The sequence below is a fragment of the Hypanus sabinus genome, unplaced genomic scaffold, assembly GCF_030144855.1.
Source record: "Hypanus sabinus isolate sHypSab1 unplaced genomic scaffold, sHypSab1.hap1 H_1, whole genome shotgun sequence".
Classification (NCBI taxonomy): domain Eukaryota; kingdom Metazoa; phylum Chordata; class Chondrichthyes; order Myliobatiformes; family Dasyatidae; genus Hypanus; species Hypanus sabinus.
Window position 1 is genome coordinate 1,357,486 of NW_026779040.1, and position 72,089 is coordinate 1,429,574.

The window sequence follows — 72,089 nt, forward strand, 5'->3', positions numbered from 1 at the left end:
AAAACTAGTCTCGTTCAAGATCCGAGGAAATACCGTGTTAGGTTCTGCAGATTTTTCTGTTCTGATTTGCCTCATGATAGCAAGCACCTCCCCCTCTTCAATCTGTATAGGTTCCATGACCACACTACCTGTTTGTGTTTTTTTTTTATTCTATTGAATCTACGCCAGTTTCCTCAGTAAATATAGCCGTAAATGGCTGGACAGGCAGGAAGAGTGGAAGTAGCGTATCTGCCTCGGGAGTGAAAGCCATGTACCAGTTATCTATCACGGTGAAGGCAAAGGGTAAAGAAGGGCAGGATCGTTTGGGAGCTCCGGATGACGCCATTCCACCAGTTTGCTGGAACCTGACTGCTCCAAAGACAAACCACTTGCCGAAATTGACTCCTGGAGATCGGCAGCTGCTCGGAGATGCTCTACCATCGTACCATTTGGTTATCGTTCGAAAAGAGAGACATGGCCTAAGTGGGGAGGACGAATCACGAAGCGGTAAATCAATTACTGAGAGAAAGGCCAAGACTGGAGTTGATGAACCAGGTACAATACCGGGGTACGTTGCCTCCGGACGGGATTCGGTGTTCCCAGCTGGCTCAGCTTGACAAATACCATAGGATTGTGTTAAACTCACTTGATGATGAATCCGGAATTTTGGGAGTTGACAAGACCTATGGGAAGCTCAGAGACCGGTTCTACCGGCGCCGATTGAAGCCAGAAGCCGAATACTACTGCATGTCGTGCATTCGATGTATTAGGTAGAAAAGGCTATCTTCGAGGGCCGCTCTGTTGTCCCACTTGCAGAGTGCCTGGCCCATTGACCTGGTGTGTATGGATTTCTTGTCAATAGAGCTAGATGTCACCTATATAGATATAGGACCATAAGACATAGTAAAGAATTAGGCGATCTGGCTCATCGAGTCTGCTCCGCCGGGCAATCAAAGTTCTTTCCTTATTTTTTATCTCTTTAACCCCAGTTTCCAACCTTCTCCCCGTAACCTTTGATGCCATGTCCAATCAAGAACCTATCAATTGTGCCTTAAATACACTCAAAGACCTGGTGTCCAGAGCTGCATGTGGCAACAAATTCCACAGGTTATCCACTCTTTGGGTAAAAAACAAATTCTACGCATCTCTGTTTTGAAAGGGCGCCTCTCTATGCCGAAGCTGTGCCCTCTTGTCCTAGACTTTCGCACAACCGGAAACAACCTTTTCACATCTACCCTTTCAGGGCCTTTCAACATTGGAACGGTTTCAATGAGATCACCCCTCCCCCTTATACTTCTGAATTCCAGCGAATACAGACCTAGAGCAATCAAACTTTTCTCATATGATAACACTTTCATTCCTGGAATCATTCTGTGAACCTCCGCAGTACCCTCACCAAGCCAGCACATCTTTTCTATCCTGAAGTGCCCGAAACGGCTTACAATACTCAATGTGCGGCCACATCAATGCCTTATAAAGTCCGAGCCATACATAGGTCTTCTTGTTTTCTAGACCTCTTGAAATTAATACTAACATGGCACCTGCCTTCCTCTCCACCGACTGAACTTGCAAATTAACCTTGAGGTTGTTCTGCACATGGACTTGTAACGTCCTCGGCATCCCAGATTCCTGGATTTTAGAAATTAGTCTGCACATTTATTTCTACCAGCAGTATGCTTGACAATGCATTTTCTAACATTGCATTTCGTTTGCCAATGAAATCTCCATCCCCATCATCTCCAAGTCACCAATTGCAATATTGGACATCAGGTCCACTGCTGCAACTGTACACGGAAATAACGCTACTGGGTACTCCCCATATTATCTAATGTTTGGGCGCGAGGCGAGGTTGCCCATTTCTTTTGGGACCCAACACTCCTGTTTTTCATCCATACATTGAAGTACGTGCCTGATATGAAAAACAGAGCTGAAAAAAGGCTCATGAATATGCCGTGGTCGTGGCTGCCCGGTGGATTCAAGGGAATAGGCGGAGGCGTGATTAAAAGGTGAGATTTTCCGAACTCCTGCCGGGAGATCGAGTACTTATAAAACATATAGGGGCTACCCGGGAAGTATAAGCTGACTGATCCCTGGGCGGATACGTACTATGTTGCGGAGAGCCAGATGCCAATCGTACAAGATTTCAGGGTAAAACCACAGGATAGCAATGGGCCTGTGAAGATTCTCCATCGGAACCACCATCGAACTCTGGGTGTCTGCTGATCCAGAACTTAAACTGGACTTCACACCAGTAAGTGGATTCTGCGGCAACGTGGTCAGACTGCAGGATCAGCAGCAGTAACGATTACATTGGCCCCCGCCCCTGAATGGGATACGGACTCTCAGAACAAACGATTTCTTCTCTTCGCTATTCACTTAGGAGAAGGATATTGAATTGTGCAAGGTGTGGGAAACAAGTAAGAAAGTCATGGAAACTATGACGTTTAAGAGGTGGAAGTACTGGCGCTTTTAAGAAATTTAAAAGTAGATAAATCTCCGGGACCTGACAGGATATTCCCCAGGACCTTGAGGGAAGTTTGTGTAGAAATAGCAGAAGCTCTGACGGAGATCTTTAAGATGTCATTAGAAACGGGGATTGTGCCGGAGGATTGGCGTATTGCTCATGTGGTTACATTGTTTAAAAAGGGTTCTAGAAGTAAGCCTAGCAATTATAGACCTGTCAGTTTGACATCAGTGGCGGGTAAATTAATGGAAAGTATTCTTAGAGATAATATTAATAATTATCTGGATAGACAGGATCTGATTAGGAGTAGCCAACATGGATTTGTGCGTGGAAGGTCATGTTTGACAAACCTTATTGAACTTTTTGAAGAAGATACTGGGAATGTTGACGAGGGTAAGGCAGTGGATGTAGTCTATATGGACTTCAGCAAAGCCTTTGACAATGTTCCACCTGGAAGGTTAGTTAAGAAGGTTCAGTCGTTAGGTATTAATGCTGGAGCAATAAAATGGATTCAACAGTGGCTAGATGGGAGATGCCAGAGACTAGTGGTGGATAATTGTTTATCGGGATGGAGGCCGGTGACTAGCGGGGTGCCTCAGGGATCTGATTTGGGCCCAATGTTGTTTCTAATATACTTAAATGATCTGGATGATGGGGTGGTAAATTGAATTAGTAAGTATGCCGAAGATAGTAAGGTAGGAGGTGTTGTGGATAATGAAGTGGGTTTTCAAAGCTTGCAGGAAGATTTATGCCTGTTAGAAGAATGGGCTGAACGTTGGCAGATGGAGTTTAACGCTGAGAAGTGTGAGGTTCTACATTTTGGCAGGAATAATCCAAATAAAACATAAAGGGTAAATGGTAGGGCATTGAGGAATGCAGAGGAACAGAGAGAGATAGGAATAACAGTGCATAGTTCCCTGAAGGTGGAGTCTCATGTAGATAGGGTGGTGAAGAAGGCTTTTGGAACGCTGGCCTTTATAAATCAAAGCATTGAGTACAGAGTTGGAATGTAATGTTAAAATTGTATAAGGCATTGGTAAGGCCAAATTTAGAATATTGTGTGCAGTTCTGGTCACCGAATTATAGGAAAGATATCAATAAATTAGAGAGAGTGCAGAGACGATTTACTAGGATGTTACCTGGGTTTCAGCAGTTAAGTTACAGAGAAAGGTTGAACCAGTTAGGTCTCTCTTCATTGGAGCGTAGAAGGTTGAGGGGGGATTTGGTCGAGGTATTTAAAATTTTGAGAGGGATAGATAGAGCTGACGTGAATAGACTGTTTCCATTTAGAGTAGGGGAGATTCAAACGGCAGGACATGATTTGAGAGTTAGGGGGCAGAAGTTTAAGTGAAACACGATAGGATATTTCTTTACTCAGAGAGTGATAGCTGTGTGGAATGAGCTTCCTGTAGAAGTAGTAGAGGCCAGTTCAGTTGTGTCATTTAAGGTAAAATTGGATAGGTATATGGACAGGAAAGGAGTGGAGAGTTAGGGGCTGACTGCGGGTAGGTGGGACTAGGTGAGATTCAGAGTTCTGCACGGACTAGGAGGGCCGAGATGGCCTGTTTCCGTGCTGTGATTGTTATAGGTTTATATGGTTGTATAAATACCTGCGTGTATGGTATATGCTATCGTTTGCTAACTCCCCTCTAATTGAGAAAGAGATTCCCAATCCTTCTCACTTTGAGGCAGCTGAGAAACTTGGAATAAATTTGCCCCTGTGAGGAAGATAAACAATGATAGGGTGAAATAATTATGGGTGACAAGTGAGGTGGAAAATCTAGTCCTGGTGGAAGAAGGCAGCATACATGAGGTTTAGGAAGCAAGGATCAGATAAGTCTATTGAGGAATATAGGGTGAGAAGAAAGGATCTTAAGAAGGGGTTGATGAGAGCAAGAAGGGGACACGTGAAGGTCTTTGGCGAGTAGGGTAAGGGAAAACATCAAGGCTTTCTTCTATTACATGAAGAACAAAACGATGACAGGAGTGAAATAGGACCGATTAGAGATAAGGGTGGGAAGAAGTGCCTGGAGGCTGTGAAAGTTAGCGGGTTTCTCAATGAATACTTCTCTTCGAAATACACCAATTAGAGTGTACTTAATGACAGTGAGGACAATATGAGTGAGGTTGATTTTCTGGAGCATATATACATGAAGGAAGCTGCGGTGTTGAAGTTGTTAAAATACATTAGGACGGATAAGTCCCCGGGGCCTGACGGCATATTCCCCAGGCTGCTCCACGAGGTGAGGGAAGAAATTGCTGAGCCTCTGGCTAGAACGTTTATGTCCTTGTTGTCCACGGGAATGGCCCCAGAGAATTGGAGGGAGGCGAATGATGTTCCCTTGTTCAAAAAAGGTAGTAAGGATAGTCGCGGCGGTAGTGAGCCTTGCGTTTCTGGTGGGAAAGCTGTTGGAAAAGATTCTTAGAGATAGGATCTATAGGCATTTAGAGAATCATGGGCTGATCAGGAACAGTCAACATGGCTCTGTCAAGGGCAGATCGTGTCTAACAAGCCTGATAGAATTCTTTGAGGAGGTGACCAGGCATATAGACGAGGGTAGTGCAGTGGATGTGATCTACATGGAATTTAGTAAGGCATTTGACAAGGTTCCACACGGTAGGCTTATATAGAGAGTCAGAAGGCATGGGATCCGGTTAGGTTTGGCCAGATGGATTCGGAATTGGCTTGCCTGTAGAAAGAAGAAGGTCCTAGTGGAGAGAGTACATTCGGATTGGAGGGTTGTGACTCGTGATGTCCCACAAGGATCTGTTTTGGGACCTTCTGCTGTCAGCCAGAAGGAGAAGTCGTTGATGTGCACAAATACATTGGTACCTATGGACAGAATTACCCTAAATGGGCTTGATGCTTATCCGATCAGATCAGCACAAAGGAGGCAAACCAATACTGCATCAGTAAGTTAATGGATCGTGTACATGCATAACCAACGTACTGGTGACTATAAACTACAGTTGCAAGGATGACATGCTAGCGTAGCGATTTTCAACGCCAGAGATATATTCAGTTCTTGCCGGTGTCTCTAAAGTGATGTTTATTTTCTATTGCCCGAGCAATAGCGAGAACGCAACCCTTCACATTTAATTTCCATTGTAGTTATTACACTTTTAAATCATTCCTTTCTAATTACGTATGGTGGTTATTTACGTACAGACTCAATAAAAATAACCAGCAATTTTTTCGAGAGGAGAATTCCCCTGGAGTTGTTCATAGAAATAAATGTAAAATGATCTGTTGGAGTAAATATACAGTTTATCCTCTCGATCTGGGCAAATGCATTGTTGGTCTGATCTCTTCTTGTATCAGATTTTACATTACCCTGGCAAATGCAATCATGAGACTGGAAGAAAATATAATCGTTCCGTCCACTGACCGAAGACTGGGTCAGCTGTTGTTATGAGCATACGTGTGACGAATATTTGTGTAATCATTGGATTATAAGAAATTATAATTGCTCAGTCAACTGATTGAGAAGTAAGTGGCAGGTGTACTATTTGCCAATTTTGTAGTGATAGGTGCTGGAAGGTAATTCAATGCGGATAGATGAGTGCAAAAGAAAACTACCTCGAGAGCGACACTTCTTGAAAATGTCTTGAAATTGGGGGCGTGGATCTGTATACCCTGATGAAACTCTGGGGAACATTAAATCTCTCATGAAGATGCAGAAAGGACCGCCTTTTGATGAGAATGCATTCTGCCGATATGAGGGAAATGAAAGAAGGGAAAAGCATTTTAAAAGATTACAAAGAGGAAGCGGACAATCCAGGTAATTGTGGAAAATCAGGGAATTTGTAAAAGACGTCAGGATATTGTATGCAGAGAGTCAGAGAAAAATAGCGAGACAGAAAAAAGAGAGGGACAGAGTGAGTGTAAAGAGAGAAAGAAGGAGAGAGAGAGAGAGAGAGAGAGAGAGAGAGAGAGAGAGAGCGAACATTTAATTAAACATAGATCAACGCACCTGATTTATTTCTGCTGTGAGCAATTTTCAATAAGATGGTGCATTTTTTTCTACAAGTGAATTAATTCACATGGCTTCCTTCCTGCTGACTGGAATTGTTCAGGTTCAGCTCTGTTTGCGAGCTACTTGTAATGAGAGCGGAGAAAAGTGTGCCTGGACAAACATCAGTAAGATGGTTGGATTTCAGCCTGTATTGAAAACAGGTGAGAATTGAAAACGTGACGCGCACGCGCGCGCACACACACACACACACACACACACACACACACACACACACACACACACACACACACACACACACACACACACTCACACACACACACACACACACACACACACACACACACACAGACACACACACGCACGCACACGCACACAGACGCACGCATCTTCATTGCAGATAATCTCTGAATATTTGCAAATTTACGAACTCATTAGTTCGGCTGCACCTCAAATCATTGCCAATTTATGGCTCACTTCTGAGTATGCTCAAAATGCTCCGCCTGGCATTAACAATCATTCTACGTTCATAGCCACTTTGGTCATATTTCCTCTTCACTCTGACATTGAACAAAAAGTGGACCTTTTGACAATGTTTGGATCATCATGTATTTAATCGCTGGCACATGAATGGCTGCGAAATAATATTAGATTCTGTTTAATATCTGTGGAATTCCTTGCGAAATCTGTCGTTTCGCAACGGCAGCAGAGTGCAATATATAATAAAAATCTATACATTATAATTGGCTGTCTGCCTCTGTACTCAGTTATTTTTATTTCTCATTTAGCACCGTCTACTGGTGGTTTTGTATAGCAGTCATTTAGGTCATGTGATCTGTATCTGTAGTTTATGACATCATCAGTAGCTATTTAAGCAGTCCTCCATGTTAGAGTTGAATGAACTCGCATGCCTTTTTATCCAAAATCATCTTGATGTCAGCTCTTCGAAAACATCGTCGTAGGTCAATGTAACCTTTGGGTTTATTATCCATTGATGTATATGCATATTTTTACATATCAGAGATACTTGAACGGTTTCTATACAGGTAAAAATACAGATGGAGTACTCATGTGGGCCACATGTTTCTACAGACAAAAAAAAACAAAAAAAAAGATTTATTACATTTTTCGGCTAGAGAGGCATGTTGTTCTTTCTTGTGTGTATGAGAGCAGGGATTTTGCGGTCTTTTTGTCGGCGAGAGATGAAGAGAGAAGACGCGAGTGGAGAGAGTTGGCAGATCGCCGGACGGAGTGGACTGGGAGTGAGCTGCAGGATATGAGACTGCTCGAAAGTCTGGAAAGGGTAAGAGTTAAATCAGCCAACGTAGCCCGGAAGCGATCCACATTCACCCTTTAGATGCTGTCGGTACGAACAATGGTGCAGAATAACGTTATAACGGCCAGGCGCCTGACAATGAATCTAGCTCTATTACTCAGAAAGCAAAGGAGGAGAACACATGTGCTCTGGCGAAACAGGGTTCTTTAGGTAGAGGAACAGTATCAAGGTGTTGATTATTTGAACAAAAATGCCCGGAAGTTACCTTGAAACCCAGGTTCCGGAGATCTGAAAAACTCGGAGAGAGTCCTTAACATTCTTACGTTTGTCTGTGACCAGCCAGAGTTCGTGACCTATGTAGGTTCAACTCACATAGAGAGGAAACACGACGAGGTTGTGCAAAGTTATTTCAATGTTTCAGGAACCTAGTTACAGGGCATAATGTCTAAAGTTGTGACATTAAGATTTTAATCCATGCCACGTGATAATGAGGCCAGAAATGGGAATATCATCTGTGCAAAGCACATGGATTAGGAGTTGGAGCATTGGGATGGCCGTGAGATTCTTGGAACTTTGTGTTTCCCTCCATGAAGCTCGGATTTCTGTAGAAGAGACGGTTTTCAGCTGAGCTGGCACTAATATCCTCTCAGAAATATTTGCTGGATGGGGGCGGGAGTGGTGTTCTGGGGATTTACACTAATGTTACTGGGGGAGTAAACCGAAGTGCCAGAAGAGATTTTGTGGCGAGGTGTTGTTAAAATATCAGACTATGTGAGGAATCCAGAGGTTGTATGTTGTGCGACTAACGACAGAAATGTAAGTATTTCAGTGCGAGAAGTTTTGTATAGAAGACAGACGTGATCAAGGCGTGAAGCAATATATGGAATTATGTACTGTACATATTGGTGGGAATTGGTTGCAGGCTGGGACAGCACTGGTAGCTCAGTAATACGGGGTTATGTTGATTTATACACGGACAAGCGGGGGAGGGGGTTTAAAGGGGAAGCGGGGCTGGTAGAATACAAAGCAAACATCACGGCACTGCTCTGTCAGGACAAAGTGGTAAACTCGTCCAGTGAGGCGTTATGAATGGAAATGAGGAATAAGGCCAATTAACAGCGGGATGTAGCAGATAGATCACAGAATTTTGCTAGAAACATAAGGGTAATATAGACAATGGTTTTAACTTTCCACAGATTGACTAACGGAAGTGAATCTGCAAAAGGACCAGATGGGATGGAGTTTGTCACATATGTTTAGGAATGTCTCCTTAGCCGGTATGTAGAAATTCCAAGGTGAGAGCGTGCGATCCATTATCTACTTTTGGGGAGAACGAAGAATGTGCAAGGGTGTGCTTTGCATGTTAGCGATCAGAATGTCAGTAGTTTCTAAGTAAATATGGAACCAATAGGTCTGATCCTTGAACTCGGGCCAACAGTTGGAGATCCGCCAATTTTAAAGGCAGCAGAAAGCATCTGACAGCGGTGGATCTGGAATGACAGTTTTCTGCCAAAGATGGACTTAGTAATTGGGAGGCTTTCAATGGTGATATTTTGAAAATGCAAATCTTTGATCTGCCTTACAAAATTAAGGTAAAAATGAGAGTTTTAGGAAAACAGCATTTTCAAATGATGTTGGCTAAGCAATAAAAGTGGACACAGCAGAAGTGGCAGGTTGGTAGAGATGTAGTCCTTAATCGAGTCAAGACGTGCAAGAGAACACTTAATAAAGGAAGAATAATGGTTTAAGGAATGCCCGAGTTTATCCCAGCAGGCAAAAATGAAGGAGAAACCTCGTGGACTCGTCAGATACACTGAGAGCTCAATGATTGCAAGGGACGAAATTGCTTCCCTGGAAGATACGAATGCCAGACGATGCACGGAGCTAGCAGGTGAACTTAATTGGATATGCTGCACCTGTACTTACTCAGAATTAGGGAACTGAGTCTATGTAAGTGAAACAAAGAAGCATTTGGCCCTATGCAAATTACAGATGAGGCAGTGTTGGCTTTCTCCTGGCAAATGACGTTCTCAGTGCGCAACAAGTTGTTCCATTGGTCAGTGGAGACAATAATGGGGCCACAACAGAGAAAAAAAAAACATTTAGTAGTCATCGGCTATTTAGTAAAGGCTCTAAAATTAAAAGATATGGCAGGCTTATAAGCAAAATTCAGTCGTAGGAATCATGTTGGAAGATACTTTAAGGGGTTTGTTGATTGATTATTTGGATACACATGAACCAAATAAATATGGTGAGCATCGCTGTCTACGTGGTAAGCCGTGGCTACTGGTCATATAGAATTCTTTGAGGAAGTTAGCGGGAACGTCGATGAAGGCAAGACAGTGCATTTTGTCTCCATGGACTTAAGAAAGGCATTTGACAAGTTGACCAAATACGTTCAATCGCTTGGCATTCAAAATTAAGTAAGACATTGGATTAGATATTGGTTTTGAGGGAGAAGGCAGAAACTGGCAGCAGATGGTTTCCTCTCCGACTGGACTGGGTGTTGGGTCTGCTAGTATATATTTTTTTAATCTCTGTCATTGATCTCGATGATAAAGCGGTAAACTGAATGAGAGAATTTGTGGCCATCAACAAGATTGTTGTCGAGGTGGAGGATGAGGACGACTATCCGAGCTTGTAGCGTGATGTGGACCAGCTGGAGCAATGTACTGAAAAAATGACAGGTAGAATTTAATGCAGATAGGTGCACGGTTTTGTACTTGGTTACGAACATTCATGTAATATCTTATACAGTGAACGGCAGAACACTGAATAGTACGTTAGAACAAATGGTTCCGGTATTCAATCGGAAATGGTGGCACAGGTTGCTAGAGTCGAAAATATGTCCTTTGGCACATTGCGCTTCATAAATCAATGTACTAAGTACAGATGATATGATGTTAAATTGGATTTGTATATGACGGCAGTGAGGCTTAATTTGGGGTTCTGTGCACAGTCTAGTGAAACTAGCTACAGGAAGGACGTAAAGAAAGTTAAAAGATTTCTGATAACATTTACAGTGATGTTGCCAGGGTTGGAAGAACTGGGTTATGTGAAAATACTGAATAGGTACTGTATGTCTGCATTCTTTAAATCGTGGAAGATTGGGAGGCGATTACAAGGATTAGAAGGATACAGAATTCGGTGGTGTAGAGAAAGGCTAAATGCAAGCAGGCATTTCTTCACCACTGAGGCTGTGTGGGAACACAACCGGAAGGTGAAAAGTGAGAAATTAATGGGAAAAATGAGGAGAGCTTCTTTACTCAGAGTTACAAAAGAGTTCAGATTTAGTTGCCAACACGTTTAAGAAAGCTTTGCATAGGCGTATGGACAGTAGGGACATGTCGTGGTCCCCATGCTCGTCGATATGTCGGCAGTTTAAATGGCTTTGGCTCTAACTAGATAGGACATTCCACGCCGACACCATGGAAAAACTGCATGCCTGTCTGTACATCTACCTCCTAAGTACAGGGAGAAAACTAAAACCGCAGAACCTGTTATGAGAAGGACGAAATCATAGACAAAGGAGGATCAGGAGCACTGAAAGGACTGCTTTGAATTGGTGACTGTGTTAAGAAGTTCAACTTCGAGTATGAATGATTACCCCCAACATCTGCCACTAACTTCATTCAAGCCTGTGGGGATGAGTGTGTGCTTATGAGTTTATACTGTACATAAATCAAAAGGTGTGGATGAACCCGGAGGTTCCTATTCAGCTGAGAACTCGATCTGTGGCATTTAATTCTGGCGAGCCAGGTCTGTACAAATAAAGGAGAATCAACGTGCAGACGGCTATCACAACAGTGGAGGAGTAATTCCGAATGAGGCTGGAGGCTGAATTGGAAGCACGGCAACCCTGGCAGGGTGAGCAGGCAATGACTTCATGCAAAGCGAATCCTAACATCATGAATGGCAGCGATGCTTCACTCTCATGTACGGATTCAACGGGAAAATCCAACTACAGCTAAGTTGATATCTGCAAATCCCTGTGACCCTGTGACATCTAGCTCTGAGGTCGACCTCAGGCTGTGTTTCAGGAAGGTGATATCTCGCAAGCCGGCAGACCACGATGGAAAATCAGTCGGTGGGGTGGTCAAAGACATTTTCCATTGCTCTCTGCTGGAGTTGTAAGTTCCCTACTGTTTCTAAAACAGATGAATTATACCCGTTCTAAAGAAATATCGGGTGAGCTGCTTAACGTCAATTACCCAGTAGCTTATGCGGTGGTGTAGTGTTTTGAATGTTTCAGAAGGGCTGTAATTAACAGTCCTATCAAGGACCTAGATGCATTGCAATTTGCGTATCGCCACAATAGATCTGCGATAGATGAGATCTCATTGGCTCTTCAGGTTGCTTTAAAACACCTGGACAATACTAATTCCCATGTCAGAATGCTGATATTATTTTCTCCATAGACTGCAGCTCACCGTTTAAAAGCTTGTGAATGTAAAAGCTTCTCCCTCTTCTCCTGACGCATGTTCTGAAATCGTGCCAAGAGCTCCATTGTGCTCTCTGTTTTATCAAAGGGGCACTCCAATGCGCCTATATTATCGGTAATGTTAGCTGAGGATTGGCCTTTATTTCACGGCCAGCCCATTCAAGCAATCAACCAATCCCTATCTCTTGAACTAATCAGAGCAATGCCATTCATCTATAAAACTGAGTAGTCTGCTCCGCTCGTACTAATCTTTCCCCTTAGTGATAGGCGTTATTACTGAGAACATTCTTAGCTTCTGGTAGAGACACCTTGCCTGTGTACTGGGCCACTTATTCTCCAGAGAGGTAAGGGCTGATGCCAACTTAGAACTCTGAATCTTTACTGTGGAACGGGGACTAAGTAGATAATCCAAATACACCGTGCCCTTCAGTCATCACACAAAAAATTGCTGCTTCAGAGAAACCATTACATTAGCAGTGAAACATTACAAATAGGCTATTACCTTAGCAGTGAAACTTTCCAGTTTGTTGCAGTATCTTTGCTATCAAGAGACGGTGTACCTATGTGGCTTTGAAAGTTTCTGTGTCCATTCACTGAAGAGTGAAATCGAACTCATAGATGGATCTGAGTAACAAACAACAAGATGAATAACAAATAGACAATAGACAATATACAATAGACAATAGGTGCAGAAGTAGACCATTCGGCCCCTCGAGTCTGCACCGCCATTCTGAGATCATGGCTGATCATTCACTACAAATACCCAGTCCCTGCCTTGTCCCCATATCCCTTGATTCCCCTATCCATCAGATATCTATCTAGCTCCTTCTTAAAAACATCCAGAGAATTGGCCTCCACCGTCTTCCGAGGTAGAGCATTCCACACCTGCACAACTCTCTGGGAGAAGAAGCTCTTCCTCAACTCTGTTTTAAATAACTGACTTCTTATTCTCAATCCATGCCCTCTGGTACTGGACTCTCCCAACATCTGGAACATATTTCCTGCCTCAATCCTATCAAATCTTAATTATCAAATCTTAATTATCTTAAACGTTTCAATCAGATCCCCTCTTAATCTCCTCAATTCCAGCGTGTACAAGCCCAATCTCTCCAATCTCTCTGCGTAACACAGCCTTGCCATCCCAGGAATCAACCTAGTGAATCTACGCTGCACTTCCTCGACTGCCAGTATGTCCTTCCTTAAACCTGGAGACCAAAACTGTACACAATATTCCAGATGTGGTCTCACCAGGGCCCTGTACAAATGCAAAAGGACATCCTTACTCTTGTAATCCATTCCCCTTGTAACGAAGGCCAACATTCCATTTGCCCTCTTCACTGCCTGTTGCACTTGCTCATTCACCTTCATTGACTGGTGAACTAGGACTCCTAGGTCTCTTTGCATTTCTCCCTTACCTAACTCTACACCCTTCAGACAATACTCTGCCCTCTTGTTCCTGCTTCCAAAGTGGATAACTTCACATTTATTCACATTGAATGACATCTGCCAAGTATCTGCCCACTCATCAGCCTATCCAAGTCTCCCTGTATTCTCCTAACGTCCTCTTCGCATGTCACACTGCCACCCAGTTTAGTATCGTCAGCAAACTTGCTGATATAGTTTTCAATGCCCTCATCTAAATCATTGACATAAATCGTAAAGAGCTGTGGTCCCAATACAGAGCCCTGTGGTTCCACACTAGTCACCTCCAGCCAGTCCCAGAAACACCCATTCACTGCTGCTTTCTATCTGCCAACCAGTTTTCTATCCATGTTGAAACCCTGCCCCCAATGCCATGAGCTCTGATTTTACTCACCAATCTCCTATGTGGCACCTTATCGAATGCCTTCTGAAAATCTAGGTATACAACATCCATTGGCTTACCCTCGTCTAACAGCCTTGTTACACCCTCAAAAAACTCCAGCAGATTAGTCAAGCATGATTTGCCCTTGGTAAATCCATGCTGGCTCGGCCTAATCCTATTTCTGCCATCTAGATGTGCCACTATTTCGTCCTTAAAAATGGACTCAAGCATCTACCCCACGACTGACGTTAGGCTAACAGGGCGATAGTTCTCCGTTTTCTCCTTCCCTCCCTTCTTGAAAAGTGGGATAACATTAGCCACTCTCCAACCTTCAGGAACTGATCCTGAATCTAAGGATCATTGGAAAATGATTACCAGTGCATCCGCAATTTCCTGAGCCACTTCTTTTAGAACCCTCGGATACAGACCATCTGGACCCGGGGATTTATTAGCCTTCAGTCCTACCAGTCTACTCATCACAGTTTCTTTCCTAATGTCAATCTGTCTCAATTCCTCTGATATCTTATGACCCTGGCCCATCCATAAATCTGGGAGATTGCTTGTGTCCTCCCTGGTGAAGACATATCTAATGTACACATTACATTCTGTTGCCATTTCCCTGTTTCCCATAACAATTTCTCCCAATTCATTCTTCAAGGGGCCAACATTGTTCTTAACTATCTTCTTTCTCTTCACATAGCTAAAAAAGCTTTTGCTATCCCCTTTTATATTCCTGGCTAGACTGAGCTCATACCTGATTTTTTCTCTCCGTATTGCTTTTTTAGTTAAGATCTGCTGCTCCTTAAAACTTTCCCAATCATCTGTATTCCCACTCATCTTAGCCCTGTAATACTTCTTTTTCTTTAATGCTATACAATCTCTGACTTCCTTTGTCAACCACTGTGGCCCCTTCCCCCTCTTTGAATCCTTCCTTCTCATTGGAATGTACTGCGTTTGCATATTTTGTATTATGCCCAAGAATATCTGCCACTGCTGATCCACTGACTTTCCTGCCAGGGCATCTGCCCATTTAACTTTAGCCAGCTCTTCGCTCATGGCTCCGTCGTCTCCTTTATTTAATTGCAACACTGACACCTCTGATCTGCCGTTATCCCTCTCAAATTGTAGATAAAAACGTATCATGTTATGATTACTACTTCATAATGGCTCCTTTACTTCAAGATCACTTATCAATTCCTGTTCATTACACATCACCAAGTCCAAAATAGCCTCGTTCCTGGTTGGCTCAAGCACAAGCTGTTCCAAAAATACATCCCTTAGACACTCCACAAACTCCCTATCCTGGGGTCCAGCACCTACCTGATTCTCCCAGTACACCTGCATGTGGAAATCTCCCATAACCTACATTACCTTTAGCACATGCCAATGTTATCTCCCTAATCAACTTGTACCCAATATCCATCTACTGTTTGGGGGTCTGTACACAACACCCATTAGGGTTTTTTTACCCTTACTGTTCCTCAGCTCAATCCACACAGACTCTACGTCCCCTGTTCCCAAGTCACCTCTTGCTAAGGACTGAATCTCATTCCTCACCAACAGGGCCACCCCACCCCCTCTTCCCATATTTCTGTCTGTACGATAGCACGTATACCCTGGTACACTCAATTCCCAGGCCTGATCCCCTTGCAGCCATATCTCCGTTATCCCAACAATATCATAGCACCCCATTTTCATCTGAGCTTCAAGCTCATCTGTCTTATTTCTGACACTACGCGCATTCAAGTATAGAATTCTTAGCCCATTCGTCCTCTCTTTGCTTAAAATACTATCTACTGTACCTAACCCAGCTCCTTGAACTTCCATCGGGCTAATTGCACCCTGAATTTTGATGACCTTCTCAAGATCACTCAAACCTTCTACAGATTTAACCCCATGCTCCTTCTGGCCAAACCTCTGGATCTGGATCCCTGCCCCCCCTGCACATCTAGTTTAACCCCCCCCCTCCCCCGAGCAGCACTGGCAAACACTCCTGCAAGAATGTGAGTACCCCTCCGGTTCAGATGTATACCGTCCCTTCGAAACAGATCCCAATGTCCCTGGAAAAAAGACCAATTATCCAAAAACCTGAACCCTTCCTTCCTGCACCATGCTCTCAGCCTCGTATTAATGTGCATAATCATTCTATTCTTCGCCTCACTCGCACGTGGCACAGGTAGCAATCACGAGATTGTCACCCTGGAGGTCCTGCCTTTCAGCTTCACTCCTAACTCCCTGAACTCTCTAAGCAGGACCCCCTCACTCAGCTTACCTACATCGTTGGTCCCCACATGGACCACTACATCTGGGTTCATGCCCTCGTTCTCAAGAATAGCCTGCACCCGATCTGAGATGTCCCGGACCCTGGCACCAGGGAGGCAACATACCATCCGAGACTCCCGATCTGCCCCACAAAATCTCCTATCTGCCCCCCTAACTATAGAATCCCCTAAAAGTATCGCTCTCTTCTCTTCCCTCCTCCCCTTTCTAGTTGAGGGTTCAACCTCTGTGCCAGTGGCAGGACCACTGCAACTCATTCCTGGTAGGTCATCCCCATCAACAGTATCCAGTACGGTATACTTATTATTAATGTGAATGGCCGCAGGGGTGCTCTGCTCTCTCTGCCTGCTCCCCCTGCCTCCCTGGACCGTCACACATCTACCTAAATCATGTTTTTTGGTGTGACTACCTCCTGATAACTCCTATCTATCTCTGCCTCTGCCTCCCGAATGATCCGTAGTTCATCCAGCTCCAGCTCCAACTCCCTAACTCGTGCTGATAGGAGCTGCAGCTGGACGTACCTCTTGCAGGTGTGGTCATCAAAGACAACTGTGTTGACCCTGACTTCCCACATACTGCATACGGAGCACACCACTGCTCTGACTGTCTCCCCCATACCTGAACTGAATTAATAGAATAAGTCTAAAAAGCACCTAGCGACCTTACCTTCTTCCCCTCAGCGAGCAATCACACAGCCTTAACGAAGTCCCCTTACGCCGAAGCCCACTTAGCCAAAGCCCAGGATTCTGCTTCCACGGACTCCGCTACCCGCTCTGAAAAGAAGTCCTGCCTTTTAAAGTGCGCGCTCGACGCTGACGTCACTCGCGCCTGCGCAGTTCCCCTCCCCCACAGGTATTGACCAGGTAGGCTTAAATCCTAACTACACGGTCGAATTCTCTGAGCTCCCAGCTGAATCACAAGCTGTAACTTGCTCCCGATTCAAAAAAAAAAAAATCAACACATTCATCCTGAATTATTGCAGAATTGCATCGACAGTTCCTCCAAGCCAAAGGAAGTCATCTCTGCTTCTCTTTACCAACAAGAGAAAAGCAGCAAATGCAGGTCCAGCTGGAGCAGTTCGTACTGAAACGTCGACTGTACAATTGTCCACAGATGCTGCCTGGCATTTAGTGTTCCTTCAGCATGTTGTGTGTGTTGCTCTGCTTCTGTTTAAGATATTTGTTGATCACATATTTGGTGATTAAGAATAGATTTCCAGATTATCAATAGATTAAAGGCAATATTTCTTCTTTTGCAGTAATTAATATCCAACTGCATAAATATATTTAATGTGGATTAATTGTAAAAAAAAATCTATCTGCATAGTGACAGCAAAATTAGGTTAAGATATTATTTGTGTCACGGACCCAAATGTCGACTGTCTGTCTCTTTTGGTAGATGCTGCCTTTCGCCCGGCATTTTGCATGTATTTCCTGTTCAGGATTTCCAGCATCTTTTGATAGCGATATCCCTTTCGTTTTTTCTTTATTCAGATGCATACTCAAACAACATAGTGGACAGGTAACATAAATGCAAAAGGACATTTTAACTTCAATTATAGATTGAAGAACAGTATATCAGATAAATATTTGTAATGAACAAAACTGTTATGGACGAGTTGCAGAGGGCGAATGAGTGAATTTAACCATCTGTAGGGAACGACCTGATCGAGGGATGGAATAGTAATCCAAGAAGACTTCAGGGCTGTTCCGCATGAAGGATCATCAGTTGAAATTGAGGAACATGTTGCGAAGTGCGTCGAACTGTAACCATAATCCGAACGTAAGTTTATTAAAGATGTAGTGCCGAGCAAACTTCAGCACCTAAAGACAGAGAAGTCCTCTGGTCCTGATGGAATGCCTCCCAAGTTACTGAAGAAAATGTCATAGTTTATAGCTGAGGCTTTGGAAATAACTTGCAGATTACGATGGATTGAAAGAAGGCGAATGTCACGTCACTGTGCAAGACAATATGTAGGCAAAAGGCTGGCAACTACACGCAAGATAGTGTAACATCTGTGTTTAAGCGATCACTGAAGAAGAAATAGTGAGACATCGGGAAAGAAACGGTTCCATCATGCAGACACAGCATGTATTCAGAAAAGGCAGATCCTGTTTGAAAAAACAAATGGAGTTTTTTTTGATGATGTAAGCAGTACAGTGTATACGTGAAACAGAATGACGTTATTTACACGAATTTCCAGAAGGCGTTTGATAAAGTGCCACATAAAAGTCTTATCAATAATATATTGCACAGAGTTGTGGGTGTTGATAGCGAATTGGTTAACCAAAGGAAAACAGCGAGTTGCGATGCATGGGTCTAACTCTGTTTGCGAATAAATGATGAGCAAGGGCGCATGTCGCTAGACCCGCAAATTTTCTCGATCTAAATTAACGATCTGGAAGAGGGAATCGAGTACATTTTACCACAGTTTGCTGATGACACTAAATTAACTGGGAAAGCCAATTCTGCAGAGATGCAGAGAGTCTTCAGAGATAGGTTAAGGGAATGCCAAGGGTCTGGAAGATGGAGTAAAATTTTGGCATATATAAGTTCGTCCAAATTGGATGGGAAATGGAAGAAGAGATTGTTACTTAAATGTGATCGACATGGCTGGACGAATATTGAGCTTCAGCACATTTTACTTTGAGGAATGATGTAGAATCTCATGGAAATCACCCGATGGTCTGAGATGGAAACTGCAGGGACTGCAGTGCGCTTGACGGACCTGACCCGAACCAGCTTGAACTTAAAAAAAAACTAATGTAGTAGTAGTAGTAGTAGTAGTAGTAGTAGTAGTAGTAGTAGTAGTAGTAATAATAATAATAATAATAATAATAATAATAAAACAATAAATACAAATAATAAAAGAAGAAGAAGAAGAAGAAGAAGAAGAAGAAGAAGAAGAAGAAGAAGAAGAAGAAGAAGAAGAAGAAGAAGAAGAAGAAGAAGAAGAAGAAGAAGAAGAAGAAGAAGAAGAAGAAGAAGAAGAAGAAGAAGAAGAAGAAGAAGAAGAAGAAGAAGAAGAAGAAGAAGAAGAAGTAGAAGTAACCAGGCTTTTCGAAGCACTGGTAAGAGTATCACTTGAGATATTGTGAAACGTGTCAAGCCACTTTTCTGCAGACATTGGAGAATGTACAAAGGCGCGTTACTAAAATCATTCCGGGATTGAAAGTTTTATCCGAAGAACAGTGTTTGATTTCACGGGGTCTTTATTCCCTAGAAATCAGAATAATGTACGGGGAATTTGACTGAAACATCGAACGTTGAGAGACTTCGATAAAGTGGATGTGTAGAGGTTGAATACTCTGGTAGGGAGTGGGAGTTGAAAACTACAGGACACAATCCTCAACAGCAGAACGTCCTTTTCAAAATGAGATGACGAGGAATTTATTTATGAACGCAATGACGCATTTGTTTAATTTGTTGCCGCAGGCAGCTTTGTAGCGTTTGTTATGGTGGAAATGTAAGTCAGAGTATGTGAATATGTAAGTCAGTAGACTGGGGCTGAGAAGCGAAGACATAAGCCATCATCATATTCATATACCATCACCCGGGTCGCATTCTGCATGGAAGTCGGTCACCAGTGGTGTGCTTTAAGTGATCTGTTCTGGGACCCTTACTCTTCGTGATTTTTTATGTAACCTATCGGGCTATCGGCTTGTATTTGTCTAGGAGAAAATTCGTCCGCACGCCAAACCATGTCTCCCGTTTGCGTAGATGCCAGGTAATGCACACTGGTACAAACTCGCACATACAATCTCAGACAACAGACAATGTACGTTTTGCAGATTACACTTTATAAGGCTTACTGGAACTAGGTAATGAATAGCGATACAATATAAAAAGAAAGAAAAGTGCGCCAAAACTGTGTCAGTTCACAGCCGTTTGAGCTCAATTATCGAAGCCTTCTGTTCGCTATTTGATCTTCTCCGACCTCTTCGACTCGCCGCCTTGGACCACCCTCTGAGGTCGACTACAGCACATCCAGCACGGTCTTCCTTTCCGGTTCTTCTCCCTAAAATTCGCGCAATGACTTCATTTCCAACTCATACTGATAGAATAACATCGTTCCCATTGTTTAGTAACCGCGTTATCAATAACTATCACCCAAACATTTCAAATAAACAAAGCATTACCTCATCAGTTACATAAAAATAAGCCATTTCATTATAACGCTACAGAGAAAGCCATTTTTAATATATTTTGACGAGATCTGTAGGATTATTAAATATGGACTGTTTCTTTAAAAAGGTAGAGCGGAGAGCGTGTCTGATATTTCAGAGAAAGAGAATAGCAAAAACCTGTGAGTTGCCTTGTAAACGGCAATGCGGAGCTATATGATGGTCAGCTGGTGTTCAGCAGTTGTGTAACATATACTAGGTCAACTGGTTTTGCAATAAGACACAGCAAAGTTTCGGAAAAAAAAAAAAACAGGCCCTGGTTGAGCTTTGTGTGCCCACGCGAAAGGTAGAGTTTTTGCTCACAGTATGGACAAAGAGGTAACGGATCGAAAACTACCGGTGTGTTTAACCCTTGCCTGGGTTGATAGCTTTGCCTCGTAAATACGGCACTCTTTTTTGTGTGGTCACAGTTGGTGACTTTAATAAGTTTCGGGAGCAGAAAGACAACGTGGAAAATTCGGCGGCAATGACACCGGGAAGACAAACCATCTCTCAATAACTCTTCGATCTACTCAATCCATTATCCAGAGCTCAATTGACTTCATACCTATACCATCGTAAGACTGTATCATTTATCACTTGAGCTGGGAGAAGGTTGGGAACGTTACATTCTCACTTCTATATGCATATATTCTGCTAACCAGTTTGCCTTCTCTTGCTTGATATTACATTACCACGTGGTCATTAATTAATTAGTGTTTGTAACGGATGACAGACTCCCGATGTGTCCATTTCTGCTGGCGCTTTTCAACACGTGACGGGGTACGTCACATGTTGGGGGCTCGTCCGCGATATGAGCCCTATGGAAGCCATTCTAAAAAAAGGTGTGATCTTGATTGAATAGTTAATCTGATTGGGGAAATCCTCTCCGCTTCCGTGCATGGAATTTCTGCAGAAATGGAGTTGACGTCAATAGGTTTGTGGGAGAACCAACCCCTGAGGTGCTGGATGATGCTTAGAGGGATGTGTTATTGGGAATTGCTCATAAGTTAAAAGTTAAGGTGATTACGAGAATCATGAGGGCGCAGATGCAGACGTTAATAGCAGAGCATTGTGTATCCAAGCGAACAGGAGAAGAGGAGATTTTGGAAATATTTGCTGAAGGTTGAGGTTCAGGTTCAGGCAGAACAAATGAAGTATGAATATCAGCTGCAAGTAAAATAGGTCGAAGCTGACGAAGCAGAAAAGCACAGGCGTTTCGAGCTGGAAAGGGAGAGGATGCGACAAGGAGGTTCAGTGCCAGGTCGTGGTGAGTTGCTGGTGGTACCGTTTAATATCAGCCAATAAATTACGTTAGTACCAACATTTGATGAACCGGATGCCGGCCAGTTTTTATTGCAGTTCGAAAAGTTGGCCCAGGCTCCGCAAGGGCCAAGGGGTCAGTGAGCTGTCCTGTTATAAAGTGTGCTGAAGCGGAAGACGCAGTAGACGCATTTTGCCCTGACCCATGAATAATCAAATAATTATGATATAGTGAAAAATGCGGTGCTTAAGGTTCATGAGTTGGTTTCAGAGGCTTATAGACAAAATTTCTGACATTAGAGGAAGACCTTGATCGAAACCTATGTGGAGCTTGCCTTTGAATAACCAGGGTATTTTGATCTCTGGTGTACCTCACAAAGGGCGGATCAGGATATGAAGAACTTAATGGAGATGATGCTGATTGTATAATTTAAAAACAGTGTCCTGATAACATAAAGAAGTACGTGAAGGAAAAAGTTGCTGCGACCCTGTCAGAGTCTACAAGGTAAAGTTTTTTTTTTCATAGCAAAAACTACCAAAGGAGTAGCAGAGATACCAAAGGTACCCCACGGTTTAAACCAGAGAGTAAGTTGAGAACTAGAGACAAGAGTAAGGAGGAAGGATAGCAGTCAAAAGGGATGTTTATTCAGTTTTACCTGTCATTTTTGTAAGAAGCCTGGTCACGTAGCGAACTGTTTTGCTATTAAAAGGCAGAAAAGAAAGGAAAAGGAGTGAGTCCCTACTGGTTGTTTTCAGTCGTTTGAGTCACGCGGAGAGGAAAAGAGTCTGACCGAGTGCAAGAGGGATTTAAGCGGATAATCTCAGATGTGTTTCTGTTTGTAAAAGAGGAGTCAACCCCGGTTCCAGCGAAAATCTGGAGAGATACTGGGGCTTTTCAGTCACTGAAATTGGATAGTGCTTTTTACTTCGGTGTTGAGACGAAAACAGCCGATGTCAAAATTATTAAAGGAATTGGAAAAGGGACTGCGTCCGTGTGTTCAATATTGTAATTTCGAAATGCAAACTGGTATCAGTACCTGACAAGGTAGAGATAGGATATTATTAACCGACAGACAATGTTGATGTCTTGCTAGCTAAAGGCCTTGAAGGTGGTGACGTTTACTCAGCAGTGCAGCTAACGGGGAAGCCCGTTGCTGACGATCCAAACATGAATGCTGATGTTTACTTGGGATGCGCAGGGACCCCAAGCATGGATAAAAATCTGCTGATGCACATAGTTCGGAGTAGAGGGACTCTGAGGCCCATGATAACAAAAGCAGGGATTGAAATCATGATGATTTGTCACAGACTTTTCTGCCATACATGACACACCAGGATTTGGACAGTAAGGAAAATGAGAAAGGTTTGTCCTTGTCCAGGGATGAAATTATAGCAGAACCATACAGAGATTCGGAAATTGCTGCCTTAAAGGAGACAGTTCTCACGGAAGAGGAGGTTCAAAGAGAGTCAGTAGGATATTATCTTAACGTTCGGGTGTTATTGAGGAAGTGGAGACCACCTACTGTGCCTGCAAGTTGGAATTGGGCCATTGAACAACATGTTGTTGTTCCGAAAGATTACAGGGCTGTGATTTTAAACATGGCTCATAGTACGCATTTAAGTGGACACCTTAGACTGAGAAAGACAATGAACAGGATTATGAAAGAATTCTACTGGCCTAACTTAAGAAAAGATGTAGTAAACTTTAGCAGTACTTGCCATACCTGCCAGGTTGTGCGGAAATCTAACCAGGTTATTCAAGCAGCACTCTTAAACCTCTTAAACAGTCATCTGCTTTTGTTGAATCTTTTTCCCGTTTCATGGTGGATTGTGTTGGCCCATTGCCAAAGATTACAGCTGATCATTAGTACCTGTTAACATTATTTGTGGTGCGCTTGGGTTTCCCGAAGTGCTGTCTCTCAGAAACACTGAGAGTGGTAATAACACTCATCAAGTTCTTCACATTTGTAGGTCTGCCCAAAGAAATTCGAGCTGATCAGGGTTGTAACTTTCCTTCGATAAATTCAGGCAGAAGGTTGGTGAGCTGGGAGGGCTAAACACATTGTGTCAGCTGCATTTCACCCAGAGTCACAGGGAGCCTGGGAACGGATCCACTCCACTCTAAAGACAATTACGAAAACATATTGTGAGGAAAATGGAAAAATCTTTGGATGAGGGTGTTCCCCTACTCTTTTTTTGTTGTTAGGGATTCGATTGTAGAATCGTTGGGGTTCAGTCCGCTTGAACGTGTTGTTGCTCACCTAGGTAGGGGACTTTTGATACTACTCAGAGTACAGTGGTCTGAGTGTGTTTAAATATGTTTTGGAATTCAGAGACAGAATGGACAAGGATTGTGAGATTGTGAAGCAGAATTTACTGCACTCTCAGATAAGGATGAAGCTGTGGTATAACAGGAAAGCGAGAGAGCATAGATATCGTGTTGGAGATAAGCTCCTGGTGCTGTTTCCTCTTCTTACCAACCCCGTTCAAGCGAGATTCAGTGGACCATACCAAATCATTTAAAAAATGATTCTTTGAATTATGATTTTAGAACTCCTGACCGTAGGAAGGCTACTCAGGTCGTGCACGTAAACACGATGAACCCTTATCAGGCCAAGTAAACATTTTCTGTGAATATTTTTATTAAAGCAAATGAAGTCGTGGAGCCTTGTACTGAGATAACATATAATATTTACGAAACCAGTGTAGTCTCCAAAAGGCTCAAAAGCAATGTTGTTTTGGAAGACCTATAATAGTAAAATCCAGCATTTGGAGCATGAGGTAAAAGGACACTGGAAAAGCTTACTTAGCAAATATAAAGATTTATTCCTTGGCATGTCAAGAGAGTGCACATTTAGAAATCACCTGGATGAGGAAGCAGAGTGATGGGTTAGTAAGTTTACTGATAACACAAAGGTTAGTGGTGTTGTGGATAGTGTGGAGGGCTGTCATACGTTACAGCGGGACATTGATATTACGCAACACTCGGCCCTACTCAGAGGTCAGAGGGCTGATCCGAAAGTGTGTGTGAGCGTGCTTAATCATGTTTGGAATTCCGAGAGAGACTTAACACGGCTAGTGACCTTGCATGGCGGAATTTACATCACTTTCAGATAACAATGAAGCTGTCGTATGACCCGATTTCTAATGAACAGGGAGATAGTGATGGAGATAAGGTCCTGGTGCTGTTCCCCTCATTACCAAACCCCTTCAAGCGAAATTTAACAGCCGATACCGGACAATTAACAAAATGCATTATTCGAATTATGTTTTTAGAGATAATGGCCTCAGGAAGGCAACTCAAGTCGTGCACATAAACATGCTTAAGCCTTATCACGACATGGAGACATCACCTGCGAGTACTATTATTAAAACAAATGAAGTTGGGGAGCCTGGTACCGAGGTAACAGATAATTTTAACGAGCTCAATGTAGTTTCCACAAGGCTCGACAACACTTGTTTTGGAAGGACTTGAACGTAAAATCCATAATTTGGAGCCTGAGCAACGACGACAATTGAAGGGTTTAATTAGCATGTATAAAGATTTATTCCCAGACATTCCAAGACTGTGCACAGCTGCAGTGCATTACGTAATTGTAGATAAAGTTGCCCCAATTAAGCAGCACCCTTACAGAATGAACCAAGACAAATATAAAATGGTTAAACAAGAGAATTGAATACACACTGACAGCCATCATTATAAGGCCAGCTACCTCAAACTGGATGACGCCCTGCTTTATTGTCCCTGAGCCGGGCGGAAGCATGAGATTCTGTACTGACTACAGGAAAGTAAATGCAATAACCAAGACAAATGCTTAACCCAACCCGAGAGTGGATAACTGTATTGATAGAGTGCGGAAGGCTAAATACCAGACAAAGATTGACCTGTTAGTAGGTAACTGGTGTGTTCCTTTGGTAGAAAGAGGTAAAGGCATATCTGCATTTGTGAAACCAGCTGGACTGTATGAGTACAATGTACTACCCTTTGTGATGAAAAATGTTCCAGGGACTTTCCAAAGGATGATGAATTATGTGATTAAGGGTTTTGACAATATAGGGGCTTATATTGATGATTTGGTTATATGGAATGACACCTGGTAAGAACATATCTCAGCCGTAGAGAAACCGTTTGAAAGTCTGTCCAAGGCAAATCTCACAGTAAACCACGCTAAAAGCGAATTTGGCCACGCCACTGTCACGTATCTTGCTTATGTAGTCCGACAGGGCCAGCTTGCTCCTCGGCAGGCCGAGGTTCAGGAGAGTGCTGAGGTTCCCGTTCCGAAGGGCAAGAAAGCATTAAGAATGTTTTTAGGATGGTTGGGTATGACAGTAAGTTTTGTAACAACTTCGCAGCCATTGCTCTCCCTATAACAAAACTGCCAGGTATGAATGATAGATTTGTACGCAGTGACCATTGCCAGGGGGCATTTGAACACCTGGAAACTATTCTGTGTTATCACTCTGTGCTCAAAGCACCTGATTTCAATAAACGATTTTCAATCGCAGAATACACCAGTGCTGAAGCTACCGGGGAAGTGTTTTTGCAAAAGAATGATGATGAATGTGAAAAGCATTTTTCACTAAGAAGTTTAATGCGCATCAGAAAAAATTCTCTACTGTTGAAAAGGAGTTGTTATCACTCATTTTAGTATTGCAACATTTTGATGTCAACACATGTCCTGCGCAGAAACCACTTATTGTTTACACGGACCACAATCCATTAGTGTTTCTGAGGAAAAAGAAGGATAAGTATAGAAGGTTACTTAACTTTAGTCTGATTTTACAAGAGTAGGACATGGAAATAAAACACGCGAAAGGCACTGACAACATTATAGCAAAAGGTTTGTCTGGATTTTAATTTCAAGTTTGTATACGATTTTCTATGTTACCTGATAATAGCACATGCATTGAGTTAAGCAGTATAATCGATAAATAAAATGAAATGGTGTTCCTTGATATTTTTTTTTTTACCAAAAGGAGGGAGGTGTTACTAGATATGAAAGATTATTAAATATGGATTGTTCCTTTAAACGGAGAGTGAGATCGAAGAGCGTGAGTGCTATTTCACAGATGGAGAGCAGCAAAAGCCTAAGAGATTCCTTGGAAACGGCAAGGCAGAGCTATATGATGGACAGCTAATATTCAGCAGTTGTGGAAAATATAAAAAAGTCAGCTGGGTTTGTAATCAGATACACCAGAGACACGGGAGACACAGCCACTGTTTGAAATTTGTCTACCAATGACAAAGGTGGGGCTTTTGTTCAGAATATGGACAAAGAGGTGACCGGTGGAAATCCATCGTTGTGTTTAACCCTTGCCTGGGGTTGATAGATTCATCACGTGAAAACGGTAATCTCTTCTCTATGGTCACAGTCGATGACTTTAATAAGTTTCTGGAGCAGGAGGATGACGTGGAAGATTCGGCGGCATCGACACTGATAAGACAAGATATTTCTCAATATCTCTTCGATCTACTCAATTGATTATCTAGAACAGAATTGACTTCACACCTATATCATCGTAAGACTGTACAATTTATCACCTGAGCTGGGAGAAAGATGGGAACTTTTATTTACTCACTTATAGAGGCATATACTGTGCTAACCTGTTTGTCTTATCTTTCTTCATATTACATTATCACGTAGTTACTAATCAAATAGCGTTCATAACGGAAGAATCAGACTCCAGGTGTGTACATTTTTTGCTGGAGCTTTTTAACGCATTGCGGGCTACGTGACACTATGCAGTTTACAGTAACATTGCAGTTAATAATCTGAGAACCCTGCATTTTGAAATGACCTGGATGAGGAAGTGGGGGGGGGGATAGGTTAGAACGTTTGCTGATAACACAAACGTTGGATGTGTTGTGAATAGTGTGGAGGGCTGTCAGAATCTACAGCGGGACGTTGATTGGATGCACGACTGGGATGAGAAGTGACAGATGGTGTTCAACACAGATAAGTGTGAGGTGGTTCATTTTGGTAGATCAAATATAATGGCAGAATATAGTATTAATGTTAAGACAGCAGTGTGGATGATCAGAGGGATCTTGGGGTCCGAGTCCATAGGAAGCTCAAAGCAGCTCTGCAGGCTGATTCTATGTTTAAGAAGGCATATATCAAACGTGAAATTGAATTTAGGAGCCGATAGGAAATGTTGCATGTTTTTCGTCAGACCACTCTTGGAGTACCATGCTTATTTGTGGTCGCCTCACTACAGGAATAATATGCAAACATAATAAAGGGTGCAGTGGAGAGTTAAAAGGATGTTGCCTGGATTGGGGAGCATGCGTTATGAGAATAGGTTGAGTGAACTCGGCTTTTCGTCCTTGGACCGACGGAGGATGAGAGGTGACCTGATACAGGTGTATAAGATGATGAGAGGCATTGATGGAGCGGGTAGTCAGTGTTTTATTTCCAAGGGCTGAAATATTTGCCACTAGAGAGTACAGGAATAAGGTGATGAGGAGTATGATGTAGAGAGGATATGTCAGGGGTAAGTTTTTTTTTTACTCAGAGAGTCATAAGTGCGAGGAATGTGCTGTCAGCAACAGTCGTGCAAGAGGATAGGATAGGGTATTTTAAGAGACTTTTCGATAGGTACATGGAGCTTAGACAAATGGAGAGCTATGGGTATTCATAGTAATTTCTAAGGGAGATACATGTTCGGCATAAATTTGTGGGCCGAACGGCCTGAATAGTGCTGTATTTTTTTATGTTTGTATGTTTCTATGATGATAATACTGCTAAATCACTGTTGGGCCTAATGGCCGTATTCGATTCCTACATGTTAATGTCTTATGGAACAGTGACAGAAAGGAAAGTAGAAATATATTATTTCAAAGAATAAAGCAGTACGACCTTATCCTCGTCAAGTACGGCAATGAACAGCAGGGGAATGTTCCTAGCGTATTATGCTTTAGGTTAAAGAATTGTGGTATGAAAAAAAATCGTTAGACAATTCGCAGCATAAGAATTTTTTCCTACACTGCAGTAAATTCAAATCAAGTTGGTGAGCTTTGGAAGTGGAGTAGTTTCAGTTGAACTACAGAGGTACGTCACTGCAAACTGCCAGAAGGAGAAGCATCTGATGTGCTAAGTAGATCAGTTCCTCTGAACGTACTTCCAAACGTTATGGGCGATGCTGCTCCGGTGAGATAAACAACGATGACGGAAAGGAATTTGATGGACAAGCGACCCACGACAAGGTGGGTGATATTTTGGAGTAGCGATTTACAACACCACTGATCACTGTTCAATTCTTGACGGTGCTCTCAAAACTGATGTTTATGTTTTATTAATATTACTCTGTATCAGTGACATAGAGCTCCAGAGCAGTAAGGAGAACAGTATTTTTCACTTTTAATTTTCATATTAATGCTTAACTGTTTAATCTTCCATTTATAATTACGTGTTGTGTTTATTTACGTGCAGACTCAGTAAGAATGACAAGCAATGTTCTCGAGTGGAGTTCGGCATAGAAAAAAACGTTGATTCCAATACCAGAAGGTAATTCTATGCGTTTGGACGAGTGGACGAGAGAAATACCTAGAGCGACGCTCCTTCAAGCAGGGTAAGGGGATTGGATCTCAATGTTCTGATGAATCTCAGGGGTAGATGAAATCACTGAGGATGATGCAGAATGGAAAGCCTCAGGATGAGAACGGATTTTGCTGAATCGAGAAAACTGCAAGAAGAGAGAAAAAAAAAAACATTTTTAAAAATTCCAAGGAGGAAGCGGACAATCTAGATAGTTCTGTAAAGTAAGTAGATTTGTGAAACCGTTCAGTATATTGTGTGACTGAAGCTGGCTGTGGCAGCTGTTCCTTCTCTCCGGCTGGCTTAGTTCATGCATTTCGGTTTTACCCTCGGCTTGAAGGTTATTGTGCACTTATTTTTAATTATCAGTGAAGTTTTGGGGGTGACACTGAGACCTTGGCCGCTTATCGCTGTATTTGTAGTGGCAAAGGATTCTTTCCGATTAAGTGCAAACCAGTCGGATAAAATTCCATTTACATCGCTTTTAGCCAGTAGGGGAATCTCGCTGGTCTGGAAAACAGCCACTCGCCCATCTGCTGATGGTTGGTTAGAGGACGAATGTTTTTTTTTCCGAAATTAGAAAAGATTAAATTCACTCTGAGTGGGTCTGAGTAAAAGTTATTTTCGAAATTGGGACCATTCTTGTCATTTTTGGGAGTCAGATTATGGGACTGAAAGTGGACATTGAAATGTGATTGTCCGGTGCATATCTTCCCTTGATATACTTCATCGAAATAACATATCAATTAGTTCATATACATATTTCGGCTCTGAACAGTGCCATCAGAGAATGTACTCTAGTATAAAACAGTGTCAAGCAAGGCGAGAAGCGAAATGATAATGTCCAATACATAGCTTATCTTCATCACCCTTTCACCATTTATATTGAATAGTTGCTGTCACTAGAATGATATGCCCTACACCGTGGTTCCAGTCGTAAAGCCAGTTGAGAATATAAACGAGTTCAATCAAACATGTTTCTGCTGAATTTATAAATATTGTTCCCTTCTCCAACGTGGACCAAATGCCGTGTTATTATCCTCAAACGGCGAACAACTGAACTCTTCACATCAAATTTCATTGGCGGTACCAAGTAGTGTACTGTAATCATGTAAATGAATGCAATCTATTTAGCTTTCATTGTGTTATTAGGGTTAAAACGTTTGATGCAGTGGGAGAGCGTGCGATGACCTGTCCAATATGTTCAAATCGTAGCCATCTGTAATAATAATAAAACAGATAAAATTCAAAGAGCAGTAGCTGCTGGATGTGTTTTCCACAATTGCATTGTTATATCAAGTCCTTAGCATATTATCTTTCGTGCCATATTTTAAGACGATCATCATATTATTTGAAATAAAATGAATGTACTTTTTAATTTAAATTTATTTTCCAACTATGTTTAATTAATGAATATAATGCAAAGATAAACACACCTGATTTGTTTATGCAGAGGCCAACTGTCCAGAAGATTTTGCAGTTTTTCACGAGTGAATTCATTGGCCTGTGTTCTTTCCTGACTGGAATTGCTCAGGTTCAGCTCCGTTAGTGAATTATTTGTGCTAAGAGCGGAGAAAAGTGTGTCCAGACACTCATTTGTAAGATTGTTGGATTTCAGCCTGTATTGAAAGCAAACGAGAATTGAAAACTGGGCACACCCTATCCACCCCCGCCCCCCACCCACACACACACACTGACATGCTGAAAACACACACACGCAGAAACACACACACTCGCACATCTTGTTGTCAGATGACCTCTAAACTTTTTTTTTTGTAACAGTCTCATATTATTTGTCTAAATAAAAATTGCTACGTACCCTGGCGTTCATTTTTTTTATTTCTGTATTGTCATTTTAAATCGCTGGGAGTGTGAGAGTGACTGAATGACTGTTGGACACTCATCTGCTCCAGAGTGAGTGAGAGAGAGAGAGAGAGAGATGGATTTGTTTGATAGACAATCGATGTTATGACTCCTCTGCAGCTTGATTTGAATATACAATGAAACACAAACGCAGAGTTTGAGTCAAGATGGATTCGGTCAATGGAAGACACCACTGAGACTGTTTAAGTTTTACGTAGCCCAACAGGGATGAGTTGAAATCGATGCTGAGTACTGATAAAGTTCTCTATCAAATAGCCCGGCAGAGTGATTTTGTTTCTATTCGAATGCGAAAGTCGGATTTCCAGTTAGATAATTCATAGGAGTGGGTTCTCTGGTGAGGGGAAAACCTTTGTGTATACCACGTGTGTGTTTATCCTTTGTTTGGGTGTGGCAGCTCACTAAAGAAAGTCACCCCTGTGGCAAATCAATTTTGGAGTTATTTCGTATGTCGTGGAAATGGATACTTGACTATCATTTTGTGTTTGATTGGGGTAACCTTTTTATTTTGTATTGCTGTGGTGGAAACTGTGGGAAATCTACGCAGTTGCCTTCTCACAGCATTCGCCTTTGGATTACAAACATCTCGCATTAATTAACCTCTGCGTCTGAACTGAACTTTTCTTACATACCATCGTAAGACTGTATCACCTATCTCCTCAGCTTTAAGAAGTTTGGTGATCTGTATATTTACACTTATTTCGGCATAACACCGTTACCTCTTGATTCACCTGGTTTATGTTCCTATATGACGCAGTTACTAATAAAATAATGTTTGGTTAACAACAAAACCAGACTCCCGGAGTGTTCCATTGCTGCTGATATTTTTACAGTGTTGCGTTCACGTAACTAGATAAACAAAGGAATTACTAGCAAACTTCTGAGGATCTCTGTGAGCCAGGAACTATTTAACTGAGTCCATATTTGGGACTGAAATACCAAATCAGGATCATTAGTTAAGAGCGTAGGTAATAATTTCCAAGTCCCATTATGTCAGGAGGCATCTGCCTAATATCACTGCCGTGTGCTTTTGATTTACCACGTTCTTCCCTGATCAGTCCCATAATTTTTCAGCTTCTTGCATCTCTACATCACACTGAACAATTCCTCCACCTTCAGCCTCACGTCATACGACCTGGCGTCTTCTGCCGCTTTTCCTTAACTTTTTTTTTATTTCGAAATACACTTGCCATCTACTTTTCATCTATTTTTCAAGTATGTTTTCTGTTAATTGGGTCTGTCGATAACCAGTTAGCTGTCCACCTCTCATATTTCAGCCCTGCCACTCAGTGAACTCTTCCCACTATTTGTCGAACATCTCCGGCCAGAACATCCAATTCTACATGTATAGTCTCTACCAGAATCTTCCGCTACTTTGATGTTGCCTGTTGCAAACCGACTTTTTTCAGCATCTTGATTGCTGCTTATCTACGCATAAATAAAATAGACTATACGGTAGCAATTGACACGCTTTTGAGAAAATTAATCAATGGTGGTCGTCAGCATTATAAACCATTACTCACTCCAAAATTTGTATTTTGCAGTCACTTCTTTTCAGGATATTGAAGAGCCGTTTCACTCCAGAGTCTTGTAGGTTATTGTGATTCAATCTAAGTGTCCAACACAAACACGATTAATTAATTGACCCCGATAGAGAAAACTCAAATCTGTACTGCAATAAACCGTTCTGCTTCCTTCCCAATTATACTGTTTAGGAAATTCAAAGTCTATTATATAACATTTGTCATTAAGTGAATTTTACCTTTGAGCATTATTGCTGAGCGTAAGATTCAATCGAATTGTCCACCAAGTACACAGGCAGGATAAATCGTTCGTTGTGCCAAAGTATATTTTCAAACCACTAAGGTAAGGTAGGCATTATTTTTTTTTTATGCAGTCATAATTCTGTGTTCCCAACCCTTTCAGTTTCATGAGGTCGAATAACAGACAACCGAATACCGGCAAATGCTGGCATTAGCCTCAGACCACCATTTATTTGCTGAATTCCTATTTCAATCTAATACGTACTTCCCATTTGAATCACGAACGAAATAACCCACATGACGGATTCACTCTTAAAGAATTCGAATAAAGATCATCATAAAGTTCTCAAATGCATCTTATGCAAGAAAATATTTGTAGATGCTTGAAATACAACTTCACACAAAACACACACAAAAATTCTACAAGAGCTCAGCAGGACAGGCGGCTGCTATGGAAAATAATGAAAAGGAGAAGTGAAAATACTTCAGGCTAGCCATTCCTGCTCTGTGGTCTCGTCCGAAACATCGATTGTATTGTACTCTTTTCCATAAATGTACCCTGGACTTCTGAACTCTTCCATCAGTATGTGTCCAAATGGGTCTCAATCCTTGTCCATGTGCTATTGTGTGATAACCTAAGCTTTTAGAGCTTTGGAAAAGACGACCTGATTTCCAAAAGACATAAAGTTAAACATTACCCATGTCTTTAATATTTTAAGAGGATTACCTTTATTTTATTTCCATCTTTTGCAGTTTCAAAATAGCAAAGAAAAAAAAAAAAGGAACACAGACCGAAGCAACTGTTTGGGCATCCTGCATAGTCAGTACTAGGTAACACCCTCTTTAGAAAATATCACAGCTTGTAAACGCTTTTTTGTAGCCAGCTAAGGGTCTTTCTATTCTTTTTTGCGGGACTTTCGCTCATTCTTCCTTGCAAAATTTTGCTAGTGCTGCGAGATGAGATTCAAGGCCGTCTTGCAGGCACTGCTGTTTTGAGGTCTATCCACATATTCTCGATGATGTTTAGTTCGGGGGACAGTGGGGGCCACATCAAAACTATCAGCCTGCACCTCTTGAGGTAGCCCATTTTTGATTTTGAGTTGTGTATAAGTTCATTATCCTGTTGTAGAAGCCATCGTCTGTTTACCTTCGGTTTGTTTACAGAAGTTGTGATGCTTGCTTCCAGAACTTGCTGGTATTTAATTGAATTCATTCTCCCCTCTAACAGTGTAAACTTCTCCGTGCCACTGGCTGCAACACAAGCTCAAAGCATGATTGATCCATCCTCGTGCTTAATGGTTGGAGTTGTGTTCTTTCTAAAAAATTCTGCAACCTTTTTTTCTCCGAGCATACCTTTGCTTACAGCGGCCAAGCATTTCTATTTTAACTTCATCAGTCCACAGGACTTGTTTCCAAAATGCATCAGGCTTGTTTGGATGTTCCTTTGCAAACTTCTGAAGCTGAATTTTGTGGTGAGGATGCAGAAATGGTTTTCTTCTGATGAGTCTTCCATGAAGGTCATATTTCTGCAGATGTCGCTGTACAGTACCAGCATTCCAGAGTCTACTAAATTATTCTGAAGGACTTTTGCAGTCAAACAGGGGTTTTGATTATATATCTATAAATCCTACGTGCAGTTCACTGGGACAATATTCTTGGTCTTCAAGACCACAACTTGACCTTCACCGTTACTGTTAACTGCTATTTCTTAATTGCAATACGAGCTGAGGAAACGGTTACCTGAAACGGTTTTTTATCTTCTTATAACCGTATCCTGCTTTCTGTCATCATTTATTTTAATTCTCTGAGTGCTATCCAGCTAGAGAACCTCAATGCTGCTGATTGTTGGGATAAAGTTTCAGGAGTCAGGGTAATTATAAATCATTCAAATTTGCATCATTTGGCCATTCCTAACGATGACAGTGATCAGGCCATTGCCTTAGCAAGCTAATTAAGTTATGAGAAGTTGGCAAAAATTATTTGAGAGTTCAGATCTTTTGGGGAGCCCACATTTTTGCATGGTTTTCCTTTCCTTTAATTCACTATAAAATTGCACAAAGCAAATATAACACACTAAATTTGGAAAAATGAATTGAATTAAATACACTATTGCCTCATCTTTAACTTTTTGATGCTTAAAGATCAGTTCATATTCTACTCGCTTAACTATTAACAGTAACGGAATTTTTGACCAGTGGTGCCTATGTTTTTGCATGCCACTATAGATTTGTAACACCCTGGGAACGGTTTCATTCTTTAGGTTATGACGAGAGGTAATTGCCTGTGAGAGAGTTGTTCTAGGTCTTTTCTTGGGCAGAAGATGAAGAGAGAAGGTTTCAATACAGAGAGGCCGTAGATTGCAGGAAGCAGTTGATTTGGAATGGGGCCGGAAGTCGACAACACCGGGGAGGGGGGGCTATCAATGGAGGACTAAGAAAAGGGAAACCGTGAGCTCCAACGAGCACATAAACTGATCCATTAAGATTGGCATTTTTCTTTTAATTTTCTTTACTAACCATCCAGTCAAATTGAGAATCATAAAGCTCAATCATTTAATTGCATATGGTGTACTGTCTGATATTTAGCGGCACTGATTTTCAACTATGTAACACAGCACGCAGCATCCTCACAAACGAGATTTCACACTTTTAGCGGCGCCGAACTAAAGCCGCCGGCTGAACCTAAGGTTGTCATATACATATATTCCCGTGTTTGATGACTTACCTCAGAATTAGACATCTGTACAGCACCGGTTCCAGTTTCTGAAGTACCCCTGGCTGTGCAAGACATGAACTGAGATTCAACTCTTCAATCACCTCAGAATAGATTAAAGTTCTAGATAAAACTGCGCAGTCCACAACTGTGAGAAGAAGGTGATTTAATTTAATTTTCGCAATAGGAGACAGCACTTTCTTCATGATTATATTGTCTCCGAATTCAAGTAAACAGTACAGTGTGTGTAAAAACATGATTTGCGTGTATTTCCCGTACATGTTCGTCAGGCGTCTATTAACACTTTCTGTTAGCCATTCCGAGATACACAAAGTAACGTCAGAACGGACTGAATCCAGTTCCAATTTCAGGCGATTAGTCGATTTCCGCGAAGACAGACCGACAAGAAAAAGTAAAAATGTCCTGAAATTGCCCTGAGTGTCCATGAACTTTTCATCGAGTATCCGTTTCAGTTGAGACATTGGAGAATTTAAGACGTGCGTAAGGGCAGCGAGGAAGTCTCGGATAACGTAGTGTCTGAATTCGTAAATCGTTCCACTACTGTGTTTGTCTGGATCGTGAAACATAAATACAGTGGTAAAATTGTCAGGACAAGTATTTAGTTCCTTTAATGCGTCGGCTTCAAACGAAAGTTTGTTACGTTTAATTCCTTTGTAGGCCAATTCGCCAACTTCACGTAGACACTTGTGAGCTGTGTTCCTGTCATACCCACATTCTTGGAGAAGCAATGTGACGTAGTCAAACAACACCTGCGTATGGTTTATGACGGGCATTGTTGTCTGTTCTTCTCTTTGTGGTTGGTGAAATTCCGGTGACGAGGCGAGGGTGGCACAAAATAGAGGGTTACTGCACATGTTCCGCAAGATATCACTCTGCTCAATCTGTTGTATAATTTCGTTTGTGTACTTCCCTTGGCGGAGATGACGGCGGAAGTATTCTTTTACTTTCTCAGAAGCGAATCCCATTGCTTGGAATTTCGAATCTATTGCTACATGACGCAGAGTCTCCTGGTTCCAATGCCGGGTTGTGATCAGCACCGAGCAACCTCTCAGAAAGTCTCCGTCAAAAAGGCAGCGCAGGATGTCGGACACAAAACATATCGTCTCTGTTCCTGAACATTTGTATTGTGGATCGAGGTGTCATTCATTATAGGGAAAAATAAAGGACCGATACAATCGGTTCAAATCATCAAATATAAATAATAGGCTATTGGGTTCATTCCACAGAAAATCGAGATAATTCTCCAGGTAAGGATATGTTTCAAGGATCAATGTTCTTAACGTTATTCTACCTTTTATTGCATTTAAGTTCTGAATTTTGAAATGAAAGACAAAACTGAACTCCTCATATTTCAATCCCATGGCCCAGTCATAGATTATCTTCTGTATTAATGTTGTTTTCCCAGTTCCTGCAGCTCCAACGACGACATGTATGCTGGTGTCATCACGATGGCTGTTGTTTCTTTTGAGTATTTCATGGATCTCTACTTCACGAACCTGTCTTTTATTTTCTCCAATTAAACCATCATGCTCATATTGTGTCACGGTAATCCTTGGGTCAGTGTAGATATCAGAAATTAAACGCAGATTGGACAAATTCAGTTTCATAATCTGTCTTCGCAGATTGTGTCTGTGTTGAAGTATCACGTCTGGAAGAATGAAATAAAAATAAACAGCCTGAACGTCTTTGTTTTATTCCATCATAGACACAGGTAGTTGTGCAGTAAAGAAAGGGTCATTACAGACCGACAAAAATTATGACATTTCTCCCTCTTTGTGAACTCGAGGAATTATCATAAATCCATATAACTGTCCATTAAATTTGGACTAAATGCTCGTTCCTGCCATATCTATCTAAATTAAAACTTAAACAATTTATTGATTAGTGGTGCAAAACTTCCAAACACCGATGAAAAAGCGACAATTTCCACTGAAACTTCACATCTAGCCCTGTCATACTACAATGAGTCAAGTCGTGCTGAAAATCTCAGCACAATAATAGATAGGTCCTGGATTATCAATCAAATTCATGCAAATATTGTATATTTTCATTGCATTCTGACGCAATTGTGTTATATTATTTCTATCATTTTGAATATTATTTCCCTTTGAATTCTGTTTGGTCTTCTCAGAAAGGACTGGCAACGTGATGATGAATCCATTGTATTTGTTGCATACTTACTTGATTTAAGTATATGATTACCTAGTCATTAATTTCAATGTTGAAAATTATATTTGCTTACATTTCCAAACCAACTTTATGAAATTGAACACCACATATTTCTGTCATTACAGCAAATATATATTTCTTTTCCAACAGGACCTAACCTTCCTCGACATCCTGCGTCAGCAACGGCATCAGGTACTGTAGGTTAACTTTTGTTTTGGAAAGTACATTCCAAAACTTCCTACAATCCGAAAAGTCTCCGTCAAGTACTGATTTTAAAATTTGCTGCGAAGCATTGAGACTTCGTTTATCTCTGATCAACGCTCTGGAATCCTGGAAAGGAAAAGATCATACATTTATAAATCGACTTTCTCTGCGGCAATATCAGCATTGTAACACATGAACATTTTGGCAACTGCCTGATAAACAAGGATCGATTCTAATTTATTTTCTTTTTACAATATTTTGATTCAGAAGAAAAAAAAGATTTACAGAGTGCAACAGGTAGATACAGCTCGACATAACTTGTGTACATTTATATATTTTAATAAAATTGATCAAAATGTTATAGCATAACACATATAGGTATACCACTCTGTGATCAAAAAATTAAAGATAAGTCATACATCATAAAATATATTTTTTTTATAAAAAAGACAACCCCCTACCAACTACCAAAGAAAGAAGCTCATGGATGACAAAGGATAATTAGAAAAAAGACATATTCACTTAAGAAGAGAAGAGAAAATATATACGTAAAATCTGTGCATTGTTAAACTTTATAAATTGGAAAAATAATTTAGGAGAAGTCCCCAAATATCATAAAAAGATTGTTTCAAATTTAAGACTGAGCAGCGGAGCTTTTCTTAATTTAAATAAGACATAATATCACGTAGCCATTGAAGATGTGTAGGAGGGGTAGACGCCTTCCATTTAAGCAAGATTGCTTTTCTCGCTAAAAGAGAGGTAAATACTAAAACCTGTAGGATAGGAGTATTTAAAGTTAGATCTTCATTTTGCAATAATACCAAACAAGGCAGTAAGAGGATTCGGGTCAAATTGGACGCTAAAAATTTGAGAGAACTTCTCGCCAGAATTTTTCAATTGTAGGGCAAAACCAAAACATATAAATTAAAGAGGCATCAGCGGAGTTGCACTTATCACAAAGTGGAGAACCATTCGGGTAAAAACTGGAGAGCTTCTGTTTCGAAATGTAAGATCTATGAACCAGTTTAAATTGTAGAAGAGAATGACGACCACAGAAAAATGATATATGAACCCGTTTAAGAATTTTATTCCATCTATCATCAGAAATCTGACAATTCAGGTAATCGTCCCAAGCTTTTTTTATTTTATCTAAAAGGTCTTGTCTAGAATCAATCAACAAGGTATAGATACCGGTACCAGATGTTAGTACTAGGTATTAAGTTTCTTAGGATCTGTTTATCTCAGGATCTCTTGCTTCATTTGACCAATTGTCAAATAAATTTGCACTCCCAAAAACACATTTTTACAGATACCTTCAAATTAGAGATTTTCTACTTTTCCAATTAGCTACTGTTCCTATAGGTCCTGATAAAAAAAATACTGGACAATCTTTTATATTTAAAACCTTTTGTTAATGGTTCTATTACCGGTATCTATAACTTGTTGATTGATCAATTCTAATTTACCTGACCAATTTTAAGCCTTAATAATCCAGGAGCGCAGTTTTGAGCTAATGTTCACCCACTACACCTATATGCTATAATTCATTTCTAGTGAGCCATGTCTTATAGACTGGGAGCCCTTGATGATTGAATGCAAGACCGTATATATCATTTAAATACATCTGCTATTAAGAGGAGTCGGGTACAAAAGAGTCTGGATTTGGAGCTCTGTCCTGCAAAAATAAAGATAAACTCCAGTATCACATATTCAAGAAACGATAGAGGGAATAATCTTGGTAGATATCAAAGTCGACGCCTCTGGACCCGGAAATGCAAATTCAATTCTGTAGATGAAGGTCCAAAGTCTGCATCTCCACATTAACATCCAGTTCTGAGTTCATGTCCTCTGGAAGAAGGGGGAAAAAACATTCTGCCAGATGTTGGAAAATGGTCTGTGTGCCTGGAAATGAGTGGGAAATGAAGAATTGCTTTACTGTTGTTGCGTGTTCTCTTCTGTGTTGTCCTGTTAGTCGTTCTGAAAATGTTACGATGGCGCATTAAATTACATAACGTCCGACATCTCCAATGGACTTCACAACATTGCACATGTTTCATTTACCATTCACTGCCAGTTTTCTGCTTTCCACCGGAAGCGCATCCCATGAAACTCCCTGATCCACTCAATCCTCTCATCTTATCTCCTTCCCGGGACTTATACTTGGAAGCGTGACAAATGCTACACACGCACCTATACCTCCTTCCTGACTACGATTCGTACTGCGAAAAGTCCTTCCGGATGAGTTGATACTGCACCTGCGAGTCTACTGTGGTCATCTACAGCACTCAGTTCTCCCGTTATGTCCTGTTTATATCAATGACAACAGACGTATATTGTCGAGGACTTTTCGGCCATCCGCCTCGAAAACAGGGATTTCCCGGGGACCATACATTTCAGTTCTACTTTCCATTTCCATTCCAACAAGTCAATCCATGTACCCCTCCGCTGCAGGAAGAAATCCATAATCATGTTGGAGGAACAGCTACTATTCCATACGGGTTGCATCCAGACTGATGGCATTAACATCAATTTATCGAATTTCCAGTAGTTGCTCACGCCTGGATGATTCCCCATTCGTATTTCACTCCCACACCTTACTTTCTTACCTGACGATCTCCTGCCTATGGTGCTTCTCCGCTTCCCCTACTTCCATGGTCTTCTGTCCTCTCCTACAATATCCTACCTGCTTCAGCCCATATTTCCTTCACAAATCAACTTCCCCCTATTTACTTCTCCGCCTCTCCCTCTCTGGATTTCAGTTATCACTGTGTAATACCTGTACGTATTCCTCCACTCCGACCAATCACTTATTCTGCCTTCTTCCCTTTCCTTTCTGAACCTGATAAAAGGTCTTGGCTTGAAACCTCGAATTTACTCCAGCATCCAGAGTGCGTTGTGTAAGATTTCCAGTATGTGCACATTTTCTCATGTCCGTTCTCTGTTTGAGTCGGAATGATCGGCGACGCTTACGGTCTGACCCCAGAATAACAACGCATTTCAGTTTATGCCTCGATGATAAGTGATCTTGAAGTAAAGGAGCCATTAGGAAGTAGTGATCATAACACGATCAGTTTTTATCTGCAATTTGAGAGGGATAAGGGCAGATCAGAGGTGTCAGTGTTGCAATTAAATAAAGGAGACTACGGAGCCATGAGGGAAGAGCTGGCCAAAGTTAAATGGGCGGATGCCCTGGCAGGAAAGACAGTGAATCAGCAGTGGCAGATATTCTTGGGCACAATACAAAAGATGCAAAAGCAGTTCATTCCAATGAGAAGGAAGGATTCAAAGAGGGGGGAGGGGCCACAGTGGTTGACAAAGGAAGTCAGAGATTGTATAGCGTTAAAGAAAAAGAAGTATGACAGGGCTAAGACGAATACAGATGATTGGGATAGTTTTAAGGAGCAGCAGATCTTAACTAAAAAAGCAATATGGAGAAAAAAAGCAGGTATGAGCTCAGTCTAGCCAGGAATATAAAAGGGGATAGCAAAAGCCTTTTTAGCTATGTGAAGAGAAAGAAGATAGTTAAGAACAATGTTGGCCCCTTGAAGAATGAATTGGGAGAAATTTTTATGGGAAACAGGGAAATGGCCACACAATTTAATGCGTACTTTAGATCTGTCTTCACCAGGGAGGACACAAGCAATCTCCCAGATGTATGGATGGGCCAGAGTCATAAGATATCAGAGGAATTGAGACAGATTGACATTAGGAAAGAAACTGTGATGAGTAGACTGGTAGGACTGAAGGCTAATAAATCCCCGGGTCCAGATGGTCTGCATCCGAGGGATTTAAAGAGGTGGCTCAGGAAATTGCGGATGCATTGGTAATCATTTTCCAATGTTCCTTATATTCAGGATCAGTTCCTGAAGGTTGGAGAGTGGCTAATGTTATCCCACTTTTCAAGAAGGGAGGGAAGGAGAAAACGGAGAACTATCGCCCTGTTAGCCTAACGTCAGTCGTGGGGTAGATGCTTGAGTCCATTTTTAAGGACGAAATAGTGGCACATCTAGATGGCAGAAATAGGATTAGGCCGAGCCAGCATGGATTTATCAGGGGCAAATTATGCTTGACTAATCTGTTAGAGTTTTTTGAGGGTGTAACAAGGATGTTAGACGAGGGTAAGCCAGTGGATGTTGTATACCTAGATTTTCAGAAGGCATTCGATAAGGTGCAACATAGGAGATCGTTGAGTAAAATCAGAACTCATGGCATTGGGGGCAGGGTTTCAACATGGATAGAAAACTGGTTGGCAGATAGAAAGCAAAGGGCAGCAGTGAATGGGTGTTTCTCGGACTGGCGGGAGGTGACTAGTGGGGTACCACAGGGCTCTGTATTGGGACCACAGCTCTTTATGATCTATGTCAATGATTTAGATGAGGGCATTGAAAACTATATCAGCAAATTTGCTGACGATACTAAACTGGGTGGCAGTGTGACATGTGAAGGGGACGTTAGGAGAATACAGGGAGACTTGCATAGGCTGGGTGAGTGGGCAGATACTTGGCAGATGTCATTCAATGTGAATAAAAGTGAAGTTATCCACTTTGGAAGCAGGAACAAGAGGGCAGAGTGTTGTCAGAACGGAGTAGAGTTAGGTAAGGGAGAAATGCAAAGAGACCGAGGAGTCCTAGTTCACCAGTCAATGAGCAAGTGCAACAGACAGTGAAGAGGGCCATAATCTATAACCATAATCGTTGAGATAATCTATAACGCCATCATACATAGCAGAAAGTCAAACTTATTACTAAACGGTGGAAACATAGGTCATCAAGGAGATTCTGTGCAACACTTTGTTCCCCGGGTGCAACTTCCGTCAGACTGTCTGGGGTGTCTCCTCACTGTGTCGGATCTCCTTACCCCATTACCCACTTATTCAGCTTCAGAAACTCCCGGGCTCTTTCTTGTCTACCTGGGTATGCCCCTGCCTGTCCATTACACGTACCTCACGACAACTGAGGATCTGTCGTCCCTTGGCTGAGCTCAAATTCATCCGCAGTTATTTTGGAGTCCAGCCTCCCGTTACTTTCTAACTGCCGCCTCAACGTGAAATGGTAAGGAATCTCTTCATCAATTATTGGGGAGTTTGCGAATGACAGCATATTCCACACCACCATTTCATCCTCTTCTGAATCCGTATCATATTTCGGGGTATCATTCGGTCTAATTATATCCTTGCTGGTCTTTCTGTCCCCCAACGTCGCCGCAGAATCATCATACTAGGATTAGGGTCCTGATCAGGCTGTGGGAAACACGTACCTCTTGTCCCAGAGGCAGAATATGGCTCCGATGGAGGATATTGACAGGTCTATTCCCATCCTTTGGTTGCACCCGGGAAACTGATGTGTTTGGCATCTGACTCTCCACAACATGGTGCGTCGCCACCCATTGGTCAGCTAACATATGCTTTCCAGGAAGCCGCAAATTCTTTACAATCAGTCCGTCTTCCGGCATGAGCAGGGAAAACATAACATCAATTTATTTCATTGACTCTCCATGGAAGCTGCGACGTCAGCTATTTCAGAGGCTTTCTTCAGCTCCCTTCTCGGAACGGAAATATACTTCAGGTAAGTCTTTTTTTATAGCTCTTCCGGCCCAGACCCAAAACAAATGTCAACAGGCAACCTCGCTTCGCATTCGAACATCAGATAATAAAGCGAGAACCGGTAACTTCATTCTGTATTAAGTTGATGTAGTGGACCAGCTCCTAATATGTTGACCCAAATTGTTATTTTTACTCATCTCTAGGCGTCTGAGGACATCCAACTAGCTCCGATTAAAACTCACTGGCTGGGTATCAGCCTGCGGGTGGTAAGGCGTCGTCTTCGACTTCTTGATTCCGACCATGCTCAGTAACACATGCATGAGCCCACTCTCGAAATCCCATCAGTGAACGCATGTATATGCCTGGGAAGGCATAATATACGAAATTCCTCCCCTCTAACAATTTGACCCCTTGTCCTGAAGCTCCATTGGGTTTCCGGTAGTGCCAAGAAAAAAAACACGTTTTCTAGAGCTTTCATGTAGCCCACAGTCGCAAAGGGCTCACTGTCTTCAAGAATCTCACTACGTCAACAGCCGGCCCCTTCAAAATTTCTAACAATCGTTGTTTTTATTATTAGTATTAATAAATTATTATTATTATTATTATTATTATTATTATTATTATTATTATTATTATTATTATTATTATTATTATTATTATTATTATTATTATTATTATTATTATTATTATTATTATTATTATTATTATTATTATTATTATTAATCAGAGCACTGCCACAGCTCCAGCATATGGCTCTCCAATTTAGGGACCGACATCTTTCCAAATAACATGCAGAGAATACGATAGCTGCGTCTTTTAACCTTGGTACTTTGCCATTTATTCGCTAACAGGTTAAAGGCAGCTACTAACTCAGAATGCTCACTCCTGGCTGGAGGCCTCAATGGCCCGTCCACATTAGATCACCCATTCCCCTCGGTCCGCACAAAGGAGAGCAACTTGTCTTTAAAATCTTCGCCCCCCAGCTACGGGAAATTCGGCTTCCGATTCGGCACGCTCGCCTACACTACCCTTCTCCTGGAAAGTATGGTCAGTCCGTGGCCCCTTCCCTCCCGGGGTCCCAGTAGTACCAGACAGATTCATTGTCGTGACGTCAGCTCTAGTCTGACCTGAGCCAAAGTCCTCGCCTGCCATGTTGTCAAATCTCCACTCCATAATCTTAACTCTTCGTAATGATTCAATGGTTTTTAAAGTCCGAATTAACAATTGCTTGGGGCTACGAATATCTACCCTACTAAATGCAAAACTCATTCGTTACCGATAGTCCCGAGTATTTGCACTACCGCGCAACCCCTGCAACTGTCCATAACCACGTATCTAAGGATTGAGCACACAACCCAATGGATCAATAGTCAGGACAACCACACAATATCGAACGAAATCGATCCCGGACGGTACCCGCTCAAAAGAAACCCCACTGACCTCCCTGGCTGCGTAAGTCTAGGGAAGATAAAACTTCGGTCCCGCCAAACCTGACAGAATGTGATGGCACTCCGACCCCAAAACTCAGTTTATGTGGATGCTGTGTAATTTGCTCCCTGTTATAGTTCAGTGCCAAGGTACAAGAAAACGAACATTGCATACACTTAAAGGAATGATATTTAAATATCTTAACTAAAGGGTTCATAAAGAAAAAGAAGGAAAAGCAAAAAAAGTGCCCATGAAAATTCAACAGGTAAATGTGCACCAGCGAACTTCAAGTCAGCGTGACCTGACTTCATTGAGTCAAATCGTATGGTTGACTCCAGCATCTTCTCTCATTTCCCACCGATCAAAGGACACAGCTCAAATTCCAAATCACCCAATTTGGTATCGCCAATCATTACGCAAGCACTGTTTCTACAGAAAGAACATTGCGTTGGCATTGAAACCTTTCCCAGGGAGTTACTATGTAAAATATTATATACCAAAATACGTGTAATCTGCCTAATGTTGATTTGGATTTTTGGTGTTATCAGGAGAATGTTACCCAAACTTAGGACTAATTGCTATCCAACATTGACCCCGCTGTTACATCAAACCTGACCCCGATATTTAAACTCTGAGTCGAAGGTAATTGTACAGAACAGATAGTTCAATACGTCAACCACTGCTGTTGATGATTATCAGAACAGGTCTTGTTGAAAGGAGTTACAGCTGACATGTAAATTCTATTCATGTCTCTGCGCTCTCAGTATTTCTAGCGGTTTCTGCTTTTAATGCAGAAAACCGGAATCTGAAGGCATTGTTTATACTGCATATAAGATCATAAGACCATAAGACATACTAGCAGAATACGGGCATCTGACAACCGAGCCTGCCTCTCCACTCATCATGGCTGATTTTGTTTCATCTCCTCCTTAACTCCAGATCTCAGCCCTCTCCCTGTAACCCTTGATGCCGTACCCAATCAAGAATCAATCAATCTCTGCGTTAAATAAGTCCAGCAACCTGGCCTCCACAGCTGCATGATGCAACAATTTCCGCAAATTCGCCAGCCCCATGGTTAAAGAAATGTCTCCGCTTCTTTGTTTTGAAAAGGTGCCACTCTATCCTGAGACTGTGCCCTCTTGTTGTAGACTCTCCAATCATGGGAACAATCCTTTCCACATCTACTCTGTCTAGGTCTTTCAATATTCGAAAGGTTTCAATGAGATCCCCCCTTCATCCTTCAGATTTCTAGCGAGTACAGACCCAGATCCATCAAAACGTTCATCGTATGATATGCTTTTCAATTCCAGGAATAAATCCTGTGACCTTCCCAGGACCCTCTCCAATGCCAGCAAATCTTTTCTGAGATGAGGCGCCAAATAATGTTCACAATACAAAAGTCAAGGCCCTACAGTGCCTTATAAAGCCTTTCCTTTACATCTTTGCTCTTGCATTCCAGATCTCTTGAATTGAATGCTAACATGGCACACGCCTTCCTGACCAACCACTCAACCTGCAAGTTCACCTTCAGGGTGTTCCGCCAAGGACTCCCAAGCCCATATGCATCTCAGATTGCTGTATTTTCTACCCGTTTGGAAAATAGTACGCACATTCATTTGTACTGCCATGTGCATGATCATGCATTGTCGAACATTTGCCTCTTTCTTCTCCATTCTTCTAATGCGCGAAAACTGGCGTACATGGTCAATCTTGTTGAAGGACTTGCACTCAGACTGTTCGACGCTTTAAGGAAACAAAAATACCCCGGAGCCCAGTCGTTCCGCCATTACGTGGTTGAGTTAAGGAGCGTTTTTCTTTTTTCAGAGCGAGGGCAGGACTCTGCCAAACTGCTCTTGGACCTGCGGCAAAGCAGAGGAACGGTGAAATTCTATGCAGTTACATTCTGTATCCTTGCAGGAGAGACGGGTTAAAGTGAGAGACCTCTCATCACTGCCTTGCAACGTGGACTGAACGCAGGGGTCCGGCATGAGATCGCCGTCTAGGAGAAGCAGGATAGGTAGGATGAGCTGATTAATCTGGCTATTGGAGTTAACGACCGAGTGACTGAGTGCCGCAAACAAAGAATATTTCAAACTTCCTAGGCGCGCCTGGTCACCGTCATTCCTAGAACTCTCTCCCTCCCTCAGCACCCAGCACCCTGCCCACGAACACAGAGGAGCCTTTGCAAGTGGGGCGCATGCAACTGTCTTATGAAGAAGGAGTATAGCGCTGGAGATTAGTATTTTGCCTCTGTAGTGGTGATCGAGGACACTCCCTGGCGGCATGTTCCAAGCGTTCAGTAAAACACAATACCCGTCAGTAGGGAGGGGGATTCTAAAGAATCGGTTATCTCCTCAGTCAGCTTCCCATAATTTTGTAATGCTTCCATCCTCCTTGTCGTGGGGTGGGTGGGGTCTCATACCAATGAACCTAAGGGGTTTATTGACTCTGTGAGCGGCAAATCACATGGATACCTCTCTCGCTCAAAGATGTTGAGTTCCAATTCAGGAATTAAGAGAAAAGATCCAAGTCAAGCCGCTGGACGGTCGACCTCTGGGAACAGACCAGATCCACCTTTCCACCCAACCTCTCCAATTGGTGCTCGACGATAACCATCTTGGAAAAAAAATAATCTTTCTATCTGGTTAATTCACCTGCACCTTCATTGGTACTTGGTCTCCTCTGGTTATCCGGACATAACCTACGGATCGATTGTTCTCTGAAGGTACTCCAAAGGTTGAGACGAGCATCACTGTCTACCTGTCTGTGTCCAGCTCAAGCTCCGTTCCATGAACACCCTCCTTTGTAAGCTAAGGATAAGGAACAGTCTAGGATTCCAGATGAATATGCGGATCACCTCGAAGATTTCAGTAAACGAAAAACCATTACCCTGCCGCCATACTGGACATAGGGCTGTGCCACAGACTTCCTACCTCGCAGTAGTCCTCCCCGGAGCCGGCTCGTTTCCATCTTTCTTCCTGAAACGATGGCCATTGAGAAATACATCAGGGATGTATTGAGCATGGGTTTTATCCGTATATCAAGCTCCCCGGCAGAAGTGGTTGTCAACAATATCACTGTGATGAACAACTACCCTCTTCCTTTGCTGGCGTCTGAGTTTGAAAGTCTCCAGGGAGCAACATATTTTCCAAAATTGATCGGCGCATTGCTTAAAATCTGATTCTCATAAGAGATGGGAATGAGTGGAAAACGGCTTTCAACAGCTCTAATGGCCACTATGAGTACCCGGTGATGCATTTTGATCTGACCAACAACCCCGCTATATTCCAGGCCTTGGTTAACGATGTGCCTAGACCAGTTTGCATATGTGAATTTAGAATCCTTATCTATTGCCGCTCTAAACAGGAGTACGTCCAGCAGGTCCGGAGAGAACTCCGATGAAACGTAACGTCTCCGCCAAACCTGAAAATGTGAAGTCCATAAAGAGAAGGTGTCGTTTTTGGGCTACATACTTACCCCATCCAATGTTCAACTGGAACCTAGTAGAGCTCAGGCAGTGCAATGTAGCCCAAACCGTTTACAGTCACAAAGATACAGCGCCTCATGGGGTTTGCGTACCTTTACCTCCGCATCATCCAGAATTTCGGCTCTATCGCTGTTCCATTTAATGCACTCACCAAGGAAATCTCAGCAGGATTTCATTTGACGGACGGTGCCGACCAAGCATTTGCAGAGCTAAAGCGACGTTTTACCACTGACCAATCCCCACGTTCACCATTCCCGCCCACACCAACACCCCCCCCCCCCCGGTCAGATGCAACACCCAGAACCATCTCAGACATTCATTGCCAAGGTGGATGCATCCGATGTCGGCACTGGAGCTGTCCTCTCCCGGCGCTCATCTACGGATAGCCGTCTGCGGACTTGTGCCTTTCCTTCCCGTCGCTTGACTCTGGCCGAGAGGAATTACAATGTTGGGAACCAGGAGCCGCTTGCCGTCAGGGACGTCCAGGAGGAATAATGACAAAGGCTCGAGGGGGCAGAACATCTATTGTTGGAATGGACAAATCACAAGAACCTCTCATATATTCAGGATGATGGGAGACTCAACTCTTGTCAAGCCCGATTGGCTCTCTTTTTGACACGGTTCGATTTCCTCATCACCTATCCTGGTAGCAAGAATACAAAGGCCGACGCTCTCACCCTGCATTCGACGGATCTGAGGACAATGCCGATCCAGAGCTTCGCTCCTCTGTCGCTACACGGGTGACATAGCGTATAAAGGCAGAGAGGAGGCCCTGAAGGCCTTTTCCTCCAATGTGGGGTCTGTATGATTTCATCACCTTACAAGTACATTAATTAAAAACGCTTTAATAAATGATTAATATTATTTATAATTTTCTCTGTCACATCTCCAAGGGTTCCTCCAATTTTGTACTGACTTTTTGTTATTGTTTCTTGCAAATGGAGCCACTTCATAATTGACGGCGCAAATTCCCACTACTGCGTGAATTCACTTCTTAAGTCACTAAGGCAAATGGTGCAAATTTCAGGTAAGTGTGTTCCGTCATTTTAGAATGTCTCAGCTATGTAAGGCATTGAGCGAACAGTAGCATAGTGATGAATAATATGAAACAGAGTAACACTGGATCACAAGCAAATTGCACCAAAACGATATAGCGTCACAGGCAGGTACCGTGGAAGAATATGCTTTTAGCACGCCAGCCTTCAATAGCTATGTTACTGAGTGTAGATGTTGAAGGACAACTCACAAAAGTTGAATGTACTCAACTGTTTAGTCAGCATTCCTGGAAAACAGTACATTCGGTCTTTCGGACAGAGACCCTTTATCAGGACTGGGAAGATTGATGCGGGAGGTAAGGGATCGAGAGGGATAAACACAGGGTGATAGGTTTATCGAGCAGGGTGTGTGGTGGATGAAGTTCTGAGAAGTTAATAGGTGAAAGAGATACAGGGCTGGAGAACGGGGAATCTGATATGAGAGGACAAAAGCCCATGGAATAAAGAAAATGGCGAGGCGCACGAGACGGAGGTGAATGGCAATTAAAGGGATAATGTGAGCGAGGGCAATAGGAATAGGGAATGGCGGAGGGTCGGGGCTCTACTGGAAGTTCACTTAATCGATCTTCATAACATCAGGTTGAACGGTGCCATTAAATAAATGTGAGAAGAGTTTGTGTATACCCTTTGATAGTAATGCCGTTGTTATAAACGGCCCGTTCAGTGAGACACACAGAAAACATGCTGGCATCTATGGAAAAAAGTACAGTCTACGTTTCGAGTCGAGACCCTTCGGCAGGACGCGGATGGAATTCAGCAGCAAGAAGGCATCTCATAAGTGATAATGTTACCATATAATAACCATATAACAATCACAGCATGGAAACAGGCCATCTCGGCCCTCCTAGTCCGTGCCGAACTCTTTATCTCACCTAGTCCCACCTACCCGCACTCAGCCCATAACCCTCCACTCCTTTCCTGTCCATATACCTATCCAATTTTATCTTAAATGACACAACTGAACTGGCCTCAACTACTTCTACAGGAAGCTCTTTCCACACAGCAATCACTCTCTGAGTAAAGAAATACCCCCTCGTGTTTCCCTTAAACTTCTGCCACCTAACTCTCAAATCATGTTCTCTCGTTTGAATCTCCCCTACTCTCAATGGAAACAGTCTATTCACGTCAACTCTATCTATCCCTCTCAAAATTTTAAATACCTCGATCAAATCCCCCCTCAACCTTCTACGCTCCAATGAATAGAGACCTAACTTGTTCAACCTTTCTGTATAACTTAAGTGCTGAAACACAGGTAACATCCTAGTAAATCGTCTCTGCACTCTCTCTAATTTATTGATATCATTCCTATAATTCGGTGTCCGGAACTGCACATTCCAAATTTGGCCTTACCAATGCCTTGTACAATTTTAACATTACATCTCAACTTCTGTACTTAATGCTTTAATTATAAAGGCCAGCGTTCCAAAAACCTTCTTCACCACCCTATCCACATGAGACTCCACCTTCAGGGAACTATGAACTGTTATTCCTAGTTCTCTCTGTTCCTCCGCATTCCTCAATGCCCTACCATTTACCCTGTATGTTCTATTTGGATTATTCCTGGCAAAACGTAGAACCTCACACTTCTCAGCATTAAACTCCATCTGCCAACGTTCAGCCCATTCTTCTAACCGGAATAAATCTCCCTGCAAACTTTGAAAACCCACCTCATTAACCACAACACCTCCTACCTTAGTATCATCGGCATAGTTACTAATCCAATTTACCACCCCATCATCCAGATCATTTATGTATATTACAAACAACATTGGGCACAAAACAGATCACTGAGGCACCCCGCTAGTCACCGGCCTCCATCCCGATAAACAATTATCCACCACTAGTCTCTGACATCTCCCATCTAGCCACTCTTGAATCCATTTTATTACTCCAGAATTAATACCTAACGACTGAATCTTCTTAACTAACCTTCCATGTGGAACTTTGTCAAAGGCTTTGCTGAAGTCCATATAGACTACATCCACTGCCTTACCCTCGTCAACATTCCTCGTAACTTCTTCAAAAAATTCAATTACCTTATCGACAGGCATCTTTTCACTCTCTATGCCTATGCTCGGCTGCTGAAATTGTATCGGAAGGCTAGATCCACATCAATAATCCAATATACATGCATCCAGTGAAGTCCAGCTCTCGAAACCTAAATCTGGCTCTGGATTTACTTTTCAAAGATTCTCGACGTTCAGTGCGTTAGCAAGCACTCCCGGGGCGAAGTCCAGCGCACTTCAGATTGCTGAGGTTAGCCTTCAATAAATATAATCTCCACCCCATCCAGCACTGAACACTAATGGTGTGCTGAATTGCAGCTCATAATTTCTCAGTTTGCCTACCTGTATAAAATTAAAAAGCAAGAAAATGTGCTGCATTCGACTTCTTTTACCTAAGTCATGCAGGTTATCAAGAGATATGAGCAGGCAAAAATAAAATGCCAAGCCCTGTCCACATTTGTCTACACTCAACCGCCTCTATATTACGTAAACATGTACATTTAAATCCAAATATTTAATCGGACATGCATGTTGTAGCACCTGAAGCACAACGGCATACACAGGTGGTTATGACGTCCAATTTTTGTTCAGACCAAACAGCGAAAGAGAAAGAATTGTGATCTACGTCATTCTGGTGATGAGGGTTAATTCCTGATACCTGACAGAGCGTTTAGAGTATCTCAGAAGCCGTACACCGATCGGCATTTTCACGCAGGCTATCTCTACTCTTTGCATAGAGAAGCAGTTCAGTGGCCACTTTATTGGGTGCAGGAGGCAACTAGCAACGTAGCCTCTTGGTGCATTTGAAATGCTTTTATTGTCTGACATATAAATGCTATAGATTGCGAATGCACAATGTTTCTCTTCTGCTATTAGGATCAAAGACCAAAGGTAAACGCACCAAGCTTTCCTATCTGAACAACCTTTGTTAATGATTATGTTCACTCTGATTTTAAGATTGAAACGCAGTCATTTCATTCGCTGCCACTTATCTGTAATTGAATTACTGCTCATAAATTGCAGCTCTGCATCTTCCACTAATTTATCCATGACAAATTACATCTAAAGAATCATATAAGCGAGCAAAGATCGCCTCCAGGTCGGCTTATCGCATTTTGGTTTCGATTGCTTCAAGTAAATCTTTTAATGCCTGGCCTGAACTGAAACATTGAACAAAACATAAAAGGACACATTGATAAGACTGGATTTGTTTTCTCTAGAGTGACATAGCAACGACTAATGAACTCTAGTAAACCCCTGTTTATGCAAAGCGGGATAAAATTGAAAGAGCACATAGCACATAAATAAAGGGGGAGACTGTAGACTTGGTAACAGAAACCTGCAGTTTTGTCAGGTTCAAGACGAATCGAACTATAATTTGCAAGATAAAGTGAATTATTGTAATCTCTCACACAATTACCAGCATACTGTAATCTCCATAAGAGACAATTTGAAACATTCTGCTGTTATCCAGTATTGCGGTAATTTCAGGCGAAGTTCGTATGGGAGTAATTTCAGTTGAATTAACGATACATGTTACTGCAGCCAGCCAGAAGGAGAAACTGTTCCTCTGCCGAAATAGATAATGCCTCTGGACCTCTTTTAGGAAGCAAATGTGATCAGGTAAGTTGAGCAGAAAGGATGGGGAACAGTCTTGCATCTGCACATTGATGTGTACATAGCCAGTAGGTTCACGGTTGTGTAATTTACAGCTCCATGCAATCGCTTGTCTGCAGCAAATAACAGATCGTACACTGCATACAATTATGAAGCAAGTGTATTTATGTATGAATGGTAACCTAGGCAAAGAGGATTTAAAGAAAAACATTTAAAAAAACACACTAGAATACTAGAACAGCACAGCACAATACAGATCCTTCGGCCCTTGATGTTGTGCCTACTGATATATTACTTAATTAAAGTTACTAAACCCACAGTACCACGTATCCCTCTATTTTTCTTTCGCCCATGTGCCTGTCCAAGAGGCTCTTAAATGCCGCCAATATTTCAGACTCCACCACTATCTTAGGCTAGTCATTCCGGTCACCCACAACCGTCTGTGTAAAGAAATCACCCCTGATGTTTTCCCTAAACTTCCCTCCCTTAACATTGTATATATGGCCTCCGGTGTTTGCTATTCGTTTCCTTGGAAACAGGCACTGGCTATGCACCCTATTTATGCCTCTCATAATCTTGTAGACGTCTGACAAGTCCACTCTCATCCTTCTACGCTCCAAAGAGAAAAGTCCCAGCTCTGCCAACCTTGTTTCATAAGACCTGTTTTCCAATCCAGGCAAGATCCTGGTGAATCTCCTCTGCACCCTTTCCGTAGCTTCCACATCCTTTTTATAATGACCTGACCAGAACTGAACACAATACTCTAAGTGGGTTCTCACTAGATATTTGTAGAGTTGCAACATGACCTCCCTAGTCTGGAATTCAAACCTCCGTTAATGAAGCCAGCATCCCATAGGCCTTCTTAACTATCCTATCAATCTGTGCAGGGACGTTGAGGGATGTATGGATTTAAACCCCAAGGTCCCCCTGTACATTCACACTCTTAACCCACAGATCATTAGCATTGTACTCAGCCTTCTGGTTTGTCTTTCAAAATGCATCAACTCACACTTATCCGGATTGAACACAAAGAGGCCCATTATAATTAACAGTTGAATGTGTTCAGATTGAAGTTCAAACCATCCAAAATCCAATTTGCATAATACACTCAAATCACCAACTCCAATTCTCCAACCCTCGGAGTAGACTTCCTGAGCGTGGGTTCCATCTAACCGCGCACTCCTGCCGATTCGAACCCTGCAAACGGTTCTCTCGAGTTTCCTCTGTATTCATCAGTCCCGAAAAAAAAGAACTAAACCGTCATCAGTGCCCGTCACGAAAACCGTTCACCCAGCATGCTCTAGAGACTTCTATTTGCAACATCCTGATTGGATGACACAACATCACTGTGCATCTCTTTCCTTTGATGGTAACCGAATCAGTTTCCCGCAGCAGATTATTAAAAAGTTGTAACCGGAGCGTAGCACTCCATAACTACACCCATATCCTTCTCCTCCACCCCCATCCAACAAAACGAGTCATGTCCACACACCTTATTGGGACAGAGCTCGGCTTCATCCCCTGTTACACTGTTGCCCAATTTTCCTAGATTATTTTGCCACAATCGAGCTTCTCCAATGTCGCCTCATTGGGAAGGACATCTTGCGGTATGAACTGCAGTGAGGGAGGAGGTATCAGTGTGTGTGTAACATTTGTCACGCTTGGAAGTATAAGTGCCGGGAAAGAGATCAGTGGAGAGGGACGAGTGGAACAGGGAGTTAAAGCGGAAGATTGGGGTGGGGGCAAGTGGTAAATTAAACATGTGCAATGCTGTTGGGTCCATTGGAGATGTCGTAAATTTATGTGCCATCATAAGACTTTCAGAACGATTAACAGGACAACACAGAATACAACACGCAACAACAGTAAAGCAAGTCCCCCTTTCCCACTCACGTCCAGACACATAGACCATTTGCCCACTTCTGGCAGAGTGTTTTTTCTCTGCTTCCAGAGGACTTCAATTCAGCATTGGATGTGGATGTGAAAATGCAGACTTTGGACCTTCGTCTACAAACGTGGGCTGACATAGATTCGGTTTTCTGGGTCCGGAGTCCTGGACTTTGACATCTACGAAGATTATTCCCTCCATCATTTTTTGAATATGTGATACTGGAGTTCATCCTCATTTTTACAGGACACAGCTCCAAATCCAGACTATTTTGTACCCGACTCCTCTTAATACCAAATTTATTTAAATGACATGAACATTCGTTTGCGCAATCATCAAGGGCTCCCAGGCTATAGAACACGAATCCTATTCAATGAATTATAGAAAATAGATGGAGTCGCTGAAAATCAGCTCAACGTTGTGCGCCTGGATTATTAAGGTTTAGCATTTGTCAGGTAAATTGGAATCGATCCTTGTTTATCAGCCAGGTACCAAAATGTGCATGTGCTTCAATGCTGATATTGCCAGAGAGAAAGTCGAATTCTAAATGTATGATTTTCTGCTTTCCAGGAAATCAGAACTTTGGCCAGAAATAGCCGAAAACTCGATGCTTCGCAGCAGCTTCTGAAATCAGTACTTGATTCAGACATTTGAGACAGTAGGAAGTTTTGGAATGTACTTTCCAAAAAAAAAGTTAAAAAGCAATGTCTGATCACGTTACCGACACAGGATGTTGTAGAAGTTGAGGTCCCGCCGGAAAAAAATATATAGATTTATTTGTAATAATAGAAATCTCTGTTCAATTTCTTGAAGTTGATTTAAAAATATAAACAAATACAAGATCCATAAGGAGCAGTTTTCAGCATTGTAATTTATAACCAGTTAATCATATACTTAAACCAAAGTAATTATGCATCAAATACAATGAATTCATCATCACGTTGCAAGCCGATTCTAAGAAGACCAGACAGAATTCAAACTGAAATAGGATTCATTATGTCAGAAGTATTATATCTCAATTGCATCAGAAAACAATGAAAATATACAATATTGGCATGAATTTGGTTGATAATCCAGGATCGCACTATTATTGTGCTGAGATTTTCTGCACGAGTTCCCTCATTGTAGTATGGGAAGGCATGTTGGACGGCGGCCATGTGAAGTTTCAAAGGAAATTGTTGCTGTTTCATCTGACTGTGAAAGTGTTGTGCCATCAATCAATAAATTGTTTATGTTATAATTTAGATAGATATGGTGTGAACAAGCATTTAATCCATATTTAATGGATACGGATATAGAAGTGTAATATTACTTCGACTTCCCAAAGAGGGACAAATATCATTATTTTTTGGCGGTCTGAAATAACCCTTTCTCTACTACACAACTAATTGTGTATATGCTGGAATAAAATACAACCATTCATAATATTTATTTTTCTTTCTTTCTTCCAGACGTGATACTTCAACACAGATACAATCTCCGAAGTCAGAGTACAAAACCGCGTTTAATTTCTGATCTGTACACTGGCCCAAGGATTACTGTGACACAATATCAGCAAGGTCGTGTAACCGGAGAAATTATAATCCACGTTCGTGAAGTTGAAATCCATGAAATACTCAAAAGAAGCAACAACGATACTGATGAGACCAGCATACGTGTCGTCTATGAGGCTGCAGGGACTGGGAAAAACACCGTAATACAGAAGATAATCTATGACTGGGCCATGGGAAAGAAATATGAAGAGTTCAGATTTGTCTTTGGTTTCAAACTTCAGAATTGAAATCCAGTAAAAGGTAGAATAACGTTAAGAGCATTGATGCTTGAAGCATATCCTTACTTGGAGAATTATCTCGATCAACTGTGAAAAGAACCCCAAAGATTATTATTTATATTTGACGATTTGGACCGATGGTATCGATCGTTTAATTTCTCCGAAGATGAAAGAAACCTCGCTCCACAATACAAATGTTCAGGAAAAGAGTCTGTATGGTTTGTGTTCAACTTCCTACGCTGCCTTTTACTAGGAGACTTTTTGAGAGGTTATTCGGTGTTGATCACAACCCGGCATTGGGACCAGGAGACTCTGCGTATTGTAATGATAGATTCGAAATTCCATGCAATGGGATTGCATCTGAGAAAGTAAAATAATATTCCTGCCGTTATCTGCGCCATGGACAGTACACAAATGAAATTATATATTTGATTGAGCAGAGTGATATTTAGCGGAACATGTGTAGCAACCCGCTATTTTGCATCACTCTCGCCTCATCACTGGAATCTCACCAACCACAAAGATAAGAACAGACAACCATTCCCGTCATAAACCAGACCCAGCTGTTGTGCGACTACGTCAGACTTCTTCTCCAAGAATGTGGGTACGATAGGAATACAACTCACAAGTGTCTCCGTGAAGTTGGCGAATTGGCCTACAAATGAATTATAAGTAACACACTTTCGTTTGAAGCCGGTGTATTAAGTGAATTAAATACATGTCCTGCCAATTTCACCACTGCACTTATGTTCCAGGATCCAGGCAAACAGAGTAGTGGTGTAGTTTACGAATTCAGACGCGATGTTATCCGAGACTTCCTCGCTGCACATCTTAAATGCTCCAATATCTCAACTGAAAGGGATACTTGACGAAACGTTTATGGACACCCACTGCAGATTCAGGACACTTTCACTTTTTCTTATCGGTCTGTATTCGCAGAAATTTACTGATTGCCTGAAGATGGAGCTGTATTCAGTTCCTTCGGACATTACTTTGTATATCTCCGAATGGCTCACAAAAAGTGCCATTATACGCCGAACAATCATGGACGGGAAGTATGCACAAAGCATGCTTTTACAGATATTGTACAGTTTACTTGAATTCGGAGGAAATATAGTCATGAAAGAAGTGTTGTCTCGAATTGCGACAATTAAATTAAATCAACTTCTCACATCTGTCGACTGCACTGTTCTATGTCGAACTTTAATCTATTCTGAGATGATTGAGGAGCTGGATCTCACATCATGCCTTGTACAGTCAGAGGAAATTCAGGAACTGAAACTACACAGATGTGTAATTCTGTAATTCCGTGCTGCACAGATGTGTAATTCTGAGGTAGTTTATCGAACACGGGAATATTTGTATTTGTCACCCTCAGGATCAGCCGGCGGTGTCAGTCGAGGGAAAGACAGTCTCCAGCGCCGCCAAAAGTGAGAAATCTCGTTTGTGTGGATGCTGCATGATGTTTTACACTGTTGAAAATCAGTGCAACGAAATATCAAACAGGACACCATATGTAATTAAATGATTGAGATTTATGATTCTTAATTTGTCTCGAGGGTTAGTAAAGAAAACAAAAAGAAAAGGCCCCATTCTAATGAATCAGCTTATATGCACATTGGAACTCACAGTTCCCCTTTACCGCCTTACTTAGTTTATTGATTTCCCTTCCCTCCCCTCATCGACGTCTTCGACTCCTGGCCTCATTCCAAGTCTATTCCTTGCTGTAGTCTACGGCCTATCTGTTCTAGCAACTTCTTTCTTCATCTTCTGCCGCAGTAAAGATATAGAACAACTCTCTCTCATGCATATAATGGAAAAAAAAAACACTCCCTTCATTGGATGGCGCAAATTCCCAAGCCATCGTTATCTCTAGTCATAACCCAAGCATTCAAGCCTTTCCCAGAGTGTTACACAGACACAGACACAGACACACACACACACACACACACACACACACACACACACACACACACACACACACGCACACACACACACACACACACACACACACACACACACACACACACGCACGTATGTTCATGATATGGCTACTTTGATAGAACTCGAAAAGCTTAGATTTTGACACTGTAGCACAAATAAAAAACAAAGAATTAGAAAGAATTCGATCTTTTTGGACACAGGATGATGGAAGAGTTCAGTATGCCAGGCAACATCTATGGAGAAGAGTAAAATGGACGTTTCGGGCCGAGACCATTCAGCAGGAATGTCTAGACTGAATAATTTTTAAATTCTCTCTTGCATTATTTTCCATAGATGCTGCCTGACCTGGTGAGTTACTGTATCTTATTTTTTTGTGTTTTTCTTAGATTTCACGATTCGACACATATTCTCTTGTTCGAGATCCATTTGATTCCTTTGTGGTGTACCTTATCCAAGGCCATTTGACATAGTTCAGAGTAAATTCGTCGCAGGAGTTAGTTCGTTCATGCTACAAATGGGGAGTTCTATTTAGATTGAAATAGGATTTCAGGAAATAATTGTTGGTCCAGCCAGTATTCCGTTGTTAGTTGTTCGACCTGTTGACTTTGAAAGTGTGTCAGATATTGGTTTATAAATGCATGTAAAGAATTCTGATGCCTATCTTGCTTTAGTCGATTGAAAATATGCTTTCGCATAATGTACGATTACATCCTGCTTGCGTACTTCGTGGATCATTAGAAACAATTTCAAGTTAAGCAATCATGCTCAAAGGAAAGTACACATAATGATAACTGTTGAGCGATTGATTTTAATTTACCTTCACTGCATCATGGTGAAGTAAGTGGAAGAACTGATTGCAATATAGTTTTGAATTTTCTCTGTCGGGATCAATTAATTAATAGTGTTTGTATTAGATACTTACATTGAAATAGAATAACCTACAGGACTCTGGAGTGAAACACGCCGTCAATATCCTGAAAAAAGTGACTGCAAAATACAAATTTCGGCGTGAATAATGGTTTATAGAACCGATGAACATCACTGTTTTTTTTTTCTTAAATGCGTTTCAATTTTTATACTACAGTCTATATTATTTACAGCAATAAGCAGCAATCAAGTTTCTGAAAAAAAAAACGATTGGCTACAGGCAACATCAAAGTACGGAACGATTCTGTTGCAGACCATGCATGCAGGATGAGAGAGCTGACGAGGGATGTTCGACACACAATAGGGAGAGTTGGTTCAGTGGCACAGCTGGAATATGAGGGGTCGGCATCTCTCTGCTTATCGATAATGGCAGACAGAGTGAATTAACAGAAAACATAATTCGAAAACAGATGAAAAATGAATGGCAAGTGCAAATCAACAAAAAAAGTAAAAGAAAAGGAGAATATAACGCCAGTTAGGCTGAAGATTGAAGACGTTTTCATTGTTGATATGGAGATAAAAGTTTCTGAAAATTGCTGGTCTTATCAGTGAAGAATGTGACGTTAAAAGCGATAGGTAGTGATATTAGGCAGATGCAACTACACATAATGGGACAGCAAATCATTATCTGCGGTCTTCACTCATGATCCTGATCTGGAACAGCAGTCCGAGATGTCGACCTAGTTTAACACTGCATGACTCGCAAAGATTGTCAGAAGCTTGCTGGTGACTCCATTACTTATGTGCATTTAGACACATAATATGACATTTCTTAAAACGAAACAAAAAGGGTTTCAACTGCAGCCGTTCTGAGGTGGTCGTAAGTTTGCAGATATTCAGAGATCATCTGCCAACGAGATGCGTGTGTGTGTGTGTGTGTGTGTGTGTGTGTGTGTGTGTGTGTGTGTGTGTGTGTGTGTGTGTGTGTAGTTTTCGATTCTCGTTGGTTTCAATACAGGCTGAACTTCAACCATCTTACAGATGATTGTCTGGACATTCTTTTCTCCGCTCTCATTACAAATAGTTCACTAACGCAGCTGAACCTGAGCAATTTCACTCAGGAAAGGACACAGGACAAACAATTCACTCGTGAAAAACTGCAATATCTTGTCGATAGTTTTGCTCAGCATAAAGGAATCAGGTTTGTTTACTTTGTTTTATATACATTAATTAATTAATTGATTAAACACAGTTGGCAAATAAATTTAATTAAAGCAGTACATTTATTTTATTTCAAGTAAGGCGATAATCTTCTTAAACTATGGCATGAATAAAAATATTCTTGGGACTTGATATAACAATGTAGTTGTGATGCATCGATATTTATAATAAAACACATACCATAATTACTATTTTTAAATGTGTGGAACGCTCTCCTTTTTTTTATTATAGCTGGCTACGATGTGAACATATTAAACAGGACCTCGCAAGTTTTGCCATTGTATCTAAAGAGTTAACTATAATAATAGAATGAACGCCAAACAGACTACATTTATTTACATGAATACAATATACTACGTGGTACGGCCAAGGTAATTTGATGTGAACAGTTGAGTTTATTGCAGTTTGAGGATATTGCCACGGCGTTCGGCCACGATCGAGCTGGAAGCAATATTTATAAATTCATCAGAATTAAACATAATTGGGAAAGAAATTTAAATAAAACGGTACGTTCATTTTATTTCCAATAAGACGATATTCATCTTAAAATATGGCTTGAATAAAAATGTACCTCGGACTTGTTATAACAATATAATTGTGGTGGAACAATATTTATATTGAAAATACAAATATCAAAAATATTTGATTGCACTGTTTTATATAATCAACTGGTTTACAACTTCGCTTTATTAGTGGAATCATACTGTACGGCCCATCATTCTAGTAACTAGTAATTATTCAAGCGTTCATAAACGGTGAAACGATGCTGGAGTTCTGCAATGTATTTAACATTACCATTTCGCGTCTCGCCTTGCTTTACACAATTGTACGTGAAATCACATTGTTCAGATCCGAGATATGTATATGAACTAATTGATATATTTTTCCGATTAAGTATATCAGGGCTTGATTTACACCGGGCAATTATTTTTCAGTTTTCAGTTTCATTCCCATACCGTTGTACTTACTCGAGATAATCAGCGATAAGTTGTGTTTTCATTTCTGATATATCAACAGATGCAATCTTCTTTGAAAATAGGCGTTCCAATTAATTGGTGGATATGCAGTCACAACTCACCCCCAAGGCACTATTGCTCAATTTACTCTAAGTTAAAATGAGTGTAAACCAGTTCAGCCTTCAGTGACGGGCGAGTTAGCCTTGCAGAGCAGCAAGCAAAATTGAGAAAACGTCTCTGATCCGATAATGCTTAGCAATAGGTAAATTGAACGTGGATATTTGTCACATTCACACGATTTAAAATCTCTCTGGTATTCGATGTATTATGAGATGACAAAAGGAATGAGGAACTCCGACATAACTGTCCATATCCCAATAAATTCTACAGCTTATTAAACACGTAAAATATGCTTATTTACAATTAAAGTAAAAGAATATCTTCTGCGAATCGTCTTTCCTTCTGAGACTTCCTAGATTATTTCTGAACTTGCCAGATCATGAAAGGAATTATGTTATTCAAATTACTTAATGCCGTATATTTCTGCTAAACAGAACGTCAGTAAAATCTGTCAGAAGTTCACAGCGGGCGGACACGACTTGAAACTTCACCGTCTCCCTTTCCTTCTCTCTGGTCTTTATGTCTGTCTCTCTACATCCATTACTGGGGACACAAAATATACTGATGTGTTTTACAAATCCACCGATTTCCCCAGAACTATCTGGATTTTTTTGCTCCCTCCTTGTCATTTTTAAAAATGTCTTTCCCTTCTTTCTGTTCCCTCATATCGGCAAAATCAGTTCTCAACGTGAGGCATTCCATTCTGCATCATCATCAAAAATTTAATGTCCCTCTGCTCTTCATCAGAGCATTTAGATACACGCTGCTTCAACAAGGGTCGCTCTCCAGGTATTTCTCTTATCTACGCGTCCATACCTTCTGTGATTGGAAACAACATTAATTTCTTTGCAGAACTCCAGGGGAATTCTCCAGTCGAGAATATTGCTGGTCATTCTTAACTGAGTCTGTACGTAAATGGCCACAGCACGAAATTAGCAAAGAACAAATAAAAAGTTAAGTAACTACAATGAAAGTTAAATGTGAAAGATGGTGTTCTCTGTACTGCTCCGGTGCTCTATGCCTCTAATAATAAATAGAAAATAAAGATCAATTTAGAGAGCACCGACAAGCATTGAACAGTGATCACTTGCGTCGTAAATCGCTACGACAAGCATTGAACAAGCATTGAGCACCGATAAGCATTGAACAGTGATCACTAGCGTCGTCAATCGCTACGCCAAAATGCCACTCTTACTGTTATGGATCTGCTGGCTCTGCATGCACGCAGTCCATCAATTTGCTGATGCAAGATTGTTTTTTGCCATCATTGCTTATGTTACCGGAGTACATCGCCCATAACTTTTAAAAGTACGTACGCAGGAACTGATCTACTTGGTACATCAAAAGCTTCTTCTTCCGGCAGTTTGCAATAACATACCTTTGTAGTTCAACTGAAACTACTTCACTTCTACAGCGCACTGACTTGATTTGAATTCACTAGTGCAGCAGAACATTCTCATGCTGTAATTGGTCTAACAACATTTTTCTTACCACATACTGGAACCTAACACATAATACAATACCAGCATCCCGAATTTTTCTTTATAGTACTTGAAGAGGATAAGATAGTATTGCATTATTCTTTGAAGGAATATATTTCTAACCTTCCCTACTGTCACTGTTCCATAAGACCATAACATACAGAAACGGAATTCGGCCATTCGGCCCATCAGGTTTTATCAATAATATCATCATACAAACATTTTTTTTAAAAAAAACTGCAACACAATACAACAAACACGAGGAAATATGCAGATGCTGGCAATTCAAACAATGCTGGTGGAACACAGCAGACCAGGCAGCTTCTATAGGAGTAGCACTGTCAAGGATTCGGGCCGAGACCCTTCGTTAGGACTAACTGAAAGGCAGAATACAGGCCCTTCGCCCCACAAAGTTGTGCCAAACATTTCACTACCTAAGAAATTACTAGGCTTACACATAGCCCTGCAGTTTTCTAAACTCCATGTGCCTATCCAAAAATCTCTTAAAAGGCCCATTGCATGTACTCACCATTCTCTGCGTGACAAAACTTACCCCTGATATCTCCTCTGTACCTACTCCGCAGCACCTTAAACCTGTGCACTTTTGTGGCAACTATTTAGGCCCTGAGAAAAATCCTCTGATTAACCTCACTATCAATGATTCTCATCATCTGATACAACTCTATCAGGTCGCCGGTCATCCTCCGTCGTTCCAAGTAAAAAAGGCCGAATCAACTCAACCGATGCTCTTAAGGCATGCTCTCCAATTCTTGTAAATCTCCTCTGCAAACTTTCTGTGGCTTCCACGTCTTTCCTGCAGTGAGGCGCCCAGAACTGAGCACATTACTCCAAGTGGGGTCTGCACAGGGTCCTGTATAGCTGCAACATTACCTCTCGGCTATTAAATTCAATTCCATTATTGATGAAGGCCAATGCACCGTAAGCCTTCTTAACCACAGAGTCGACCTGCTCAGCTGCTTTGAGCGTCCTCTGTACTCGGACCCCAAAATCCCTCTGATCCTTCACACTGACAACAGTCTTACCATTAATACTATATTTTGCCATCATATTTGACGTAGCAAAATAAATCACTTCACCCTTATCTGGGATGAACTCCATCTGTCACTTCTAAGCCCAGTTTCGCATCCAATCAAATTACACTGTAATCTCTGACAGTCCTCCACACTATCCAAAAGTCCTCCAAACTTTGTTTCATCAGCAAACTTACTAAACCATCCCTCCGCTTCCTCATCCAGGTTATTTATAAAAATAACGAAGAGTATGGGTCCCCTGACCCCTGACCCCTGAGGCATGCCCCCTGACCCCTGAGGCATGCCACTGGTCACCGGCCTCCATGCAGAATATGACCCGGTTCATCGCCAGTCTAATGACTCACATATACACATACTCTGACTTACATATACACCATGACAACGGTTACACAGCTGCCTGCGGCAAGAATTTCCACAAATGCATCACTAATTTCATAAAAAAATTCCTCGTCATCTCAGGTTAAAAATGCCGTCCCTTTTTTGAATATTGTGTCCTCTCGTCTTAGACCCACAATATCCACAATATCATTGAGCCTTTACAAATCCACTTTATCGAAGTACTTTCAGCGTTCAATGTTTCAACGAGATTCCCCGTTCATTTTTCTGAATTCTAGGGAGTAGAGACCCACAGCCATCAAACGCTCATCTTTGGGTAAGCCTTTCAATGCTGGAATCATTTTAGTTATCCGCCTTTGATCGCTCTCCAACGTCTGCAGAAAAGAGGCCCTCACTTTTCTCAATATTTCAAGTACAGTCTCAACAGTCAAATCAGCCTCCGATTTTTTTGTTTTTTTTTCTGTTTAGAAAGTAGTCATTTTTTTTATTTCTTCTGTCAATGCGCATGATCAAACACTACTCGGCACTCTATTCCATCTGCAAGTTCTTTATACATTCTCAGTCCCAGACCATCTGTAGCCTCTCTCCTTCCTCAAATCTAAATGCTATTTATTAGACTTCGTATTCTGCACAGGTGGCAAAAAAAAAGCGTCGATTCCGTCATCTAGATCATTGATATCTAACGCAAAAGGCAGCTGTCCGAACGAAGATCACAGTGGAATAGCAACTGTCACGGGTAACCAACTCACTTTATCCCCTCACGTTGTCTCTTGCAAACTTGGTAAGCACCCTCATGTGTGGCACCTTGTAAAACGCTTCTGAAATTCGAAGTCTACCCAACCATCGATTGTCTATCCTGTCTGTTATTTGTTCAAAGAAGTCGAACAGGATTTTCAGTCAAGATTTTCGTTTAATGAAGTCGTGACGACTTCTGTCTATTTTACCAAGTACCCCAAGCAGCACAAACACCTGTCGTGAACTATCGAGTCGAATATCCATCCAAACGATAATACAATGAGTACAGGCAGTAAAACATCTATTTACATACAGTCATCCGTTTAGTCCTCAATTTAGCTTCTATATCGAAGCTCACACTTGATAGATAGAAGAAAATTTATTATCAAGGTACCGTATAGTGCCTCTAAAAAGAATTCACCTCGTTTCTAGTTTCCATGTTTACATGTGTTACAACGCTGAAGAACAGTGATTTAGTATGGCTCTATTGACTCTGATCAACAGAAAAGTAGTCTTTTGTATCAGAGTGAAAACATGCCAAATTAAATCCACAGTGAGTCCATGTGTCAAAAAAAAAAAGCTTTAAAGCTTCTGGCGAGGGAATTATTACTTTTTATAGGCACTGTATGTTCCCAATATAGTATGTTCCCTTAGATTAATTTCCTCGCAGGCATGCACGATTTATCTATAATAGAATAATAATCATAGTTGAATTAATGAAAGACCACGGCATCTTGGGTATTAACTCAGTGTGCAAAAGACACAAAATGTTCAAATACAAACATAACGAAATAACAAAGATATCAATAGTATGAATAATTATGTTTTTTATTAATACCAAGAGCAACAGTCCAGGGAAATGTTCAGTTGTAGACATACTGAAGTTAAGCGAGGTAATGTTATCCATACTGATTCGAGCGCCTGAATTTTGAGGGCTAACAATTGTTCCTGAACCTGCTGGTTTGGATTTTGAAATCTTGCACTCTTTTCCAGACAGCTGCACCGAGAAGAAAGCATGGCCTGCAGATGGATAATGGAGCAAGAAGTAGTCAGAGTACTGGACATCCTGGGTAATTTTGCTTTTCCTATAATACAGTGATCCCATTTGTCAACATTTACCACTGAATTGACGTCATACAATTTAACAACATAGCGTGACCCCTCATATATCCATAACTTTGTCGATATGTATGTGGGCAGGCTTCCAGACTCTAATAATTGCTTGATGATTTGAGGGGGTTCGGTTTCCAAAGGACGTACTTTGTTGCTGCATCTCTCCATGACTTTATAACTCAATTATCCCTTGTGTCGATCTGATAATGCATTATTAGCGTCATGAATATTTGCATAAACGACTTCTGCTCCAGTCTTTTAAGAATCACATTTTCACTGCAGTTGAACTACTGCCTGGGTTTAAACATGACATTGATCACTAAATAGGGTGTAGCCGGTGTAATCTCGCGATTTACTATATTGAGGTCTCACTTAGTTCATTCACGGGCCCTCTCCCTCCAATCCTCATCAAAGGAATACCTTCAGAGCAGCAAAGCTTGAACGAAGTTAAGACACTGGTGATGCTGCTCTTCATCATGTCCAACGCTGTAAGGGATATTGATTATAATCAGTTGCCGACAGTTTACAACATTTTTGGGCGAATTGCTGAAAGATTCATTCCTCAATGAATGAAATATTTCATCCCGCTCACTCCTGAATGAGCAACACCTTATTTATTTGTTTTTACAATGAAACCTTGTTCTGGTCAGGCCCGTCAAACGGACTGCAATCGCTGCAACTTCCATGTCTGACTATCGGGTGATTTCGATGAGATTTGATATCATAACTCGAGGTGCAATCTGTTAAACGTCAATCATTGTCCAGCGATGTCGATCCCAGAAGCATGCTGCAATCTTTTAGCATTTAAATAACATTCCGATCTTCCATTTTCTCATCCAAACTGGATGAAGTCATTTATGCCAACATTGTACTCCATCTGCCAGACACTTGCCACGCTCTTAACCAATCTCTGAAGACTCTCTGCATCTCTGCAGAATTTGCTTCCCCACTTAATTTAGTGCTATCTTCAAACTTAGGTACAATGAACTCGATCCCGTCTTCCAGAGCGTTGATGTACATCGAAAAAAGATGCTGGTCTAGCGGCACGCGGCCCTACTCACCATTGACTCCCAACCAGGGTAACATCCATGCACCCAAACTCGCTGCTTCCCTTTGGTTAGCCAATTGTCTATCCATTCTCAATCACCACCCGCAACTCTATGCTAATTATAGTATGGATAAGTATTTTCTATGGCACTTTATCGAACACCTTCTGGAAATACGAGTAAATAACGTCCTTCTGTTTCCTCTATCCACTGCAGTTCTTATATCCTCTAAGGACTCAATTGGGCTTGTCAAACAGGACCTGTCTTTGCTAATTCCATGCTGTGTCTGCAAGATTGAACTGTCTGTTTCCAGATGACTCGCTCTTTCTTCTTTAAAGGTAGCTTCAAACATTTTCCCAAACACAGATGTTAACCTAATTAACCTGTAGTTACCTGTCGTTTGCCTACATCCTTTCTTGAATAGTGACATGACACTCGCCTTCCTTTAATCCATCGTAAACTGTACATTATCTCCCAGGCATGAACTTTAATCTCTGACATTTGCTTCAGTACCTTGGGATGCATTCCATCAGGAACAAGGGAATTGACTATCCTTAAGTCCAGAGGTTTGCTCTGCACTATATCTTCCATAAACCTACAGTAGGATTAGGGTTACAGTGCTTTATAATTTAGAGCTGTGCTTTATAATTTCAACAATTCTTCGCATTTCACGACATTTTCTTCAATTTCAACAGATGTTCCCACATGTGGAACAGTCCTAGAGGATAATCATGGACAAGACCCACCCAGCCAACACACTTTTTGTCCCACTTCCCTCCGGGATAAGATTCGGGAGCATGAAGATTTGTATGGCCATTTGGGAACAGATTCTTTCTAACTGTGATAAGACTGCTGAACAGATCCTGACCCGGGTCTGGGCCGTACCTTCCAAATGTCTGTACCTGACTTACCCTACCTTACTTTCTATTTTCTATTTACTAATTATGATTTATAATTTAAGTTTTTATTATATTTATTTTGATTTGTATTTCAGGGAGCGGGAAGCGCAGAAACAAATATCACTATGATGATTGTACGCTCTAGTATCAATTGTTTAGTGACAATAATGTAAAGTATATAATCTATATTAAATATATTTATGCACGTGAAAATTAGGTATTGCAGAGGAAGAGGCATTGTATTAAATCTATTGATAACCGGGGAATCTAATCACCAAACATGTGATCAACAAATGTCTTAAACAGAAGCAGAGCAACACAATCAAAATGCTGGAGGAATACAGCATGCCAGTCAGCATCTGTGGGCAATTGTACAGTCGACGTTTCGGGCTGAAATCCTTGAGCTGGACTGGCATTTGCAGATGTTCGCATGCTGGTAAAGAACAGCAGAGGTGATTTTATTTGGCTTGCAGCAACTGTCGATATAATTCTGCGTTAATTCACGATGAATGTGTTGTTTTGATGTTCATCTTGTTTATTGTTACTCAGATCTATCTGCGATTTGGATTTCATTCTTCCCTGAACGTACACAGAGACCTTAAATGGCACATAATTTCATCGTATTTTGATAGTAAAGATACTGTAACAAGCTGTAATTTTTCACTGCTAATGTAATGAGTCTGTAATGTTTCACTGCTAATATAATAGTTTCTGTGTAGCAGCAATTTTTTGGGGGGTTATGACTAGAGATGATGGGGGATTTCGAATCCCTATTTAGTCCACGTCCCGTAGTGAAGAGTGAGACTTCTAAGTTGATATTGGCCCTTACCGCTCTGACGAATAAGTGGTGCAGTGCACAGGCAAAGGGTCCCCACCGGAAGCTAAGAATATTCTCAGTAATAATGCCTAGACCTAAGGGGTATGATGAGTACAAGAAGTCTGCGTAGCAGACTACTCAGTTGTTAGATGAGAGGGGTTGGTTGAATGTTTGAGTGGGTTGGCCGCTGACGTGGTGACAGCTGTGAAATCACGCCAACTCTCAGCTGACGTTACCGATTATCTGGGCACATTTGGTACGATAGGGTGCACAGTGGAGCTCATGGCACTGTTTCAGAAGATACATCAGGAGAAGGGGGAAATGCTTTCTGCTTATAGTTTTCGGCTAGAGACGCATATTGTTCTTTATTGTGGGTCTAAGAGCAGAGATTTCGCGTTTTTTTTTGTCGGAGAGAGATGAAGAGACAAGACGCGAGTGGAGAGAGTTGGGAGACGGTCGGAAGGAGTCATCCGGGAGCAAGCTGCAGGGCACATGAGACTGGATAAGAGCCTGGAAGCATTAAGAGTTAACTCATCCAGCGTAACCCTGTGGCGCTCCCCATTCACACTTTAGATGCTGCCGGGACGAATAATCGAGCAGAAGAAAGTCATAGCGGTCAGGCTTCTGGCACTGAGTCTAGCCCTGTCACTTGGAAAAGAAGGTGGAGAACAGGTGATCTGTGGTGAAAGAGGTTTCAATAGGTAGTGGAACAGTATCCAGGTGCTGTGTAGGAGTACAAAATTCCCGGATGTTATCTTGACTCCAGCTTCCAGGGAGCTGAACATCTTGGAGAGATACTTCAATGTTCTTAAGTTTGTTTGCTACCAGCCAGAGGTCGTGACCTATGTAGGTACAACTGACATTGGGAGGAAGCGCGACGAGATTGTGCAAAGTTATTTTAATGGTTTAAGAGCCTAGTTAAAGGCCGTAATGTCTAGCGTGGTGACATTAATGTTGTTATCCGTATCAGGTGACAGGGATGCCAGAAATAGGAATATTAAATGTGTAAAACACATGGATTAGGATTTGGTGCATTGGGCAGGCCGTGAGATTTTTGGATCTTTTTTTTTTCTCCACGAAGCTTGGATTTGTGCAGAAGACACGGTTTGCAGCTGAACTCATACTAATATCCTGTCAGAAAGATTTGCTGGATGTGGGGTGGAAGTGGGGTTCTGGGGTTTGTAAACCAAAGTGCCGGATGAGATGTCTTGTAGAGATGCTGTTAAAAAATCAGACAGTGTCAGGAATCCAAAGGTTCTGCATGGTGCCACTAATGACCAGACAGACATGCATTTCATGATGTGAGTTTCGTATAAAAGGCAGACGTGCTCAGGGCCTGAAACAATATATCGAATTATGGTACTATACACATTGGTGAGAATTGGTGGCAGGATGGTGCAGGATTGGTAGCTCAGTATTACGGGGATCAGTTGATTTAAACACGGAGAGCTCAAGGATTAATGGAGAAGAGGTGCCTTTAGAAGTGAAAGCAATTATCATGGCACCGCTCACTCAGAACAGACTGGTAAACTCGTCCAGTGAGGCGGTATGAATGGTACTGAGGAAAAAGAAAGGAATAAGGCCAAATAATAGCGGGATTTAGCGTAGAAAATGTGGAGACAAATCATAGCATTTTGGTGGAACTTAAGCTTAATATAGAAGGTGATTTTAAATTTCCACAGTTTAATTAGCAGAAGTCAATCAGCAAAAAGAAGAGATCGGATCGAGTTTGTCAGAAGATATGTTCAAGACCGTTTCCTTACTTGGGATGTGGAAGTCCCAAGACGAGAGCGTGTGGTCCGTCATCAGCTATTGGGGTGAGTGAGGATTGTACAAGGGAACGCTTTGCACGTAGTGATCAGAATGTGTGGTTTCCAAGTAAATATCGAAAAGATAGGTCTGATCCGCAAATTGAGGCGGCAATTGGAGAATAGCCAATTTTAATGGCACTAGAAAGCATCCGAAACTGTGAATCCGGACGTGTTATTTTCCTGCAAATATGGACTTAGTAGATGGGAGGTTTTCATTAGTGATACTTTAATCATGCATAGCTTATATGTGCCTTCCAGGATAAAGGTAAAAACAAGAGTTTTAGGGAACCACCATTTTGAAAAGATATTGGCTAAGCAATAAAATGGGGACATAACAGAAATAGTAGGTTGGGTGAGAGGAAGTCCTTAATGCAATCAAGAAGTGCAAGAGAATACTTAAGAAAGGAAGCGGAATTGTTAAAGGAATGCATGAACTTACCCTACTCGGCAAAATGAAGTGGAATCCTCATGGATTATTCAGAGAACCAAAGAGTGGAAGGATTGCAAGAGACAAAATTGCTTACTTGGAAGGTCAGACTGGTAATCTATGTATTGAGCTAGCACGTGAACTTATTGGACGTGTTAAATATGTATTTACTCAAAAGAAGGAAACTAAGTCTATAAAGTGAGGTAGAGGTTTCGAGGTACTGGGCCCTATACAAGTTACAAAGGCAGTGTGTGTTTTCCTGTCGCAAATTCCAACCTCAGTGCGCAACAAGTTGTTCTATCGGTCAGTGCAAACGACGGTGACCCCTTAGCAGAGATATTTAAATCATTCTTAACGACGGGTGAGGTTGGAGGGTTGGAGGATACCCAGTTTCATTGGCTGTTTAGTAAGTACTCTATAATTAATAGATATGGCAGGCTTATAAGCAAACATCAGTAGTTGCATGATTATGTAAATACAGTATACATGAACTAAGAAAATATAGTCAGCATGTCTGTCTGCGCGGTAAGTTGTGGCT

The 72,089-nt window shown here is 41.6% G+C and overlaps 1 protein-coding gene across 1 annotated transcript; it reads right to left on the bottom strand.

The window, feature by feature from the left end:
- Positions 1-10,223: 10,223 nt before the first annotated feature.
- On the bottom strand, positions 10,224-37,310 carry LOC132386048 (NACHT, LRR and PYD domains-containing protein 1 homolog). The gene is made up of 4 exons (XM_059958336.1): positions 35,551-37,310; positions 32,587-32,673; positions 30,619-30,801; positions 10,224-10,365 (listed from the first exon to the last, which is right to left on the bottom strand). The coding sequence occupies exons 1-4, from the start codon at positions 36,522-36,524 to the stop codon at positions 10,224-10,226; spliced, it is 1,386 nt and encodes a 461-aa protein (XP_059814319.1). The 5' UTR covers positions 36,525-37,310.
- Positions 37,311-72,089: the final 34,779 nt, after the last annotated feature.

What these genes read in the sequence shown, in the direction of transcription:
- LOC132386048 (XM_059958336.1), bottom strand. Translation starts at nt 36,524, where the DNA reads ATGGGATTCGCTTCTGAGAAAGTAAAAGAATACTTCCGCCGTCATCTC. An exon ending in TACAGATGTCTAATTCTGAG is followed by an intron (nt 32,674 to 35,550) that starts GTAAGTCATCAA and finishes TTGGACACTTAG; the next exon opens with ATTGAATCACAATAACCTAC. An exon ending in CCTCTGCATAAACAAATCAG is followed by an intron (nt 10,366 to 30,618) that starts GTGTGTTTATCT and finishes TCATTTTTTCAG; the next exon opens with TACATTGCTCCAGCTGGTCC.